The sequence below is a fragment of the Ambystoma mexicanum genome, chromosome 1q (genome assembly GCF_040938575.1).
Source record: "Ambystoma mexicanum isolate Mex_15411 chromosome 1q, UKY_AmexF1_1, whole genome shotgun sequence".
Classification (NCBI taxonomy): Eukaryota; Metazoa; Chordata; class Amphibia; order Caudata; family Ambystomatidae; genus Ambystoma; species Ambystoma mexicanum.
The window spans coordinates 8,691,462-8,763,550 of NC_090922.1; positions in this window are offsets into that span (position 1 = coordinate 8,691,462).

The window sequence follows — 72,089 nt, forward strand, 5'->3', positions numbered from 1 at the left end:
GAAGGATCTCAGGTTTGGTATTAGAAGCATTGAGATATCACATCTCATGCTATCAGAAGGGTCTCAGGATTGGAATGGGAAGGAGTTGGATATCACATCTCATGCTAAAGGGAGGGTCTCAGGTTTGGAAGGGGAAGGATTTGGATATCACATCTCATGTTATCGGAAGGATCTCACGTTTGGTATTAGAAGTATTGAGATATCATATCTCATGCTATAGGAAGGGTCTCAGGATTGGAATGGGAAGGAGTTGGATATCACATCTCATGCTATAGGAAGTGTCTCAGGATTGTAATGGGAAGGACTTGGATATCACATCTCATGCTATAGGTAGGGTCTCAAGTTTTATATTAGAAGCATTGAGATATCACATCTCATGCTATAGGAAGGGTCTGAGGATTGGAATGGGAAGGAGTTGGATATCACATCTCATGCTATGGGAAGGGTCTCAGGTTTGGTATAAGCAGTGAGATATCACATCTCATGCTATAGGAAGTGTCTCAGGATTGGAATGGGAAGGAGTTGGATATCACATCTCATGTTATAGGAAGGATCTCAGGTTTGGTATAAGTATTGAGATATCACATCTCTGCTATCGGAAGGGTCTCAGGATTGGAATGGGAAGGAGTTGGATATTCCCATCTCATGTTATAGGAAGGGTCTCAGGTTTGGTATTAGAAGCATTGAGATATCACATCTCATGCTATAGGAAGGGTCTCAGGATTGGAATGGGAAGGACTTGGATATCACATCTCATGCTATAGGGAGGGTCTCAAGTTTGATATTAGAAGCTTTGAGATATCACATCTCATGATATCGGAAGGGTCTCAGGATTGGAATGGGAAGGAGTTGGATATCACATCTCATGATAAAGGAAGGGTCTAAGGTTTGGAAGGGGAAGGATTTGGATATCACATCTCATGTTATATTACGGGTCTCACGTTTGTATTAGAAGCATTGAGATATCAAGTCTCATAGTATAGGAAGGGTCTCAGAATTGGAATGGGAAGGAGTTGGATATCACATCTCAAGCTATAGGAAGGGTCTCAGGATTGGAATGGGAAGGACTTGGATATCACATCTCATGCTATAGGAAGGCTCTCAGGTTTGGAAGGGGAAAGAGTTGGATATCACATTTCATGTTAGAGGTAGGATCTCAGGTTTGGTATTAGAGGCATTGAGATATCACATCTCATGCTATCAGAAGGGTCTCAGGAATGGAATGGGAAGGAGTTGGATATCACATCTCATGCTAAAGGGAGGGTCTCAGGTTTGGAAGGGGAAGGATTTGGATATCACATCTCATGTTATAGGAAGGATCTCAGGTTTGGTATTAGAAGCATTGAGATATCACATCTCATGCTATCGGAAGGATCTCAGGTTTGGTATTAGAAGCATTGAGATATCACATCTCATGCTATCAGAAGAGTCTCAGGATTGGAATAGGAAGGAGCGGGATATCACATCTCATGCTAAAGGGAGGGTCTCAGGATTGGAAGGGGAAGGATTTGGATATCACATCTCATGTTATCGGAAGGATCTCACGTTTGGTATTAGAAGTATTGAGATATCATATCTCATGCTATAGGAAGGGTCTCAGGATTGGAATGGGAAGGAGTTGGATATCGCATCTCATGCTATAGGGAGGGTCTCAGGATTGGAATGGGAAGGACTTAGATATCACATATCATGCTATAGGGAGGGTCTCAGTTTTGATATTAGAAGCATTGAGATATCACATCTCATGCTATAGGAAGTGTCTCAGGATTGGAATGGGAAGGTGCTGGATATCACATCTCATGCTAAAGGAAGGATCTCAGGTTTGGAACGGGAAGGATTTGGATATCACATCTCATGTTATAGGACGGGTCTCAGGTTTGTTATTAGAATCATTGAGATATCATATTGCATGCTGTAGGAAGGGTCTAAGGGTTGGAATGGGAAGGACTTGGATATCACATCTCATGCTATAGATAGGCTCTTAGGTTTGGAAAGGGAAGGAGTTGGATATCACATTTCATGTTAGAGGAAGGATCTCAGGTTTGGTATTAGAAGCATTGAGATATCACATCTCATGCTATAGGAAGGGTCTCAGGATTGGAATGGGAAGCAGTTGGATATCACATCTCATGCGATAGGAAGGGTCTCAGGTTTGGTATAAGCATTGAGATATCACATCTCATGCTATAGGACGGGTCTCAGGATTGGAATGGAAGGAGTTGGATATCACATCTCATGTTATAGGAAGGATCTCAGGTTTGGTATTAGAAGCATTGAGACATCACATCTCATGCTATAGGAAGGGTCTCAGGGTTGGAATGGGAAGGAGTTGGATATCACATCTCATCCAATAGGAAGGGTCTCAGGTTTGGAATGGGAAGGAATTGGATATCACATCTCATGTTATAGGAAGGATCTCAGGTTTGGTATTAGAAGCATTGAGATATCACATCTCATGCTATAGGAAGGGTCTCAGGATTGGAATGTGAAGGATTTGGATATCACATCTCATGCTAAAGGAAGGGTCTCAGGTTTGGTAGAAGCATTGAGATATCACGTCTCTGCTATCGGAAGGGTCTCAGGATTGGATTGGGAAGGAGTTGGATATCACATCTCATGCCATAGGAAGGGTCTCAGGTTTGGTATAAGCATTGAGATGTCACATCTCTGCTATCGGAAGGGTCTCAGGATTGGATTGGGAAGGAGTTGGATATCCCTTCTCATGCTATAGGAAGTGTCTCAGGTTGGAATGGGAAGGAGTTGGATATCACATCTCATGTTATAGGAAGGGTCTCAGGATTGGAATGGGAAGGATTTGGATATCACATCTCTTGCTATAGGAAGGGTCTCAGGATTGGAATGGGTAGGAGTTGGATATTACTTTCATGCTATAGGAAGGGTCTCATGTTTGGAATGGGAAGGAGTTGGATATCACATATGCTATAGTTAGTGTCTCAGGTTTGGAACGGGAAGGAGTTGGATATCACATCTCATGTTATAGGAAGGGTCTCAGGTTTGGTATAAGCATTGAGATATCACATCTCTGCTATCGGAAGCGGCTCAGGATTGGAATGGGAAGGAGTTGGATATCCCATCTCATGTTATAGGAAGAGTCTCTGGTTTGGTATTAGAATCATTGAGATATCACATCGCATGCTGTAGGAAGGGTCTAAGGATTGGAATGGGATGGACTTGGATATCACATCTCATGCTATAGGTAGGCTCTCAGGTTTGGTATAAGCATTGAGATATCACATCTCATGCTATAGGAAGGGTCTCAGGATTGGAATGGGAAGGAATTGGATATCACATCTCATGCTATAGGAAGGGTCTCAGATTTGGTATAAGCATTGAGATATCACATCTCATGCTAAAGGAAGGGTCTCAGGATTGGAATGGGAAGGAGTTGTATATGACATCTCAGGCCATAGGAAGGTTCTCAGGTTTGGTATAAGCATTGAGATATCACATCTCTGCTATCGGAAGGGTCTCAGGATTGGAATGGGAAGGAGTTGGATATCCCATCTCATGTTATAGGAAGGGTCTCAGGTTTGGTATTAGAAGCATAGAGATATCACATCTCATGCTATAGGAAGGGTCTCAGGATTTGAATGGCAAGGAGTTGGATATCACATCTCATGCCATAGGAAGGGTCTCAGGTTTGGTATAAGCATTGAGATATCACATCTCTGCTATCGGAAGGGTCTCAGGATTGGATTGGGAAGGAGTTAGATATCCCTTCTCATGCTATAGGAAGTGTCTCAGGTTGGAATGGGAAGGAGTTGGATATCACATCTCATGTTATAGGAAGGGTCTCAGGATTGGAATGGGAAGGACTTGGATGTCACATCTCATGCTATAGGGAGGGTCTCAAGTTTGATATTAGAAGCATTGAGATAACAAATCTCATGATATCGGAAGGGTCTCAGGATTGGAATGGGAAGGAGTTGGATATCACATCTCATGATAAAGGAAGGGTCTAAGGTTTGGAAGGGGAAGGATTTGGATATCACATCTCATGTTATAGGACGGGTCTCAGGTTTGGTATTAAAAGCATTGAGATATCAAGTCTCATGGTATAAGAAGGGTCTCAGAATTGGAATGGGAAGGAGTTGGATATCACACCTCAAGCTATAGGAAGGGTCTCAGGATTGGAATGGGAAGGAGTTTGATATCACATCTCATGCCATAGTATGGGTCTCAGGTTTGGTAGAAGCATTGGGATATCACATCTCATGCTATCGGAAGGGTATCAGTATTGGATTTGGAAGAAGTTGGATATCCCATCTCATGCTATAGGAAGGGTCTCAGGTTGGAATGGGAAGGAGTTGGATATCACATTTCATGTTATAGGAAGGGTCTCAGGATTGGAATGGGAAGGACTTGGATATCATATCTCATGCTATAGGACGGGTCTCAGGTTTGTTATTAGAATCATTGAGATATCATATTGCATGCTGTAGGAAGGGTCTAAGGATTGGAATGGGAAGGACTTGGATATCACATCTCATGCTATAGATAGGCTCTTAGGTTTGGAAAGGGAAGGAGTTGGATATCACATTTCATGTTAGAGGAAGGATCTCAGGTTTGGTATTAGAAGCATTGAGATATCACATCTCATGCTATATGAAGGGTCTCAGGATTGGAATGGGAAGTAGTTGGATATCACATCTCATGCTATAGGAAGGGTCTCAGGTTTGGTATAAGCATTGAGATATCACATCTCATGCTATAGGACAGGTCTCAGGATTGGAATGGAAGGAGTTGGATATCACATCTCATGTTATAGGAAGGATCTCAGGTTTGGTATTAGAAGCATTGAGACATCACATCTCATGCTATAGGAAGGGTCTCAGGGTTGGAATGGGAAGGAGTTGGATATCACATCTCATCCAATAGGAAGGGTCTCAGGTTTGGAATGGGAAGGAATTGGATATCACATCTCATGTTATAGGAAGGATCTCAGGTTTGGTATTAGAAGCATTGAGATATCACATCTCATGCTATAGGAAGGGTCTCAGGATTGGAATGTGAAGGATTTGGATATCACATCTCATGCTAAAGGAAGGGTCTCAGGTTTGGTAGAAGCATTGAGATATCACGTCTCTGCTATCGGAAGGGTCTCAGGATTGGATTGGGAAGGAGTTGGATATCCCTTCTCATGCTATAGGAAGGGTCTCAGGATTTGAATGGCAAGGAGTTGGATATCACATCTCATGCCATAGGAAGGGTCTCAGGTTTGGTATAAGCATTGAGATATCACATCTCTGCTATCGGAAGGGTCTCAGGATTGGAATGGGAAGGAGTTGGATATTCCCATCTCATGTTATAGGAAGGGTCTCAGGTTTGGTATTAGAAGCATTGAGATATCACATCTCATGCTATAGGAAGGGTCTCAGGATTGGAATGGGAAGGACTTGGATATCACATCTCATGCTATAGGGAGGGTCTCAAGTTTGATATTAGAAGCTTTGAGATATCACATCTCATGATATCGGAAGGGTCTCAGGATTGGAATGGGAAGGAGTTGGATATCACATCTCATGATAAAGGAAGGGTCTAAGGTTTGGAAGGGGAAGGATTTGGATATCACATCTCATGTTATATTACGGGTCTCAGGTTTGGTATTAGAAGCATTGAGATATCAAGTCTCAGAGTATAGGAAGGGTCTCAGAATTGGAATGGGAAGGAGTTGGATATCACATCTCAAGCTATAGGAAGGGTCTCAGGATTGGAATGGGAAGGACTTGGATATCACATCTCATGCTATAGGAAGGCTCTCAGGTTTGGAAGGGGAAAGTGTTGGATATCACATTTCATGTTAGAGGTAGGATCTCAGGTTTGGTATTAGAGGCATTGAGATATCACATCTCATGCTATCAGAAGGGTCTCAGGAATGGAATGGGAAGGAGTTGGATATCACATCTCATGCTAAAGGGAGGGTCTCAGGTTTGGAAGGGGAAGGATTTGGATATCACATCTCATGTTATAGGAAGGATCTCAGGTTTGGTATTAGAAGCATTGAGATATCACATCTCATGCTATCGGAAGGATCTCAGGTTTGGTATTAGAAGCATTGAGATATCAAATCTCATGCTATCAGAAGGGTCTCAGGATTGGAATGGGAAGGAGTTGGATATCACATCTCATGCTAAAGGGAGGGTCTCAGGTTTGGAAGGGGAAGGATTTGGATATCACATCTCATGTTATCGGAAGGATCTCACGTTTGGTATTAGAAGTATTGAGATATCATATCTCATGCTATAGGAAGGGTCTCAGGATTGGAATGGGAAAGAGTTGGATATCACATCTCATGCTATAGGGAGTGTCTCAGGATTGGAATGGGAAGGACTTAGATATCACATATCATGCTATAGGGAGGGTCTCAGTTTTGATATTAGAAGCATTGAGATATCACATCTCATGCTATCGGAAGTGTCTCAGGATTGGAATGGGAAGGAGCTGGATATCACATCTCATGCTAAAGGAAGGGTCTCAGGTTTGGAACGGGAAGGATTTGGATATCACATCTCATGTTATAGGAAGGGTCTCAGGTTTGGTATAAGCATTGAGATATCACATCTCTGCTATCCGAAGTGTCTCAGGATTGGAATGGGAAGGAGTTGGATATCACATCTCATGTTATAGGATGGGTCTCAGGTTTGTTATTAGAATCATTGAGATATCATATTGCATGCTGTAGGAAGGGTCTAAGGGTTGGAATGGGAAGGACTTGGATATCACATCTCATGCTATAGATAGGCTCTTAGGTTTGGAAAGGGAAGGAGTTGGATATCACATTTCATGTTAGAGGAAGGATCTCAGGTTTGGTATTAGAAGCATTGAGATATCACATCTCATGCTATATGAAGGGTCTCAGGATTGGAATGGGAAGTAGTTGGATATCACATCTCATGCTATAGGAAGGGTCTCAGGTTTAGTATAAGCATTGAGATATCACACCTCATGCTATAGGACGGGTCTCAGGATTGGAATGGAAGGAGTTGGATATCACATCTCATGTTATAGGAAGGATCTCAGGTTTGGTATTAGAAGCATTGAGACATCACATCTCATGCTATAGGAAGGGTCTCAGGGTTGGAATGGGAAGGAGTTGGATATCACATCTCATCCAATAGGAAGGGTCTCAGGTTTGGAATGGGAAGGAATTGGATATCACATCTCATGTTATAGGAAGGATCTCAGGTTTGGTATTAGAAGCATTGAGATATCACATCTCATGCTATAGGAAGGGTCTCAGGATTGGAATGTGAAGGATTTGGATATCACATCTCATGCTAAAGGAAGGGTCTCAGGTTTGGTAGAAGCATTGAGATATCACGTCTCTGCTATCGGAAGGGTCGCAGGATTGGATTGGGAAGGAGTTGGATATCCCTTCTCATGCTATAGGAAGGGTCTCAGGATTTGAATGGCAAGGAGTTGGATATCACATCTCATGCCATAGGAAGGGTCTCAGGTTTGGTATAAGCATTGAGATATCACATCTCTGCTATCGGAAGGGTCTCAGGATTGGATTGGGAAGGAGTTGGATATCCCTTCTCATGCTATAGGAAGTGTCTCAGGTTGGAATGGGAAGGAGTTGGATATCACATCTCATGTTATAGGAAGGGTCTCAGGATTGGAATGGGAAGGATTTGGATATCACATCTCTTGCTATAGGAAGGGTCTCAGGATTGGAATGGGTAGGAGTTGGATATTACTTTCTTGCTAGAGGAAGGGTCTCATGTTTGGAATGGGAAGGAGTTGGATATCACATCTCATGTTATAGGAAGGGTCTCAGGTTTGGTATAAGCATTGAGATATCACATCTCTGCTATCGGAAGCGGCTCAGGATTGGAATGGGAAGGAGTTGGATATCCCATCTCATGTTATAGTAAGAGTCTCTGGTTTGGTATTAGAATCATTGAGATATCACATCGCATGCTGTAGGAAGGGTCTAAGGATTGGAATGGGATGGACTTGGATATCACATCTCATGCTATAGGTAGGCTCTCAGGTTTGGTATAAGCATTGAGATATCACATCTCATGCTATAGGAAGGGTCTCAGGATTGGAATGGGAAGGATTTGGATATCACATCTCATGCTATAGGAAGGGTCTCAGATTTGGTATAAGCATTGAGATATCACATCTCATGCTATCGGAAGGGTCTCAGGATTGGAATGGGAAGGAGTTGGATATCCCATCTCATGTTATAGGAAGGGTCTCAGGTTTGGTATTAGAAGCATAGAGATATCACATCTCATGCTATAGGAAGGGTCTCAGGATTGGAATGGGAAGGACTTGGATGTCACATCTCATGCTATAGGGAGGATCTCAAGTTTGATATAAAAGCATTGAGATAACAAATCTCATGATATCGGAAGGGTCTCAGGATTGGAATGGGAAGGAGTTGGATACCACATCTCATGATAAAGGAAGGGTCTAAGGTTTGGAAGGGGAAGGATTTGGATATCACATCTCATGTTATAGGACGGGTCTCAGGTTTGGTATTAGAAGCATTGAGATATCAAGTCTCATGGTATAAGAAGGGTCTCAGGATTGGAATGGGAAGGAGTTTGATATCACATCTCATGCCATAGTATGGGTCTCAGGTTTGGTAGAAGCATTGGGATATCACATCTCATGCTATCGGAAGGGTATCAGTATTGGATTTTGAAGAAGTTGGATATCCCATCTCATGCTATAGGAAGGGTCTCAGGTTGGAATGGGAAGGAGTTGGATATCACATTTCATGTTATAGGAAGGGTCTCAGGATTGGAATGGGAAGGACTTGGATATCATATCTCATGCTATAGGACGGGTCTCAGGTTTGTTATTAGAATCATTGAGATATCATATTGCATGCTGTAGGAAGGGTCTAAGGATTGGAATAGGAAGGACCTGGATATCACATCTCATGCTATAGATAGGCTCTTAGGTTTGGAAAGGGAAGGAGTTGGATATCACATTTCATGTTAGAGGAAGGATCTCAGGTTTGGTATTAGAAGCATTGAGATATCACATCTCATGCTATAGGAAGGGTCTCAGGATTGGAATGGGAAGTAGTTGGATATCACATCTCATGCTATAGGAAGGGTCTCAGGTTTGGTATAAGCATTGAGATATCACATCTCATGCTATAGGACGGGTCTCAGGATTGGAATGGAAGGAGTTGGATATCACATCTCATGTTATAGGAAGGATCTCAGGTTTGGTATTAGAATCATTGAGACATCACATCTCATGCTATAGGAAGGGTCTCAGGGTTGGAATGGGAAGGAGTTGGATATCACAACTCATCCAATAGGAAGGGTCTCAGGTTTGGAATGGGAAGGAATTGGATATCACATCTCATGTTATAGGAAGGATCTCAGGTTTGGTATTAGAAGCATTGAGATATCACATCTCATGCTATAGGAAGGGTCTCAGGATTGGAATGTGAAGGATTTGGATATCACATCTCATGCTAAAGGAAGGGTCTCAGGTTTGGTAGAAGCATTGAGATATCACGTCTCTGCTATCGGAAGGGTCTCAGGATTGGATTGGGAAGGAGTTGGATATCCCTTCTCATGCTATAGGAAGGGTCTCAGGATTTGAATGGCAAGGAGTTGGATATCACATCTCATGCCATACGAAGGGTCTCAGGTTTGGTATACGCATTGAGATATCACATCTCTGCTATCGGAAGGGTCTCAGGATTGGAATGGGAAGGAGTTGGATATTCCCATCTCATGTAATAGGAAGGGTCTCAGGTTTGGTATTAGAAGCATTGAGATATCACATCTCATGCTATAGGAAGGGTCTCAGGATTGGAATGGGAAGGACTTGGATATCACATCTCATGCTATAGGGAGGGTCTCAAGTTTGATATTAGAAGCTTTGAGATATCACATCTCATGATATCGGAAGGGTCTCAGGATTGGAATGGGAAGGAGTTGGATATCACATCTCATGATAAAGGAAGGGTCTAAGGTTTGGAAGGGGAAGGATTTGGATATCACATCTCATGTTATATTACGCGTCTCACGTTTGTATTAGAAGCATTGAGATATCAAGTCTCATAGTATAGGAAGGGTCTCAGAATTGGAATGGGAAGGAGTTGGATATCACATCTCAAGCTATAGGAAGGGTCTCAGGATTGGAATGGGAAGGACTTGGATATCACATCCCATGCTATAGGAAGGCTCTCAGGTTTGGAAGGGGAAAGAGTTGGATATCACATTTCATGTTAGAGGTAGGATCTCAGGTTTGGTATTAGAGGCATTGAGATATCACATCTCATGCTATCAGAAGGGTCTCAGGAATGGAATGGGAAGGAGTTGGATATCACATCTCATGCTAAAGGGAGGGTCTCAGGTTTGGAAGGGGAAGGATTTGGATATCACATCTCATGTTATAGGAAGGATCTCAGGTTTGGTATTAGAAGCATTGAGATATCACATCTCATGCTATCGGAAGGATCTCAGGTTTGGTATTAGAAGCATTGAGATATCACATCTCATGCTATCGGAAGGATCTCAGGTTTGGTATTAGAAGCATTGAGATATCACATCTCATGCTATCAGAAGGGTCTCAGGATTGGAATGGGAAGGAGTTGGATATCACATCTCATGCTAAAGGGAGGGTCTCAGGTTTGGAAGGGGAAGGATTTGGATATCACATCTCATGTTATCAGAAGGATCTCACGTTTGGTATTAGAAGTATTGAGATATCATATCTCATGCTATAGGAAGGGTCTCAGGATTGGAATGGGAAGCAGTTGGATATCACATCTCATGCTATAGGAAGGGTCTGAGGATTGGAATGGGAAGGAGTTGGATATCACATCTCATGCTATGGGAAGGGTCTCAGATTTGGTATAAGCAGTGAGATATCACATCTCATGCTATAGGAAGTGTCTCAGGATTGGAATGGGAAGGAGTTGGATATCACATCTCATGTTATAGGAAGGATCTCAGGTTTGGTATAAGCATTGAGATATCACATCTCTGCTATCGGAAGGGTCTCAGGATTGGAATGGGAAGGAGTTGGATATTCCCATCTCATGTTATAGGAAGGGTCTCAGGTTTGGTATTAGAAGCATTGAGATATCACATCTCATGCTATAGGAAGGGTCTCAGGATTGGAATGGGAAGGACTTGGATATCACATTTCATGTTAGAGGTAGGATCTCAGGTTTGGTATTAGAGGCATTGAGATATCACATCTCATGCTATCAGAAGGGTCTCAGGATTGGAATGGGAAGGACTTGGATATCACATCTCATGCTATAGGAAGGCTCCCAGGTTTGGAAGGGGAAAGAGTTGGATATCACATTTCATGTTAGAGGTAGGATCTCAGGTTTGGTATTAGAGGCATTGAGATATCACATCTCATGCTATCAGAAGGGTCTCAGGAATGGAATGGGAAGGAGTTGGATATCACATCTCATGCTAAAGGGAGGGTCTCAGGTTTGGAAGGGGAAGGATTTGGATATCACATCTCATGTTATAGGAAGGATCTCAGGTTTGGTATTAGAAGCATTGAGATATCACATCTCATGCTATCGGAAGGATCTCAGGTTTGGTATTAGAAGCATTGAGATATCACATCTCATGCTATCAGAAGAGTCTCAGGATTGGAATAGGAAGGAGTTGGATATCACATCTCATGCTAAAGGGAGGGTCTCAGGATTGGAAGGGGAAGGATTTGCATATCACATCTCATGTTATCGGAAGGATCTCACGTTTGGTATTAGAAGTATTGAGATATCATATCTCATGCTATAGGAAGGGTCTCAGGATTGGAATGGGAAGGAGTTGGATATTACATCTCATGCTATAGGGAGGGTCTCAGGATTGGAATGGGAAGGACTTAGATATCACATATCATGCTATAGGGAGGGTCTCAGTTTTGATATTAGAAGCATTGAGATATCACATCTCATGCTATAGGAAGTGCCTCAGGATTGGAATGGGAAGGTGCTGGATATCACATCTCATGCTAAAGGAAGGGTCTCAGGTTTGGAACGGGAAGGATTTGGATATCACATCTCATGTTATAGGAAGGGTCTCAGGTTTGGTATAAGCATTGAGATATCACATCTCTGCTATCGGAAGTGTCTCAGGATTGGAATGGGAAGGATTTGGATATCCCATCTCATGTTATAGGACGGGTCTCAGGTTTGTTATTAGAATCATTGAGATATCATATTGCATGCTGTAGGAAGGGTCTAAGGGTTGGAATGGGAAGGACTTGGATATCACATCTCATGCTATAGATAGGCTCTTAGGTTTGGAAAGGGAAGGAGTTGGATATCACATTTCATGTTAGAGGAAGGATCTCAGGTTTGGTATTAGAAGCATTGAGATATAACATCTCATGCTATAGGAAGGGTCTCAGGATTGGAATAGGAAGGAGTTGGATATCACATCTCATGCTAAAGGGAGGGTCTCAGGATTGGAAGGGGAAGGATTTGGATATCACATCTCATGTTATCGGAAGGATCTCACGTTTGGTATTAGAAGTATTGAGATATCATATCTCATGCTATAGGAAGGGTCTCAGGATTGGAATGGGAAGGAGTTGGATATCACATCTCATGCTATAGGGAGGGTCTCAGGATTGGAATGGGAAGGACTTAGATATCACATATCATGCTATAGGGAGGGTCTCAGTTTTGATATTAGAAGCATTGAGATATCACATCTCATGCTATAGGAAGTGTCTCAGGATTGGAATGGGAAGGTGCTGGATATCACATCTCATGCTAAAGGAAGGGTCTCAGGTTTGGAACAGGAAGAATTTGGATATCACATCTCATGTTATAGGAAGGGTCTCAGGTTTGGTATAAGCAATGAGATATCACATCTCTGCTATCGGAAGTGTCTCAGGATTGGAATGGGAAGGAGTTGGATATCCCATCTCATGTTATAGGACGGGTCTCAGGTTTGTTATTAGAATCATTGAGATATCATATTGCATGCTGTAGGAAGGGTCTAAGGGTTGGAATGGGAAGGACTTGGATATCACATCTCATGCTATAGATAGGCTCTTAGGTTTGGAAAGGGAAGGAGTTGGATATCACATTTCATGTTAGAGGAAGGATCTGAGGTTTGGTATTAGAAGCATTGAGATATCACATCTCATGCTATAGGAAGGGTCTCAGGATTGGAATGGGAAGCAGTTGGATATCACATCTCATGCTATAGGAAGGGTCTCAGGTTTGGTATAAGCATTGAGATATCACATCGCATGCTATAGGACGGGTCTCAGGATTGGAATGGAAGGAGTTGGATATCACATCTCATGTTATAGGAAGGATCTCAGGTTTGGTATTAGAAGCATTGAGACATCACATCTCATGCTATAGGAAGGGTCTCAGGGTTGGAATGGGAAGGAGTTGGATATCACATCTCATCCAATAGGAAGGGTCTCAGGTTTGGAATGGGAAGGAATTGGATATCACATCTCATGTTATAGGAAGGATCTCAGGTTTGGTATTAGAAGCATTGAGATATCACATCTCATGCTATAGGAAGGGTCTCAGGATTGGAATGTGAAGGATTTGGATATCACATCTCATGCTAAAGGAAGGGTCTCAGGTTTGGTAGAAGCATTGAGATATCACGTCTCTGCTATCGGAAGGGTCTCAGGATTGGATTGGGAAGGAGTTGGATATCACATCTCATGCCATAGGAAGGGTCTCAGGTTTGGTATAAGCATTGAGATATCACATCTCTGCTATCGGAAGGGTCTCAGGATTGGATTGGGAAGGAGTTGGATATCCCTTCTCATGCTATAGGAAGTGTCTCAGGTTGGAATGGGAAGGATTTGGATATCACATCTCATGTTATAGGAAGGGTCTCAGGATTGGAATGGGAAGAATTTGGATATCACATCTCTTGCCATAGGAAGGGTCTCAGGATTGGAATGGGTAGGAGATGGATATTACTTTCTTGCTATAGGAAGGGTCTCATGTTTGGAATGGGAAGGAGTTGGATATCACATATGCTATAGTTAGTGTCTCAGGTTTGGAACGGGAAGGAGTTGGATATCACATCTCATGTTATAGGAAGGGTCTCAGGTTTGGTATAAGCATTGAGATATCACATCTCTGCTATCGGAAGCGGCTCAGGATTGGAATGGGAAGGAGTTGGATATCCCATCTCATGTTATAGGAAGAGTCTCTGGATTGGTATTAGAATCATTGAGATATCACATTGCATGCTGTAGGAAGGGTCTAAGGATTGGAATGGGATGGACTTGGATATCACATCTCATGCTATAGGTAGGCTCTCAGGTTTGGTATAAGCATTGAGATATCACATCTCATGCTATAGGAAGGGTCTCAGGATTGGAATGGGAAGGAATTGGATATCACATCTCATGCTATAGGAAGGGTCTCAGATTTGGTATAAGCATTGAGATATCACATCTCATGCTAAAGGAAGGGTCTCAGGATTGGAATGGGAAGGAGTTGTATATGACATCTCAGGCCATAGGAAGGTTCTCAGGTTTGGTATAAGCTTTGAGATATCACATCTCTGCTATCGGAAGGGTCTCAGGATTGGAATGGGAAGGAGTTGGATATCCCATCTCATGTTATAGGAAGGGTCTCAGGTTTGGTATTAGAAGCATAGAGATATCACATCTCATGCTATAGGAAGGGTCTCAGGATTTGAATGGCAAGGAGTTGGATATCACATCTCATGCTAAAGGAAGGGTCTCAGGTTTGGTAGAAGCATTGAGATATCACGTCTCTGCTATCGGAAGGGTCGCAGGATTGGATTGGGAAGGAGTTGGATATCCCTTCTCATGCTATAGGAAGGGTCTCAGGATTTGAATGGCAAGGAGTTGGATATCACATCTCATGCCATAGGAAGGGTCTCAGGTTTGGTATAAGCATTGAAATATCACATCTCTGCTATCGGAAGGGTCTCAGGATTGGATTGGGAAGGAGTTGGATATCCCTTCTCATGCTATAGGAAGTGTCTCAGGTTGGAATGGGAAGGAGTTGGATATCACATCTCATGTTATAGGAAGGGTCTCAGGATTGGAATGGGAAGGATTTGGATATCACATCTCTTGCTATAGGAAGGGTCTCAGGATTGGAATGGGTAGGAGTTGGATATTACTTTCTTGCTATAGGAAGGGTCTCATGTTTGGAATGGGAAGGAGTTGGATATCACATATGCTATAGTTAGTGTCTCAGGTTTGGAACGGGAAGGAGTTGGATATCACATCTCATGTTATAGGAAGGGTCTCAGGTTTGGTATAAGCATTGAGATATCACATCTCTGCTATCGAAAGCGGCTCAGGATTGGAATGGGAAGGAGTTGGATATCCCATCTCATGCTATAGGTAGGCTCTCAGGTTTGGTATAAGCATTGAGATATCACATCTCATGCTATAGGAAGGGTCTCAGGATTGGAATGGGAAGGATTTGGATATCACATCTCATGCTATAGGAAGGGTCTCAGATTTGGTATAAGCATTGAGATATCACATCTCATGCTAAAGGAAGGGTCTCAGGATTGGAATGGGAAGGAGTTGTATATGACATCTCAGGCCATAGGAAGGTTCTCAGGTTTGGTATAAGCATTGAGATATCACATCTCATGCTATAGGAAGTGTCTCAGGATTGGAATGGGAAGGTGCTGGATATCACATCTCATGCTAAAGGAAGGGTCTCAGGTTTGGAACGGGAAGGATTTGGATATCACATCTCATGTTATAGGAAGGGTCTCAGGTTTGGTATAAGCATTGAGATATCACATCTCTGCTATCGGAAGTGTCTCAGGATTGGAATGGGAAGGAGTTGCATATCCCATCTCATGTTATAGGACGGGTCTCAGGTTTGTTATTAGAATCATTGAGATATCATATTGCATGCTGTAGGAAGGGTCTAAGGGTTGGAATGGGAAGGACTTGGATATCACATCTCATGCTATAGATAGGCTCTTAGGTTTGGAAAGGGAAGGAGTTGGATATCACATTTCATGTTAGAGGAAGGATCTCAGGTTTGGTATTAGAAGCATTGAGATATCACATCTCATGCTATAGGAAGGGTCTCAGGATTGGAATGGGAAGCAGTTGGATATCACATCTCATGCTATAGGAAGGGTCTCAGGTTTGGTATAAGCATTGAGATATCACATCTCTTGCTATAGGACGGGTCTCAGGATTGGAATGGAAGGAGTTGGATATCACATCTCATGTTATAGGAAGGATCTCAGGTTTGGTATTAGAAGCATTGAGACATCACATCTCATGCTATAGGAAGGGTCTCAGGGTTGGAATGGGAAGGAGTTGGATATCACATCTCATCCAATAGGAAGGGTCTCAGGTTTGGAATGGGAAGGAATTGGATATCACATCTCATGTTATAGGAAGGATCTCAGGTTTGGTATTAGAAGCATTGAGATATCACATCTCATGCTATAGGAAGGGTCTCAGGATTGGAATGTGAAGGATTTGGATATCACATCTCATGCTAAAGGAAGGGTCTCAGGTTTGGTAGAAGCATTGAGATATCACGTCTCTGCTATCGGAAGGGTCTCAGGATTGGATTGGGAAGGAGTTGGATATCACACCTCATGCCATAGGAAGGGGCTCAGGTTTGGTATAAGCATTGAGATATCACATCTCTGCTATCGGAAGGGTCTCAGGATTGGATTGGGAAGGAGTTGGATATCCCTTCTCATGCTATAGGAAGTGTCTCAGGTTGGAATGGGAAGGAGTTGGATATCACATCTCATGTTATAGGAAGGGTCTCAGGATTGGAATGGGAAGGATTTGGATATCACATCTCTTGCTATAGGAAGGGTCTCAGGATTGGAATGGGTAGGAGTTGGATATTACTTTCTTGCTATAGGAAGGGTCTCATGTTTGGAATGGGAAGGAGTTGGATATCACATATGCTATAGTTAGTGTCTCAGGTTTGGAACGGGAAGGAGTTGGATATCACATCTCATGTTATAGGAAGGGTCTCAGGTTTGGTATAAGCATTGAGATATCACATCTCTGCTATCGGAAGCGGCTCAGGATTGGAATGGGAAGGAGTTGGATATCCCATCTCATGTTATAGGAAGAGTCTCTGGTTTGGTATTAGAATCATTGAGATATCACATCGCATGCTGTAGGAAGGGTCTAAGGATTGGAATGGGATGGACTTGGATATCACATCTCATGCTATAGGTAGGCTCTCAGGTTTGGTATAAGCATTGAGATATCACATCTCATGCTATAGGAAGGGTCTCAGGATTGGAATGGGAAGGAATTGGATATCACATCTCATGCTATAGGAAGGGTCTCAGATTTGGTATAAGCATTGAGATATCACATCTCATGCTAAAGGAAGGGTCTCAGGATTGGAATGGGAAGGAGTTGTATATGACATCTCAGGCCATAGGAAGGTTCTCAGGTTTGGTATAAGCATTGAGATATCACATCTCTGCTATCGGAAGGGTCTCAGGATTGGAATGGGAAGGACTTGGATGTCACATCTCATGCTATAGGGAGGATCTCAAGTTTGATATAAAAGCATTGAGATAACAAATCTCATGATATCGGAAGGGTCTCAGGATTGGAATGGGAAGGAGTTGGATACCACATCTCATGATAAAGGAAGGGTCTAAGGTTTGGAAGGGGAAGGATTTGGATATCACATCTCATGTTATAGGACGGGTCTCAGGTTTGGTATTAGAAGCATTGAGATATCAAGTCTCATGGTATAAGAAGGGTCTCAGGATTGGAATGGGAAGGAGTTTGATATCACATCTCATGCCATAGTATGGGTCTCAGGTTTGGTAGAAGCATTGGGATATCACATCTCATGCTATCGGAAGGGTATCAGTATTGGATTTTGAAGAAGTTGGATATCCCATCTCATGCTATAGGAAGGGTCTCAGGTTGGAATGGGAAGGAGTTGGATATCACATTTCATGTTATAGGAAGGGTCTCAGGATTGGAATGGGAAGGACTTGGATATCATATCTCATGCTATAGGACGGGTCTCAGGTTTGTTATTAGAATCATTGAGATATCATATTGCATGCTGTAGGAAGGGTCTAAGGATTGGAATAGGAAGGACCTGGATATCACATCTCATGCTATAGATAGGCTCTTAGGTTTGGAAAGGGAAGGAGTTGGATATCACATTTCATGTTAGAGGAAGGATCTCAGGTTTGGTATTAGAAGCATTGAGATATCACATCTCATGCTATAGGAAGGGTCTCAGGATTGGAATGGGAAGTAGTTGGATATCACATCTCATGCTATAGGAAGGGTCTCAGGTTTGGTATAAGCATTGAGATATCACATCTCATGCTATAGGACGGGTCTCAGGATTGGAATGGAAGGAGTTGGATATCACATCTCATGTTATAGGAAGGATCTCAGGTTTGGTATTAGAATCATTGAGACATCACATCTCATGCTATAGGAAGGGTCTCAGGGTTGGAATGGGAAGGAGTTGGATATCACAACTCATCCAATAGGAAGGGTCTCAGGTTTGGAATGGGAAGGAATTGGATATCACATCTCATGTTATAGGAAGGATCTCAGGTTTGGTATTAGAAGCATTGAGATATCACATCTCATGCTATAGGAAGGGTCTCAGGATTGGAATGTGAAGGATTTGGATATCACATCTCATGCTAAAGGAAGGGTCTCAGGTTTGGTAGAAGCATTGAGATATCACGTCTCTGCTATCGGAAGGGTCTCAGGATTGGATTGGGAAGGAGTTGGATATCCCTTCTCATGCTATAGGAAGGGTCTCAGGATTTGAATGGCAAGGAGTTGGATATCACATCTCATGCCATACGAAGGGTCTCAGGTTTGGTATACGCATTGAGATATCACATCTCTGCTATCGGAAGGGTCTCAGGATTGGAATGGGAAGGAGTTGGATATTCCCATCTCATGTAATAGGAAGGGTCTCAGGTTTGGTATTAGAAGCATTGAGATATCACATCTCATGCTATAGGAAGGGTCTCAGGATTGGAATGGGAAGGACTTGGATATCACATCTCATGCTATAGGGAGGGTCTCAAGTTTGATATTAGAAGCTTTGAGATATCACATCTCATGATATCGGAAGGGTCTCAGGATTGGAATGGGAAGGAGTTGGATATCACATCTCATGATAAAGGAAGGGTCTAAGGTTTGGAAGGGGAAGGATTTGGATATCACATCTCATGTTATATTACGCGTCTCACGTTTGTATTAGAAGCATTGAGATATCAAGTCTCATAGTATAGGAAGGGTCTCAGAATTGGAATGGGAAGGAGTTGGATATCACATCTCAAGCTATAGGAAGGGTCTCAGGATTGGAATGGGAAGGACTTGGATATCACATCCCATGCTATAGGAAGGCTCTCAGGTTTGGAAGGGGAAAGAGTTGGATATCACATTTCATGTTAGAGGTAGGATCTCAGGTTTGGTATTAGAGGCATTGAGATATCACATCTCATGCTATCAGAAGGGTCTCAGGAATGGAATGGGAAGGAGTTGGATATCACATCTCATGCTAAAGGGAGGGTCTCAGGTTTGGAAGGGGAAGGATTTGGATATCACATCTCATGTTATAGGAAGGATCTCAGGTTTGGTATTAGAAGCATTGAGATATCACATCTCATGCTATCGGAAGGATCTCAGGTTTGGTATTAGAAGCATTGAGATATCACATCTCATGCTATCGGAAGGATCTCAGGTTTGGTATTAGAAGCATTGAGATATCACATCTCATGCTATCAGAAGGGTCTCAGGATTGGAATGGGAAGGAGTTGGATATCACATCTCATGCTAAAGGGAGGGTCTCAGGTTTGGAAGGGGAAGGATTTGGATATCACATCTCATGTTATCAGAAGGATCTCACGTTTGGTATTAGAAGTATTGAGATATCATATCTCATGCTATAGGAAGGGTCTCAGGATTGGAATGGGAAGCAGTTGGATATCACATCTCATGCTATAGGAAGGGTCTGAGGATTGGAATGGGAAGGAATTGGATATCACATCTCATGCTATGGGAAGGGTCTCAGATTTGGTATAAGCAGTGAGATATCACATCTCATGCTATAGGAAGTGTCTCAGGATTGGAATGGGAAGGAGTTGGATATCACATCTCATGTTATAGGAAGGATCTCAGGTTTGGTATAAGCATTGAGATATCACATCTCTGCTATCGGAAGGGTCTCAGGATTGGAATGGGAAGGAGTTGGATATTCCCATCTCATGTTATAGGAAGGGTCTCAGGTTTGGTATTAGAAGCATTGAGATATCACATCTCATGCTATAGGAAGGGTCTCAGGATTGGAATGGGAAGGACTTGGATATCACATTTCATGTTAGAGGTAGGATCTCAGGTTTGGTATTAGAGGCATTGAGATATCACATCTCATGCTATCAGAAGGGTCTCAGGATTGGAATGGGAAGGACTTGGATATCACATCTCATGCTATAGGAAGGCTCCCAGGTTTGGAAGGGGAAAGAGTTGGATATCACATTTCATGTTAGAGGTAGGATCTCAGGTTTGGTATTAGAGGCATTGAGATATCACATCTCATGCTATCAGAAGGGTCTCAGGAATGGAATGGGAAGGAGTTGGATATCACATCTCATGCTAAAGGGAGGGTCTCAGGTTTGGAAGGGGAAGGATTTGGATATCACATCTCATGTTATAGGAAGGATCTCAGGTTTGGTATTAGAAGCATTGAGATATCACATCTCATGCTATCGGAAGGATCTCAGGTTTGGTATTAGAAGCATTGAGATATCACATCTCATGCTATCAGAAGAGTCTCAGGATTGGAATAGGAAGGAGTTGGATATCACATCTCATGCTAAAGGGAGGGTCTCAGGATTGGAAGGGGAAGGATTTGGATATCACATCTCATGTTATCGGAAGGATCTCACGTTTGGTATTAGAAGTATTGAGATATCATATCTCATGCTATAGGAAGGGTCTCAGGATTGGAATGGGAAGGAGTTGGATATCACATCTCATGCTATAGGGAGGGTCTCAGGATTGGAATGGGAAGGACTTAGATATCACATATCATGCTATAGGGAGGGTCTCAGTTTTGATATTAGAAGCATTGAGATATCACATCTCATGCTATAGGAAGTGTCTCAGGATTGGAATGGGAAGGTGCTGGATATCACATCTCATGCTAAAGGAAGGGTCTCAGGTTTGGAACAGGAAGAATTTGGATATCACATCTCATGTTATAGGAAGGGTCTCAGGTTTGGTATAAGCATTGAGATATCACATCTCTGCTATCGGAAGTGTCTCAGGATTGGAATGGGAAGGAGTTGGATATCCCATCTCATGTTATAGGACGGGTCTCAGGTTTGTTATTAGAATCATTGAGATATCATATTGCATGCTGTAGGAAGGGTCTAAGGGTTGGAATGGGAAGGACTTGGATATCACATCTCATGCTATAGATAGGCTCTTAGGTTTGGAAAGGGAAGGAGTTGGATATCACATTTCATGTTAGAGGAAGGATCTCAGGTTTGGTATTAGAAGCATTGAGATATCACATCTCATGCTATAGGAAGGGTCTCAGGATTGGAATGGGAAGCAGTTGGATATCACATCTCATGCTATAGGAAGGGTCTCAGGTTTGGTATAAGCATTGAGATATCACATCGCATGCTATAGGACGGGTCTCAGGATTGGAATGGAAGGAGTTGGATATCACATCTCATGTTATAGGAAGGATCTCAGGTTTGGTATTAGAAGCATTGAGACATCACATCTCATGCTATAGGAAGGGTCTCAGGGTTGGAATGGGAAGGAGTTGGATATCACATCTCATCCAATAGGAAGGGTCTCAGGTTTGGAATGGGAAGGAATTGGATATCAAATCTCATGTTATAGGAAGGATCTCAGGTTTGGTATTAGAAGCATTGAGATATCACATCTCATGCTATAGGAAGGGTCTCAGGATTGGAATGTGAAGGATTTGGATATCACATCTCATGCTAAAGGAAGGGTCTCAGGTTTGGTAGAAGCATTGAGATATCACGTCTCTGCTATCGGAAGGGTCTCAGGATTGGATTGGGAAGGAGTTGGATATCACATCTCATGCCATAGGAAGGGTCTCAGGTTTGGTATAAGCATTGAGATATCACATCTCTGCTATCGGAAGGGTCTCAGGATTGGATTGGGAAGGAGTTGGATATCCCTTCTCATGCTATAGGAAGTGTCTCAGGTTGGAATGGGAAGGATTTGGATATCACATCTCATGTTATAGGAAGGGTCTCAGGATTGGAATGGGAAGAATTTGGATATCACATCTCTTGCCATAGGAAGGGTCTCAGGATTGGAATGGGTAGGAGATGGATATTACTTTCTTGCTATAGGAAGGGTCTCATGTTTGGAATGGGAAGGAGTTGGATATCACATATGCTATAGTTAGTGTCTCAGGTTTGGAACGGGAAGGAGTTGGATATCACATCTCATGTTATAGGAAGGGTCTCAGGTTTGGTATAAGCATTGAGATATCACATCTCTGCTATCGGAAGCGGCTCAGGATTGGAATGGGAAGGAGTTGGATATCCCATCTCATGTTATAGGAAGAGTCTCTGGATTGGTATTAGAATCATTGAGATATCACATTGCATGCTGTAGGAAGGGTCTAAGGATTGGAATGGGATGGACTTGGATATCACATCTCATGCTATAGGTAGGCTCTCAGGTTTGGTATAAGCATTGAGATATCACATCTCATGCTATAGGAAGGGTCTCAGGATTGGAATGGGAAGGAATTGGATATCACATCTCATGCTATAGGAAGGGTCTCAGATTTGGTATAAGCATTGAGATATCACATCTCATGCTAAAGGAAGGGTCTCAGGATTGGAATGGGAAGGAGTTGTATATGACATCTCAGGCCATAGGAAGGTTCTCAGGTTTGGTATAAGCTTTGAGATATCACATCTCTGCTATCGGAAGGGTCTCAGGATTGGAATGGGAAGGAGTTGGATATCCCATCTCATGTTATAGGAAGGGTCTCAGGTTTGGTATTAGAAGCATAGAGATATCACATCTCATGCTATAGGAAGGGTCTCAGGATTTGAATGGCAAGGAGTTGGATATCACATCTCATGCTAAAGGAAGGGTCTCAGGTTTGGTAGAAGCATTGAGATATCACGTCTCTGCTATCGGAAGGGTCGCAGGATTGGATTGGGAAGGAGTTGGATATCCCTTCTCATGCTATAGGAAGGGTCTCAGGATTTGAATGGCAAGGAGTTGGTTATCACATCTCATGCCATAGGAAGGGTCTCAGGTTTGGTATAAGCATTGAAATATCACATCTCTGCTATCGGAAGGGTCTCAGGATTGGATTGGGAAGGAGTTGGATATCCCTTCTCATGCTATAGGAAGTGTCTCAGGTTGGAATGGGAAGGAGTTGGATATCACATCTCATGTTATAGGAAGGGTCTCAGGATTGGAATGGGAAGGATTTGGATATCACATCTCTTGCTATAGGAAGGGTCTCAGGATTGGAATGGGTAGGAGTTGGATATTACTTTCTTGCTATAGGAAGGGTCTCATGTTTGGAATGGGAAGGAGTTGGATATCACATATGCTATAGTTAGTGTCTCAGGTTTGGAACGGGAAGGAGTTGGATATCACATCTCATGTTATAGGAAGGGTCTCAGGTTTGGTATAAGCATTGAGATATCACATCTCTGCTATCGAAAGCGGCTCAGGATTGGAATGGGAAGGAGTTGGATATCCCATCTCATGCTATAGGTAGGCTCTCAGGTTTGGTATAAGCATTGAGATATCACATCTCATGCTATAGGAAGGGTCTCAGGATTGGAATGGGAAGGATTTGGATATCACATCTCATGCTATAGGAAGGGTCTCAGATTTGGTATAAGCATTGAGATATCACATCTCATGCTAAAGGAAGGGTCTCAGGATTGGAATGGGAAGGAGTTGTATATGACATCTCAGGCCATAGGAAGGTTCTCAGGTTTGGTATAAGCATTGAGATATCACATCTCATGCTATAGGAAGTGTCTCAGGATTGGAATGGGAAGGTGCTGGATATCACATCTCATGCTAAAGGAAGGGTCTCAGGTTTGGAACGGGAAGGATTTGGATATCACATCTCATGTTATAGGAAGGGTCTCAGGTTTGGTATAAGCATTGAGATATCACATCTCTGCTATCGGAAGTGTCTCAGGATTGGAATGGGAAGGAGTTGCATATCCCATCTCATGTTATAGGACGGGTCTCAGGTTTGTTATTAGAATCATTGAGATATCATATTGCATGCTGTAGGAAGGGTCTAAGGGTTGGAATGGGAAGGACTTGGATATCACATCTCATGCTATAGATAGGCTCTTAGGTTTGGAAAGGGAAGGAGTTGGATATCACATTTCATGTTAGAGGAAGGATCTCAGGTTTGGTATTAGAAGCATTGAGATATCACATCTCATGCTATAGGAAGGGTCTCAGGATTGGAATGGGAAGCAGTTGGATATCACATCTCATGCTATAGGAAGGGTCTCAGGTTTGGTATAAGCATTGAGATATCACATCTCATGCTATAGGACGGGTCTCAGGATTGGAATGGAAGGAGTTGGATATCACATCTCATGTTATAGGAAGGATCTCAGGTTTGGTATTAGAAGCATTGAGACATCACATCTCATGCTATAGGAAGGGTCTCAGGGTTGGAATGGGAAGGAGTTGGATATCACATCTCATCCAATAGGAAGGGTCTCAGGTTTGGAATGGGAAGGAATTGGATATCACATCTCATGTTATAGGAAGGATCTCAGGTTTGGTATTAGAAGCATTGAGATATCACATCTCATGCTATAGGAAGGGTCTCAGGATTGGAATGTGAAGGATTTGGATATCACATCTCATGCTAAAGGAAGGGTCTCAGGTTTGGTAGAAGCATTGAGATATCACGTCTCTGCTATCGGAAGGGTCTCAGGATTGGATTGGGAAGGAGTTGGATATCACACCTCATGCCATAGGAAGGGGCTCAGGTTTGGTATAAGCATTGAGATATCACATCTCTGCTATCGGAAGGGTCTCAGGATTGGATTGGGAAGGAGTTGGATATCCCTTCTCATGCTATAGGAAGTGTCTCAGGTTGGAATGGGAAGGAGTTGGATATCACATCTCATGTTATAGGAAGGGTCTCAGGATTGGAATGGGAAGGATTTGGATATCACATCTCTTGCTATAGGAAGGGTCTCAGGATTGGAATGGGTAGGAGTTGGATATTACTTTCTTGCTATAGGAAGGGTCTCATGTTTGGAATGGGAAGGAGTTGGATATCACATATGCTATAGTTAGTGTCTCAGGTTTGGAACGGGAAGGAGTTGGATATCACATCTCATGTTATAGGAAGGGTCTCAGGTTTGGTATAAGCATTGAGATATCACATCTCTGCTATCGGAAGCGGCTCAGGATTGGAATGGGAAGGAGTTGGATATCCCATCTCATGTTATAGGAAGAGTCTCTGGTTTGGTATTAGAATCATTGAGATATCACATCGCATGCTGTAGGAAGGGTCTAAGGATTGGAATGGGATGGACTTGGATATCACATCTCATGCTATAGGTAGGCTCTCAGGTTTGGTATAAGCATTGAGATATCACATCTCATGCTATAGGAAGGGTCTCAGGATTGGAATGGGAAGGAATTGGATATCACATCTCATGCTATAGGAACTGTCTCAGATTTGGTATAAGCATTGAGATATCACATCTCATGCTAAAGGAAGGGTCTCAGGATTGGAATGGGAAGGAGTTGTATATGACATCTCAGGCCATAGGAAGGTTCTCAGGTTTGGTATAAGCATTGAGATATCACATCTCTGCTATCGGAAGGGTCTCAGGATTGGAATGGGAAGGAGTTGGATATCCCATCTCATGTTATAGGAAGGGTCTCAGGTTTGGTATTAGAAGCATAGAGATATCAAATCTCATGCTATAGGAAGGGTCTCAGGATTTGAATGCAAGGAGTTGGATATCACATCTCATGCCATAGGAAGGGTCTCAGGTTTGGTATAAGCATTGAGATATCACATCTCTGCTATCGGAAGGGTCTCAGGATTGGATTGGGAAGGAGTTAGATATCCCTTCTCATGCTATAGGAAGTGTCTCAGGTTGGAATGGGAAGGAGTTGGATATCACATCTCATGTTATAGGAAGGGTCTCAGGATTGGAATGGGAAGGACTTGGATGTCACATCTCATGCTATAGGGAGGGTCTCAAGTTTGATATTAGAAGCATTGAGATAACAAATCTCATGATATCGGAAGGGTCTCAGGATTGGAATGGGAAGGAGTTGGATATCACATCTCATGATAAAGGAAGGGTCTCAGGTTTGGAAGGGGAAGGGTTTGGATATCACATCTCATGTTATAGGACGGGTCTCAGGTTTGGTATTAGAAGCATTGAGATATCAAGTCTCATGGTATAAGAAGGGTCTCAGAATTGGAATGGGAAGGAGTTGGATATCACACCTCAAGCTATAGGAAGGGTCTCAGGATTGGAATGGGAAGGAGTTTGATATCACATCTCATGCCATAGTATGGGTCTCAGGTTTGGTAGAAGCATTGGGATATCACATCTCATGCTATCGGAAGGGTATCAGTATTGGATTTGGAAGAAGTTGGATATCCCATCTCATGCTATAGGAAGGGTCTCAGGTTGGAATGTGAAGGAGTTGGATATCACATTTCATGTTATAGGAAGGGTCTCAGGATTGGAATGGGAAGGACTTGGATATCATATCTCATGCTATAGGACGGGTCTCAGGTTTGTTATTAGAATCATTGAGATATCATATTGCATGCTGTAGGAAGGGTCTAAGGATTGGAATGGGAAGGACTTGGATATCACATCTCATGCTATAGATAGGCTCTTAGGTTTGGAAAGGGAAGGAGTTGGATATCACATTTCATGTTAGAGGAAGGATCTCAGGTTTGGTATCAGAAGCATTGAGATATCACATCTCATGCTATATGAAGGGTCTCAGGATTGGAATGGGAAGTAGTTGGATATCACATCTCATGCTATAGGAAGGGTCTCACGTTTGGTATAAGCATTGAGATATCACATCTCATGCTATAGGACAGGTCTCAGGATTGGAATGGAAGGAGTTGGATATCACATCTCATGTTATAGGAAGGATCTCAGGTTTGGTATTAGAAGCATTGAGACATCACATCTCATGCTATAGGAAGGGTCTCAGGGTTGGAATGGGAAGGAGTTGGATATCACATCTCATCCAATAGGAAGGGTCTCAGGTTTGGAATGGGAAGGAATTGGATATCACATCTCATGTTATAGGAAGGATCTCAGGTTTGGTATTAGAAGCATTGAGATATCACATCTCATGCTATAGGAAGGGTCTCAGGATTGGAATGTGAAGGATTTGGATATCACATCTCATGCTAAAGGAAGGGTCTCAGGTTTGGTAGAAGCATTGAGATATCACGTCTCTGCTATCGGAAGGGTCTCAGGATTGGATTGGGAAGGAGTTGGATATCCCTTCTCATGCTATAGGAAGGGTCTCAGGATTTGAATGGCAAGGAGTTGGATATCACATCTCATGCCATAGGAAGGGTCTCAGGTTTGGTATAAGCATTGAGATATCACATCTCTGCTATCGGAAGGGTCTCAGGATTGGAATGGGAAGGAGTTGGATATTCCCATCTCATGTTATAGGAAGGGTCTCAGGTTTGGTATTAGAAGCATTGAGATATCACATCTCATGCTATAGGAAGGGTCTCAGGATTGGAATGGGAAGGACTTGGATATCACATCTCATGCTATAGGGAGGGTCTCAAGTTTGATATTAGAAGCTTTGAGATATCACATCTCATGATATCGGAAGGGTCTCAGGATTGGAATGGGAAGGAGTTGGATATCACATCTCATGATAAAGGAAGGGTCTAAGGTTTGGAAGGGGAAGGATTTGGATATCACATCTCATGTTATATTACGGGTCTCAGGTTTGGTATTAGAAGCATTGAGATATCAAGTCTCAGAGTATAGGAAGGGTCTCAGAATTGGAATGGGAAGGAGTTGGATATCACATCTCAAGCTATAGGAAGGGTCTCAGGATTGGAATGGGAAGGACTTGGATATCACATCTCATGCTATAGGAAGGCTCTCAGGTTTGGAAGGGGAAAGAGTTGGATATCACATTTCATGTTAGAGGTAGGATCTCAGGTTTGGTATTAGAGGCATTGAGATATCACATCTCATGCTATCAGAAGGGTCTCAGGAATGGAATGGGAAGGAGTTGGATATCACATCTCATGCTAAAGGGAGGGTCTCAGGTTTGGAAGGGGAAGGATTTGGATATCACATCTCATGTTATAGGAAGGATCTCAGGTTTGGTATTAGAAGCATTGAGATATCACATCTCATGCTATCGGAAGGATCTCAGGTTTGGTATTAGAAGCATTGAGATATCACATCTCATGCTATCAGAAGGGTCTCAGGATTGGAATGGGAAGGAGTTGGATATCACATCTCATGCTAAAGGGAGGGTCTCAGGTTTGGAAGGGGAAGGATTTGGATATCACATCTCATGTTATCGGAAGGATCTCATGTTTGGTATTATAAGTATTGAGATATCATATCTCATGCTATAGGAAGGGTCTCAGGATTGGAATGGGAAAGAGTTGGATATCACATCTCATGCTATAGGGAGTGTCTCAGGATTGGAATGGGAAGGACTTAGATATCACATATCATGCTATAGGGAGGGTCTCAGTTTTGATATTAGAAGCATTGAGATATCACATCTCATGCTATCGGAAGTGTCTCAGGATTGGAATGGGAAGGAGCTGGATATCACATCTCATGCTAAAGGAAGGGTCTCAGGTTTGGAACGGGAAGGATTTGGATATCACATCTCATGTTATAGGAAGGGTCTCAGGTTTGGTATAAGCATTGAGATATCACATCTCTGCTATCGGAAGTGTCTCAGGATTGGAATGGGAAGGAGTTGGATATCACATCTCATGTTATAGGACGGGTCTCAGGTTTGTTATTAGAATCATTGAGATATCATATTGCATGCTGTAGGAAGGGTCTAAGGGTTGGAATGGGAAGGACTTGGATATCACATCTCATGCTATAGATAGGCTCTTAGGTTTGGAAAGGGAAGGAGTTGGATATCACATTTCATGTTAGAGGAAGGATCTCAGGTTTGGTATTAGAAGCATTGAGATATCACATCTAATGCTATAGGAAGGGTCTCAGGATTGGAATGGGAAGTAGTTGGATATCACATCTCATGCTATAGGAAGGGTCTCAGGTTTAGTATAAGCATTGAGATATCACATCTCAGGATCTCAGGTCAGGTCTCAGGATTGGAATGGAAGGAGTTGGATATCACATCTCATGTTATAGGAAGGATCTCAGGTTTGGTATTAGAAGCATTGAGACATCACATCTCATGCTATAGGAAGGGTCTCAGGGTTGGAATGGGAAGGAGTTGGATATCACATCTCATCCAATAGGAAGGGTCTCAGGTTTGGAATGGGAAGGAATTGGATATCACATCTCATGTTATAGGAAGGATCTCAGGTTTGGTATTAGAAGCATTGAGATATCACATCTCATGCTATAGGAAGGGTCTCAGGATTGGAATGTGAAGGATTTGGATATCACATCTCATGCTAAAGGAAGGGTCTCAGGTTTGGTAGAAGCATTGAGATATCACGTCTCTGCTATCGGAAGGGTCGCAGGATTGGATTGGGAAGGAGTTGGATATCCCTTCTCATGCTATAGGAAGGGTCTCAGGATTTGAATGGCAAGGAGTTGGATATCACATCTCATGCCATAGGAAGGGTCTCAGGTTTGGTATAAGCATTGAAATATCACATCTCTGCTATCGGAAGGGTCTCAGGATTGGATTGGGAAGGAGTTGGATATCCCTTCTCATGCTATAGGAAGTGTCTCAGGTTGGAATGGGAAGGAGTTGGATATCACATCTCATGTTATAGGAAGCGTCTCAGGATTGGAATGGGAAGGATTTGGATATCACATCTCTTGCTATAGGAAGGGTCTCAGGATTGGAATGGGTAGGAGTTGGATATTACTTTCTTGCTATAGGAAGGGTCTCATGTTTATTTATTTATTTATTTATTTATTTAACATTTATAAAGCGCTCACACAGCCCGCAGGCATCGAGGCGCTGTTACAGGGATTGTTTGTTTTTTCTTAGTTGCGTAATTGTTTTTTTTTTTTTTTTTTCTCTTAGTTGCGTATTTATAACGCGCTTAAACACCCAGAGGTTTTTAAGCGCGGACCCGGGGATCGAACCTGTTGTTGCTTCGTGTCGTCCTGCTTCCAAGACGCGCACGCTGCCGCTGAGCTATCCTCCCGGGACGAATGGGAAGGAATGGGAAGGAGTTGGATATCACATATGCTATAGTTAGTGTCTCAGGTTTGGAACGGGAAGGAGTTGGATATCACATCTCATGTTATAGGAAGGGTCTCAGGTTTGGTATAAGCATTGAGATATGACATCTCTGCTATCGAAAGCGGCTCAGGATTGGAATGGGAAGGAGTTGGATATCCCATCTCATGTTATAGTAAGAGTCTCTGGTTTGGTATTAGAATCATTGAGATATCACATCGCATGCTGTAGGAAGGGTCTAAGGATTGGAATGGGATGGACTTGGATATCACATCTCATGCTATAGGTAGGCTCTCAGGTTTGGTATAAGCATTGAGATATCACATCTCATGCTATAGGAAGGGTCTCAGGATTGGAATGGGAAGGATTTGGATATCACATCTCATGCTATAGGAAGGGTCTCAGATTTGGTATAAGCATTGAGATATCACATCTCATGCTAAAGGAAGGGTCTCAGGATTGGAATGGGAAGGAGTTGTATATGACATCTCAGGCCATAGGAAGGGTCTCAGGTTTGGTATAAGCATTGAGATATCACATCTCTGCTATCGGAAGGGTCTCAGGATTGCAATGGGAAGGAGTTGGATATCCCATCTCATGTTGTAGGAAGAGTCTCAGGTTTGGTATTAGAAGCATTGAGATATCACATCTCATGCTATAGGAAGTGTCTCAAGATTGGAATGGGAAGGACTTGGATATCACATCTCATGCTATAGGGAGGGTCTCAAGTTTGATATTAGAAGCATTGAGATATCACATCTCATGCTATAGGAAGGGTCTCAGGATTGGAATGGGAAGGAGTTGGATATCACATCTCATGCTATAGGAAGGGTCTCAGGTTTGGTATAAGCAGTGAGATATCACATCTCATGCTATAGGAAGTGTCTCAGGATTGGAATGGGAAGGAGTTGGATATCACATCTCATGTTATAGGAAGGATCTCAGGTTTGGTATAAGCATTGAGATATCACATGTTTGCTATCGGAAGGGTCTCAGGATTGGAATGGGAAGGAGTTGGATATTCCCATCTCATGTTATAGGAAGGGTCTCAGGTTTGGTATTAGAAGCATTGAGACATCACATCTCATGCTATAGGAAGGGTCTCAGGATTGGAATGGGAAGGACTTGGATATCACATCTCATGCTATAGGGAGGGTCTCGAGTTTGATATTAGAAGCATTGAGATATCACATCTCATGATATCGGAAGGGTCTCAGGATTGGAATGGGAAGGAGTTGGATATCACATCTCATGATAAAGGAAGGGTCTAAGGTTTGGAAGGGGAAGGATTTGGATATCACATCTCATGTTATAGGACGGGTCTCAGGTTTGGTATTAGAAGCATTGAGATATCAAGTCTCATGGTATAGGAAGGGTCTCAGAATTGGAATGGGAAGGAGTTGGATATCACATCTCAAGCTATAGGAAGGGTCTCAGGATTGTAATGGGAAGGAGTTTGATATCACATCTCATGCCATAGTATGGGTCTCAGGTTTGGTATAAGCATTGGGATATCAAATCTCATGCTATCGGAAGGGTATCAGGATTGGAATTCCAAGGAGTTGGATATCCCATCTCATGCTATAGGAAGGGTCTCAGGTTGGAATGGGAAGGAGTTGGATATCACATCTCATGCTAAAGGGAGGGTCTCAGGTTTGGAAGGGGAAGGATTTGTATATCACATCTCATGTTATAGGAAGGATCTCAGGTTTGGTATAAGAAGCATTGAGATATCACATCTGATGCTATCGGAAGAATCTCAGATTTGGTATTAGAGGCATTGAGATATCACATCTCATGCTATCATAAGGGTCTCAGGATTGGAATGGGAAGGAGTTGGATATCACATCTCATGCTATAGGAAGGGTCTCAGGTTTGGAACGGGAAGGAGTTGGATATCACATCTCATGTTATAGGAAGAGTCTCAGGTTTGGTATAAGCATTGAGATATCAAATCTCTGCAATCGGAAGTGTCTCAGGATTGGGATGGGAAGGAGTTGGATATCACATCTCATGCTATAGGAAGGGTCTCAGGTTTGGAACGGGAAGGAGTTGGATATCCCATCTCATGTTATAGGACTGGTCTCATGTTTGGTATTAGAAGCATTGAGATATCACATCTCTGCTATCGGAAGTGTCTCAGGATTGGAATGGGAAGGAGTTGGATATCACATCTCTTGTTATAGGACGGGTCTCAGGTTTGTTATTAGAATCATTGAGATATCATATTGCATGCTGTAGGAAGGGTCTAAGGATTGGAATGGAAGGACTTGGATATCACATCTCATGCTATAGGTAGGCTCTCAGGTTTGGAAAGGGAAGGAGTTGGATATCACATTTAATGTTAGAGGAAGGATCTCAGGTTTGATATTAGAGCCATTGGATATCACATCTCAATCTATAGGAAGGGTCTCAGGATTGGAATGGGAAGGAGTTGGATATCACATCTCATGCTATAGGAAGGGTTTTAGGTTTGGTATAAGCATTGAGATATCACATCTCATGCTATAGGAAGGGTCTCAGGATTGGAATGGGAAGGATCTGTATATGACATCTCATGCCATAGGAAGGGTCTCAGGTTTGGTATAAGCATTGAGATATCACATCTCTGCTTTCGGAAGGGTCTCAGGATTGTAATGGGAAGGAGTTGGATATCCCATCTCATGTTATAGGAAGAGTCTCAGGTTTGGTATTAGAAGCATTGAGATATCACATCTCATGCTATAGGAAGTGTCTCAGGATTGGAATGGGAAGGACTTGGATATCACATCTCATGCTATAGGAAGGGTCTCAGGTTTGGTATAAGCAGTGAGATATCACATCTCATGCTATAGGAAGTGTCTCAGGATTGGAATGGGAAGGAGTTGGATATCACATCTCATGTTATAAGAAGGATCTCAGGTTTGGTATAAGCATTGAGATATCACATGTTTGCCATCGGAAGGGTCTCAGGATTGGAATGAGAAGGAGTTGGATATTCCCATCTCATGTTATAGGAAGGGTCTCAGGTTTGTTATTAGAATCATTGAGATATCATATTGCATGCTGTAGGAAGGGTCTAAGGATTGGAATGGGAAGGACTTGGATATCACATCTCATGCTATAGGTAGGCTCTCAGGTTTGGAAAGGGAAGGAGTTGGATATCACATTTAATGTTAGAGGAAGAATCTCAGGTTTGATATTAGAGCCATTGGATATCACATCTCATGCTATAGGAATGGTCTCAGGATTGGAATGGGAAGGAGTTGGATATCACATCTCATGCTATAGGAAGGGTTTTAGGTTTGGTATAAGCATTGAGATATCACATCTCATGCTATAGGAAGGGTCTCAGGATTGGAATGGGAAGGATCTGTATATGACATCTCATGCCATAGGAAGGGTCTCAGGTTTGGTATAAGCATTGAGATATCACATCTCTGCTTTCGGAAGGGTCTCAGGATTGTAATGGGAAGGAGTTGGATATCCCATCTCATGTTATAGGAAGAGTCTCAGGTTTGGTATTAGAAGCATTGAGATATCACATCTCATGCTATAGGAAGTGTCTCAGGATTGGAATGGGAAGGACTTGGATATCACATCTCATGCTATAGGGAGGGTCTCAAGTTTGATATTAGAAGCATTGAGATATCACATCTCATGCTATAGGAAGGGTCTCAGTATTGGAATGGGAAGGAGTTGGATATCACATCTCATGCTATAGGAAGGGTCTCAGGTTTGGTATAAGCATTGAGATATCACATCTCTGCTATCGGAAGGGTCTCAGGATTGGAATGGGAAGGAGTTGGATATTCCCATCTCATGTTATAGGAAGGGTCTATCAGGTCTTAGCATGAGACTCTTCCTATAACATGAGATGTGATATCCAACTCCTTCCCGTTCCTAACCTGAGACCCTTCCTATAGCATGAGATGTGATATCCAACTCCTTCCCATTCCAATCCTGAGACCCTTCCGATAGCTTGAGATGTGATATCTCAATGCTTCTAATATCAATACTGAGACCCTCCCTATAGCATGAGATGTGATATCTAAGTCCTTCCCATTCCAATCCTGAGACCCTTCCGATAGCAGAGATGTGATATCTCAATGCTTATACCAAACCTGAGACCCTTCCTATAGCATGAGATGTGATATCCAACTCCTTCCCATTCCAATCCTGAGACCCTTCCTATAGCATGATATGTGAAATCTCAATGCTTCTACCAAAACTGAGACCCTTCCTTTAGCATGAGATGTGATATCCAACTCCTTCCCATTCCAATCCTGAGACCAGTCCTTTAGCATGAGATGTGATATCTCAATGCTTCTAATACCAAACCTGAGATCCTTCCTATAACATGAGATGTGATATCCAACTCCTTCCCATTCCAATCCTGAGACACTTCCTATAGCATGAGATGTGATATCTCAATGCTTCTAATACCAAACCTGAGATCCTTCCGATAGCATGAGATGTGATATCTCAATGCTTCTAATACCAAACCTGAGATACTTCCTATAACATGAGATGTGATATCCAAATCCTTCCCCTTCCGAACCTGAGACCCTCCCTTTAGCATGAGACGTGATATCTCAATGCTTATACCAAACCTGAGACCCTTCCTATAGCATGAGATGTGATATCCAACTCCTTCCCATTCCAATCCTGAGACCCTTCCTATAGCATGATATGTGAAATCTCAATGCTTCTACCAAAACTGAGACCCTTCCTTTAGCATGAGATGTGATATCCAACTCCTTCCCATTCCAATCCTGAGACCAGTCCTATAGCATGAGATGTGATATCTCAATGCTTCTAATACCAAACCTGAGATCCTTCCTATAACATGAGATGTGATATCCAACTCCTTCCCATTCCAATCCTGAGACCCTTTCTATAGCATGAGATGTGATATCTCAATGCTTCTAATACCAAACCTGAGATCCTTCCGATAGCATGAGATGTGATATCTCAATGCTTCTAATACCAAACCTGAGATACTTCCTATAACATGAGATGTGATATCCAAATCCTTCCCCTTCCGAACCTGAGACCCTCCCTTTAGCATGAGATGTGATATCCAACTCCTTCTCATTCCATTCCTGATACCATTCTGATAGCATGAGATGTGATATCTCAATGCCTCTAATACCAAACCTGAGATCCTACCTCTAACATGAAATGTGATATCCAAATCCTTCCCTTTCCAAACCTGAGAGCCTTCCTACAGCATGAGATGTGATATCCAAGTCCTTCCCATTCCAATCCTGAGACCCTTCCTATAACATGAGATGTCATATCCAACTCCTTCCCATTCCAACCTGATACCCTTCCTATAGCATGAGATGGGATATCCAACTCCTTCCAAATCCAATCCTGATACCCTTCCGATAGCATGAGATGTGATATCCCAATGCTTCTACAAAACCTGATACCCATACCATGGCATGAGATGTGATATCAAACTCCCGTCCCATACCATGAGACTTGATATCTCAATGCTTCTAATACCAAACCTGAGACCGGTCCAATAACATGAGATGTGATATCCAAATCCTTCCCCTTCCAAACCTTAGACCCTTCCTTTATCATGAGATGTGATATCCAAGTCCTTCCCATTCCATTCCTGAGACCCTTCCTATAGCATGAGATGTGATATCTCAATGCTTCTAATACCAAACCTGAGACCCTTCCTATAACATGAGATGTGATATCCAAGTCCTTCCCATTTCAATCCTGAGACCCTTCCTATAGCATGAGATGTGATATCTCAATGCTTCTAATACCAAACCTGAGACCCTTCCTATAACATGAATTCTGATATCCAAGTCCTTCCCATTCCAATCCTGAGACCCTTCCAATAGCAGAGATGTGATATCTCAATGCTTCTAATATCAAACCTGAGACCTGTCCTATAACATGAGATGGGATATCCAACTCCTTCCCGTTCCAAACCTGATACCCTTCCTATAGCATGAGATGTGATATCCAATTCCTTCCCATCCCAATCCTGAGACACCTCCGATAGCAGAGATGTGATATCTCAATGCTTATACCAAACCTGAGACTCTTCCTATAACATGAGATGTGATATCTAACTCCTTTCCGTTCCAAACCTGAGACCCTTCCTATAGCATAAGATGTGATATCCAACTCCTTCCCGTTCCAAACCTGATACCCTTCCTATAGCATGAGATGTGATATCCAATTCCTTCCCATCCCAATCCTGAGTCACCTCCGATAGCAGAGATGTGATATCTCAATGCTTATACCAAACCTGAGACTCTTCCTATAACATGAGATGTGATATCTAACTCCTTTCCGTTCCAATCCTGAGACCCTTCCTATAGCATGAGATGTGATATCTCAATGCTTATACCAAATCTGAGACCCTTCCTATAGCATGAGATGTGATATCCAACTCCTTCCCATTCCAATCCTGAGACCCTTCCTATAGCATGAGATGTGATATATCAATGCTTCTAATACCAAACCTGAGATCCTTCCTATAACAAGAGATGTGATATCCAACTCCTTCCCATTCCAATCCTGAGACCCTTATGATAGCATGAGATGTGATATCTCAATGCCTCTAATACCAAACCTGAGATACTTCCGATAGCATGAGATGTGATATCTCAATGCTTCTAATACCAAACCTGAGATCCTTCCTATAACATGAGATGTGATTTCCAAATCCTTCCCCTTCCAAACCTGAGACCCTCCCTTTAGCATGAGATGTGATATACAATTCCTTCCCATTCCAATCCTGAGACCCTTCCTATAGCATGATATGTGAAATCTCAATGCTTCTACCAAAACTGAGACCCTTCCTTTAGCATGAGATGTGATATCCAACTCCTTCCCATTCCAATCCTGAGACCAGTCCTATAGCATGAGATGTGATATCTCAATGCTTCTAATACCAAACCTGAGATCCTTCCTATAACATGAGATGTGATATCCAACTCCTTCCCATTCCAATCCTGAGACCCTTCCTATAGCATGAGATGTGATATCTCAATGCTTCTAATACCAAACCTGAGATCCTTCCGATAGCATGAGATGTGATATCTCAATGCTTCTAATACCAAACCTGAGATACTTCCTATAACATGAGATGTGATATCCAAATCCTTCCCCTTCCGAACCTGAGACCCTCCCTTTTGCATGAGATGTGATATCCAACTCCTTCTCATTCCAATCCTGATACCCTTCTGATAGCATGAGGTGTGATATCTCAATGCCTCTAATACCAAACCTGAGATCCTACCTCTAACATGAAATGTGATATCCAACTCCTTCCCTTTCCAAACCTGAGAGCCTTCCCACAGCATGAGATGTGATATCCAAGTCCTTCCCATTCCAATCCTGAGACCCTTCCTATAACATGAGATGTCATATCCAACTCCTTCCCATTCCAACCTGATACCCTTCCTATAGCATGAGATGGGATATCCAACTCCTTCCAAATCCAATCCTGATACCCTTCCGATAGCATGAGATGTGATATCCCAATGCTTCTACAAAACCTGATACCCATACCATGGCATGAGATGTGATATCAAACTCCCGTCCCATACCATGAGACTTGATATCTCAATGCTTCTAATACCAAACCTGAGACCGGTCCAATAACATGAGATGTGATATCCAAATCCTTCCCCTTCCAAACGTTAGACCCTTCCTTTATCATGAGATGTGATATCCAAGTCCTTCCCATTCCATTCCCGAGACCCTTCCTATAGCATGAGATGTGATATCTCAATGCTTCTAATAACAAACCTGAGACCCTTCCTATAACATGAGATGTGATATCCAAGTCCTTCCCATTTCAATCCTGAGACCCTTCCTATAGCATGAGATGTGATATCTCAATGCTTCTAATACCAAACCTGAGACCCTTCCTATAACATGAATTCTGATATCCAAGTCCTTCCCATTCCAATCCTGAGACCCTTCCAATAGCAGAGATGTGATATCTCAATGCTTCTAATATCAAACCTGAGACCTGTCCTATAACATGAGATGGGATATCCAACTCCTTCCCGTTCCAAACCTGATACCCTTCCTATAGCATGAGATGTGATATCCAATTCCTTCACATCCCAATCCTGAGACACCTCCGATAGCAGAGATGTGATATCTCAATGCTTATACCAAACCTGAGACTCTTCCTATAACATGAGATGTGATATCTAACTCCTTTCCTTTCCAAACCTGAGACCCTTCCTATAGCATGAGATGTGATATCCAACTCCTTCCCATTCCAATCCTGAGACCCTTCCTATAGCATGAGATGTGATATCTCAATGCTTATACCAAATCTGAGACCCTTCCTATAGCATGAGATGTGATATCCAACTCCTTCCCATTCCAATCCTGAGACCCTTCCTATAGCATGAGATGTGATATATCAATGCTTCTAATACCAAACCTGAGATCCTTCCTATAACAAGAGATGTGATATCCAACTCCTTCCCATTCCAATCCTGAGACCCTTATGATAGCATGAGATGTGATATCTCAATGCCTCTAATACCAAACCTGAGATACTTCCGATAGCATGAGATGTGATATCTCAATGCTTCTAATACCAAACCTGAGATCCTTCCTATAACATGAAATGTGATTTCCAAATCCTTCCCCTTCCAAACCTGAGACCCTCCCTTTAGCATGAGATGTGATATACAACTCCTTCCCATTCCAATCCTGAGACCCTTCTGATAGCATGAGATGTGATATCTCAATGCCTATAATACCAAACCTGAGATCCTACCTCTAACATGAAATGTGATATCCATCTCCTTCCCTTTCCAAACCTGAGACCCTGCCTATAGCATGAGATGTGATATCCAAGTCCTTCCCATTCCAATCCTGAGACCCTTCATATAGAATGTGATGTGATATCTCAATGCTTATACCAAACCTGAGACCCTTCCTATGGCATGAGATGTCATATACAACTCCTTCCCATTCCAATCATGAGACCCTTCCTATAGCATGAGATGTGATATCTCAATGCTTATACCAAACCTGAGACCCTTCCTATAGCATGAGATGTGATATCCAACTTCTTCCCATTCCAATCCTAAGACCCTTCCTATAACATGAGATGTGATGTCTCAATGCTTCTAATACCAAACCTGAGATCTTTCCTATAACATGAGATGTGATATCCAACTCCTTCCCATTCCAATCCTGAGACCCTTCCTATAGCATGAGATGTGATATCTCAATGTTTATACCAAACCTGAGACCCTTCCTATAGCTTGAGATGTGATATCCAACTCCTTCCCATTCCAATCCTGAGACCCTTCCTATAGCATGAGATGTGATATCTCAAGGCCTCTAATACCAAACCTGAGATCCTTCCTCTAACATGAAATGTGATATCCAACTCCTTCCCCTTCCAAACCTGAGAGCCTTCCTATAGCATGAGATATGATATCCAAGTCCTTCCCATTCCAATCCTGAGACCCTTCCTATAACATGAAATGTGATATCCAACTCCTTCCCATTCCAACCTGAGACCCTTCCTATAGCATGAGATGGGATATCCAACTCCTTCCAAATCCAATACTGATACCCTTCCAATAGCATGAGATGTGATATCCCAATGCTTCTACCAAACCTGAGACCCATACTATGGCATAAGATGTGACATCAAACTCCTTCCCATTCCAATCCTGAGACCCTTCCTATAGCTTGAGATGTGATATCCACCTCCTTCCCATTCCAATTCTGAGACCCCTCCTATACCATGAGACTTGATATCTCAATGCTTCTAATACCAAACCTGAGACCCGTCCTATAACATGAGATGTGATATACAAATCCTTCCCCTTCCAAACCTTAGACCCTTCCTTTATCATGAGATGTGATATCCAACTCCTTCCCATTCCAATCCTGAGACCCTTCCTATAGCATGAGATGTGATATCTCAATGCTTCTAATACCAAACCTGAGATCCTTCCGATAGCATGAGATGTGATATCTCAATGCTTCTAATACCAAACCTGAGATCCTTCCTATAACATGAGATGTGATATCCAAATCCTTCCCCTTCTGAACCTGAGACCCTCCCTTTAGCATGAGATGTGATATCCAACTCCTTCCCATTCCAATCCTGATACCCTTCTGATAGCATGAGATGTGATATCTCAATGCCTCTAATACCAAACCTGAGATCCTACCTCTAACATGAAATGTGATATCCAACTCCTTCCCTTTCCAAACCTGAGAGCCTTCCTACAGCATGAGATGTGATATCCAAGTCCTTCCCATTCCAATCCTAAAACCCTTCCGATAACATGAGATGTCATATCCAACTCCTTCCCATTCCAACCTGAGACCCTTCCTATAGCATGAGATGGGATATCCAACTCCTTCCAAAACCAATCCTGATACCCTTCCGATAGCATGAGATGTGATATCCCAATGCTTCTACAAAACCTGAGACCCATACCATGGCATGAGATGTGATATCAAACTCCCGTCCTGTACCATGAGACTTGATATCTCAATGCTTCTAATACCAAACCTGAGACCGGTCCAATAACATGAGATGTGATATCCAAATCCTTCCCCTTCCAAACCTTAGACCCTTCCTTTATCATGAGATGTGATATCCAAGTCCTTCCCATTCCATTCCTGAGACCCTTCCTATAGCATGAGATGTGATATCTCAATGCTTCTAATACCAAACCTGAGACCCTTCCTATAACATGAGATGTGATATCCAAGTCCTTCCCATTTCAATCCTGAGACCCTTCCTATAGCATGAGATGTGATATCTCAATGCTTCTAATACCAAACCTGAGACCCTTCCTATAACATGAATTCTGATATCCAAGTCCTTCCCATTCCAATCCTGAGACCCTTCCAATAGCAGAGATGTGATATCTCAATGCTTCTAATATCAAACCTGAGACCTGTCCTATAACATGAGATGGGATATCCAACTCCTTCCCGTTCCAAACCTGATACCCTTCCTATAGCATGAGATGTGATATCCAATTCCTTCCCATCCCAATCCTGAGACACCTCCGATAGCAGAGATGTGATATCTCAATGCTTATACCAAACCTGAGACTCTTCCTATAACATGAGATGTGATATCTAACTCCTTCCCGTTCCAAACCTGAGACCCTTCCTATAGCATGAGATGTGATATCCAACTCCTTCCCATTCCAATCCTGAGACCCTTCCTATAGCATGAGATGTGATATCTCAATGCTTATACCAAATCTGAGACCCTTCCTATAGCATGAGATGTGATATCCAACTCCTTCCCATTCCAATCCTGAGACCCTTCCTATAGCATGAGATGTGATATCTCAATGCTTCTAATACCAAACCTGAGATCCTTCCTATAACATGAGATGTGATATCCAACTCCTTCCCATTCCAATCCTGAGACCCTTATGATAGCATGAGATGTGATATCTCAATGCCACTAATACCAAACCTGAGATACTTCCGATAGCATGAGATGTGATATCTCAATGCTTCTAATACCAAACCTGAGATCCTTCCTATAACATGAGATGTGATTTCCAAATCCTTCCCCTACCAAACCTGAGACCATCCCTTTAGCATGAGATGTGATATACAACTCCTTCCCATTCCAATCCTGAGACCCTTCTGATAGCATGAGATGTGATATCTCAATGCCTCTAATACCAAACCTGAGATCCTACCTCTAACATGAAATGTGATATCCATCTCCTTCCCTTTCCAAACCTGAGACCCTGCCTATAGCATGAGATGTGATATTCAAGTCCTTCCCATTCCAATCCTGAGACCCTTCCTATAGCATGTGATGTGATATCTCAATACTTATACCAAACCTGAGACCCTTCCTATGGCATGAGATGTCATATACAACTCCTTCCCATTCCAATCCTGAGACCCTTCCTATAGCATGAGATGTGATATCTCAATGCTTATACCAAACCTGAGACCCTTCCTATAGCATGAGATGTGATATCCAACTTCTTCCCATTCCAATCCTAAGACCCTTCCTATAATATGAGATGTGATATCCAACTCATTATTGGAATTAGAAGGACTTGGATATCACATCTCATGCTATAGGAAGGCTCTCAGGTTTGGAATGGGAAGGAGTTGGATATCACATCTCATGCTAAAGGGAGGGTCTCAGGTTTGGAAGGGGAAGGATTTGGATATCACATCTCATGTTATAGGAAGGATCTCAGGTTTGGTATTAGAAGCATTGAGATATCACATCTCATGCTATCGGAAGGATCTCAGGTTTGGTATAGAAGCATTGAGATATCACATCTCATGCTATCAGAAGGTTCTCAGGATTGGAATGGGAAGGAGTTGGATATCACATCTCATGCTAAAGGGAGGGTCTCAGGTTTGGAAGGGGAAGGATTTGGATATCACATCTCATGTTATCGGAAGGATCTCAGGTTTGGTATTAGAAGTATTGAGATATCACATCTCATGCTATAGGAAGGGTCTCAGGATTGGAATGGGAAGGAGTTGGTTATCACATCTCATGCTAAAGGAAGGGTCTCAGGTTTGGTAGAAGCATTGAGATATCACATCTCATGCTATAGGAAGGGTCTCAGGATTGGAATGGGAAGGACTTAGATATCTCATATCATGCTATAGGGAGGGTCTCAGTTTTGATATTAGAAGCATTGAGATATCACATCGCATGCTATCGGAAGTGTCTCAGGATTGGAATGGGAAGGAGCTGGATATCACATCTCATGCTAAAGGAAGGGTCTCAGGTTTGGAACGGGAAGGAGTTGGATATCACATCTCATGTTATAGGAAGGGTCTCAGGTTTGGTATAAGCATTGAGATATCACATCTTTGCTATCGGAAGTGTCTCAGGATTGGAATGGGAAGGACTTGGATATCACATCTCATGCTATAGATAGGCTCTCAGGTTTGGAAAGGGAAGGAGTTGGATATCACATTTCATGTTAGAGGAAGGATCTCAAGTTTGGTATTAGAGCCATTGAGATATCAGATCTCAGGCTATAGGAAGGGTCTCAGGATTGGAATGGGAAGGAGTTGGATATCACATCTCATGCTATAGGAAGGGTCTCAGGATTGGAATGGGAAGGAGTTGGATATCACATCTCATGCTAAAGGGAGGGTCTCAGGTTTGGAAGGGGAAGGATTTGGAAATCACATCTCATGTTGTAGGAAGGATCTCAGGTTTGGTATTAGAAGCATTGAGATATCACATCTCATGCTTTCATAAGGGTCTCAGGATTGGAATGGGAAGGAGTTGGATATCACATCTCATGTTATAGGAAGGATCTCAGGTTTGGTATTAGAAGCATTGAGACATCACATCTCATGCTATAGGAAGGGTCTCAGGATTGGAATGGGAAGGAGTTGGATATCACATCTCATGCTATAGGAAGAGTCTCAGATTTGGTATAAGCATTGAGATATCACATCTCATGCTATAGGAAGGGTCTCAGGATTGGAATGGGAAGGAGTTGTATATGACATCTCAGGCCATAGGAAGGGTCTCAGGTTTGGTATAAGCATTGAGATATCACATCTCTGCTATCGGAAGGGTCTCAGGATTGGAATGGGAAGGAATTGGATATCACATCTCATGTTATAGGAAGGATCTCAGGTTTGGTATTAGAAGCATTGAGATATCCCTTCTCATGCTATAGGAAGGGTCTCAGGATTGGAATGTGAAGGATTTGGATATCACATCTCATGCTAAAGGAAGGGTCTCAGGTTTGGTAGAAGCATTGAGATATCACGTCTCTGCTATCGGAAGGGTCTCAGGATTGGATTGGGAAGGAGTTGGATATCCCTTCTCATGCTATAGGAAGGGTCTCAGGTTTGGTATAAGCATTGAGATATCACATCTCTGCTATCGGAAGGGTCTCAGGATTGGATTGGGAAGGAGTTGGATATCCCTTCTCATGCTATAGGAAGTGTCTCAGGTTGGAATGAGAAGGAGTTGGATATCACATCTCATGTTATAGGAAGGGTCTCAGGATTGGAATGGGAAGGATTTGGATATCACATCTCTTGCTATAGGAAGGGTCTCCGGATTGCAATGGGAAGGAGTTGGATATCCCATCTCATGTTGTAGGAAGAGTCTCAGGTTTGGTATTAGAAGCATTGAGATATCACATCTCATGCTATAGGAAGTGTCTCAAGATTGGAATGGGAAGGACTTGGATATCACATCTCATGCTATAGGGAGGGTCTCAAGTTTGATATTAGAAGCATTGAGATATCACATCTCATGCTATAGGAAGGGTCTCAGGATTGGAATGGGAAGGAGTTGGATATCACATCTCATGCTATAGGAAGGGTCTCAGGTTTGGTATAAGCAGTGAGATATCACATCTCATGCTATAGGAAGTGTCTCAGGATTGGAATGGGAAGGAGTTGGATATCACATCTCATGTTATAGGAAGGATCTCAGGTTTGGTATAAGCATTGAGATATCACATGTTTGCTATCGGAAGGGTCTCAGGATTGGAATGGGAAGGAGTTGGATATTCCCATCTCATGTTATAGGAAGGGTCTCAGGTTTGGTATTAGAAGCATTGAGACATCACATCTCATGCTATAGGAAGGGTCTCAGGATTGGAATGGGAAGGACTTGGATATCACATCTCATGCTATAGGGAGGGTCTCGAGTTTGATATTAGAAGCATTGAGATATCACATCTCATGATATCGGAAGGGTCTCAGGATTGGAATGGGAAGGAGTTGGATATCACATCTCATGATAAAGGAAGGGTCTAAGGTTTGGAAGGGGAAGGATTTGGATATCACATCTCATGTTATAGGACGGGTCTCAGGTTTGGTATTAGAAGCATTGAGATATCAAGTCTCATGGTATAGGAAGGGTCTCAGAATTGGAATGGGAAGGAGTTGGATATCACATCTCAAGCTATAGGAAGGGTCTCAGGATTGTAATGGGAAGGAGTTTGATATCACATCTCATGCCATAGTATGGGTCTCAGGTTTGGTATAAGCATTGGGATATCAAATCTCATGCTATCGGAAGGGTATCAGGATTGGAATTCCAAGGAGTTGGATATCCCATCTCATGCTATAGGAAGGGTCTCAGGTTGGAATGGGAAGGAGTTGGATATCACATCTCATGCTAAAGGGAGGGTCTCAGGTTTGGAAGGGGAAGGATTTGTATATCACATCTCATGTTATAGGAAGGATCTCAGGTTTGGTATAAGAAGCATTGAGATATCACATCTGATGCTATCGGAAGAATCTCAGATTTGGTATTAGAGGCATTGAGATATCACATCTCATGCTATCATAAGGGTCTCAGGATTGGAATGGGAAGGAGTTGGATATCACATCTCATGCTATAGGAAGGGTCTCAGGTTTGGAACGGGAAGGAGTTGGATATCACATCTCATGTTATAGGAAGAGTCTCAGGTTTGGTATAAGCATTGAGATATCAAATCTCTGCAATCGGAAGTGTCTCAGGATTGGGATGGGAAGGAGTTGGATATCACATCTCATGCTATAGGAAGGGTCTCAGGTTTGGAACGGGAAGGAGTTGGATATCCCATCTCATGTTATAGGACTGGTCTCATGTTTGGTATTAGAAGCATTGAGATATCACATCTCTGCTATCGGAAGTGTCTCAGGATTGGAATGGGAAGGAGTTGGATATCACATCTCTTGTTATAGGACGGGTCTCAGGTTTGTTATTAGAATCATTGAGATATCATATTGCATGCTGTAGGAAGGGTCTAAGGATTGGAATGGAAGGACTTGGATATCACATCTCATGCTATAGGTAGGCTCTCAGGTTTGGAAAGGGAAGGAGTTGGATATCACATTTAATGTTAGAGGAAGGATCTCAGGTTTGATATTAGAGCCATTGGATATCACATCTCAATCTATAGGAAGGGTCTCAGGATTGGAATGGGAAGGAGTTGGATATCACATCTCATGCTATAGGAAGGGTTTTAGGTTTGGTATAAGCATTGAGATATCACATCTCATGCTATAGGAAGGGTCTCAGGATTGGAATGGGAAGGATCTGTATATGACATCTCATGCCATAGGAAGGGTCTCAGGTTTGGTATAAGCATTGAGATATCACATCTCTGCTTTCGGAAGGGTCTCAGGATTGTAATGGGAAGGAGTTGGATATCCCATCTCATGTTATAGGAAGAGTCTCAGGTTTGGTATTAGAAGCATTGAGATATCACATCTCATGCTATAGGAAGTGTCTCAGGATTGGAATGGGAAGGACTTGGATATCACATCTCATGCTATAGGAAGGGTCTCAGGTTTGGTATAAGCAGTGAGATATCACATCTCATGCTATAGGAAGTGTCTCAGGATTGGAATGGGAAGGAGTTGGATATCACATCTCATGTTATAAGAAGGATCTCAGGTTTGGTATAAGCATTGAGATATCACATGTTTGCCATCGGAAGGGTCTCAGGATTGGAATGAGAAGGAGTTGGATATTCCCATCTCATGTTATAGGAAGGGTCTCAGGTTTGTTATTAGAATCATTGAGATATCATATTGCATGCTGTAGGAAGGGTCTAAGGATTGGAATGGGAAGGACTTGGATATCACATCTCATGCTATAGGTAGGCTCTCAGGTTTGGAAAGGGAAGGAGTTGGATATCACATTTAATGTTAGAGGAAGAATCTCAGGTTTGATATTAGAGCCATTGGATATCACATCTCATGCTATAGGAATGGTCTCAGGATTGGAATGGGAAGGAGTTGGATATCACATCTCATGCTATAGGAAGGGTTTTAGGTTTGGTATAAGCATTGAGATATCACATCTCATGCTATAGGAAGGGTCTCAGGATTGGAATGGGAAGGATCTGTATATGACATCTCATGCCATAGGAAGGGTCTCAGGTTTGGTATAAGCATTGAGATATCACATCTCTGCTTTCGGAAGGGTCTCAGGATTGTAATGGGAAGGAGTTGGATATCCCATCTCATGTTATAGGAAGAGTCTCAGGTTTGGTATTAGAAGCATTGAGATATCACATCTCATGCTATAGGAAGTGTCTCAGGATTGGAATGGGAAGGACTTGGATATCACATCTCATGCTATAGGGAGGGTCTCAAGTTTGATATTAGAAGCATTGAGATATCACATCTCATGCTATAGGAAGGGTCTCAGTATTGGAATGGGAAGGAGTTGGATATCACATCTCATGCTATAGGAAGGGTCTCAGGTTTGGTATAAGCATTGAGATATCACATCTCTGCTATCGGAAGGGTCTCAGGATTGGAATGGGAAGGAGTTGGATATTCCCATCTCATGTTATAGGAAGGGTCTATCAGGTCTTAGCATGAGACTCTTCCTATAACATGAGATGTGATATCCAACTCCTTCCCGTTCCTAACCTGAGACCCTTCCTATAGCATGAGATGTGATATCCAACTCCTTCCCATTCCAATCCTGAGACCCTTCCGATAGCTTGAGATGTGATATCTCAATGCTTCTAATATCAATACTGAGACCCTCCCTATAGCATGAGATGTGATATCTAAGTCCTTCCCATTCCAATCCTGAGACCCTTCCGATAGCAGAGATGTGATATCTCAATGCTTATACCAAACCTGAGACCCTTCCTATAGCATGAGATGTGATATCCAACTCCTTCCCATTCCAATCCTGAGACCCTTCCTATAGCATGATATGTGAAATCTCAATGCTTCTACCAAAACTGAGACCCTTCCTTTAGCATGAGATGTGATATCCAACTCCTTCCCATTCCAATCCTGAGACCAGTCCTATAGCATGAGATGTGATATCTCAATGCTTCTAATACCAAACCTGAGATCCTTCCTATAACATGAGATGTGATATCCAACTCCTTCCCATTCCAATCCTGAGACACTTCCTATAGCATGAGATGTGATATCTCAATGCTTCTAATACCAAACCTGAGATCCTTCCGATAGCATGAGATGTGATATCTCAATGCTTCTAATACCAAACCTGAGATACTTCCTATAACATGAGATGTGATATCCAAATCCTTCCCCTTCCGAACCTGAGACCCTCCCTTTAGCATGAGACGTGATATCTCAATGCTTATACCAAACCTGAGACCCTTCCTATAGCATGAGATGTGATATCCAACTCCTTCCCATTCCAATCCTGAGACCCTTCCTATAGCATGATATGTGAAATCTCAATGCTTCTACCAAAACTGAGACCCTTCCTTTAGCATGAGATGTGATATCCAACTCCTTCCCATTCCAATCCTGAGACCAGTCCTATAGCATGAGATGTGATATCTCAATGCTTCTAATACCAAACCTGAGATCCTTCCTATAACATGAGATGTGATATCCAACTCCTTCCCATTCCAATCCTGAGACCCTTTCTATAGCATGAGATGTGATATCTCAATGCTTCTAATACCAAACCTGAGATCCTTCCGATAGCATGAGATGTGATATCTCAATGCTTCTAATACCAAACCTGAGATACTTCCTATAACATGAGATGTGATATCCAAATCCTTCCCCTTCCGAACCTGAGACCCTCCCTTTAGCATGAGATGTGATATCCAACTCCTTCTCATTCCATTCCTGATACCATTCTGATAGCATGAGATGTGATATCTCAATGCCTCTAATACCAAACCTGAGATCCTACCTCTAACATGAAATGTGATATCCAAATCCTTCCCTTTCCAAACCTGAGAGCCTTCCTACAGCATGAGATGTGATATCCAAGTCCTTCCCATTCCAATCCTGAGACCCTTCCTATAACATGAGATGTCATATCCAACTCCTTCCCATTCCAACCTGATACCCTTCCTATAGCATGAGATGGGATATCCAACTCCTTCCAAATCCAATCCTGATACCCTTCCGATAGCATGAGATGTGATATCCCAATGCTTCTACAAAACCTGATACCCATACCATGGCATGAGATGTGATATCAAACTCCCGTCCCATACCATGAGACTTGATATCTCAATGCTTCTAATACCAAACCTGAGACCGGTCCAATAACATGAGATGTGATATCCAAATCCTTCCCCTTCCAAACCTTAGACCCTTCCTTTATCATGAGATGTGATATCCAAGTCCTTCCCATTCCATTCCTGAGACCCTTCCTATAGCATGAGATGTGATATCTCAATGCTTCTAATACCAAACCTGAGACCCTTCCTATAACATGAGATGTGATATCCAAGTCCTTCCCATTTCAATCCTGAGACCCTTCCTATAGCATGAGATGTGATATCTCAATGCTTCTAATACCAAACCTGAGACCCTTCCTATAACATGAATTCTGATATCCAAGTCCTTCCCATTCCAATCCTGAGACCCTTCCAATAGCAGAGATGTGATATCTCAATGCTTCTAATATCAAACCTGAGACCTGTCCTATAACATGAGATGGGATATCCAACTCCTTCCCGTTCCAAACCTGATACCCTTCCTATAGCATGAGATGTGATATCCAATTCCTTCCCATCCCAATCCTGAGACACCTCCGATAGCAGAGATGTGATATCTCAATGCTTATACCAAACCTGAGACTCTTCCTATAACATGAGATGTGATATCTAACTCCTTTCCGTTCCAAACCTGAGACCCTTCCTATAGCATAAGATGTGATATCCAACTCCTTCCCGTTCCAAACCTGATACCCTTCCTATAGCATGAGATGTGATATCCAATTCCTTCCCATCCCAATCCTGAGTCACCTCCGATAGCAGAGATGTGATATCTCAATGCTTATACCAAACCTGAGACTCTTCCTATAACATGAGATGTGATATCTAACTCCTTTCCGTTCCAATCCTGAGACCCTTCCTATAGCATGAGATGTGATATCTCAATGCTTATACCAAATCTGAGACCCTTCCTATAGCATGAGATGTGATATCCAACTCCTTCCCATTCCAATCCTGAGACCCTTCCTATAGCATGAGATGTGATATATCAATGCTTCTAATACCAAACCTGAGATCCTTCCTATAACAAGAGATGTGATATCCAACTCCTTCCCATTCCAATCCTGAGACCCTTATGATAGCATGAGATGTGATATCTCAATGCCTCTAATACCAAACCTGAGATACTTCCGATAGCATGAGATGTGATATCTCAATGCTTCTAATACCAAACCTGAGATCCTTCCTATAACATGAGATGTGATTTCCAAATCCTTCCCCTTCCAAACCTGAGACCCTCCCTTTAGCATGAGATGTGATATACAATTCCTTCCCATTCCAATCCTGAGACCCTTCCTATAGCATGATATGTGAAATCTCAATGCTTCTACCAAAACTGAGACCCTTCCTTTAGCATGAGATGTGATATCCAACTCCTTCCCATTCCAATCCTGAGACCAGTCCTATAGCATGAGATGTGATATCTCAATGCTTCTAATACCAAACCTGAGATCCTTCCTATAACATGAGATGTGATATCCAACTCCTTCCCATTCCAATCCTGAGACCCTTCCTATAGCATGAGATGTGATATCTCAATGCTTCTAATACCAAACCTGAGATCCTTCCGATAGCATGAGATGTGATATCTCAATGCTTCTAATACCAAACCTGAGATACTTCCTATAACATGAGATGTGATATCCAAATCCTTCCCCTTCCGAACCTGAGACCCTCCCTTTTGCATGAGATGTGATATCCAACTCCTTCTCATTCCAATCCTGATACCCTTCTGATAGCATGAGGTGTGATATCTCAATGCCTCTAATACCAAACCTGAGATCCTACCTCTAACATGAAATGTGATATCCAACTCCTTCCCTTTCCAAACCTGAGAGCCTTCCCACAGCATGAGATGTGATATCCAAGTCCTTCCCATTCCAATCCTGAGACCCTTCCTATAACATGAGATGTCATATCCAACTCCTTCCCATTCCAACCTGATACCCTTCCTATAGCATGAGATGGGATATCCAACTCCTTCCAAATCCAATCCTGATACCCTTCCGATAGCATGAGATGTGATATCCCAATGCTTCTACAAAACCTGATACCCATACCATGGCATGAGATGTGATATCAAACTCCCGTCCCATACCATGAGACTTGATATCTCAATGCTTCTAATACCAAACCTGAGACCGGTCCAATAACATGAGATGTGATATCCAAATCCTTCCCCTTCCAAACGTTAGACCCTTCCTTTATCATGAGATGTGATATCCAAGTCCTTCCCATTCCATTCCCGAGACCCTTCCTATAGCATGAGATGTGATATCTCAATGCTTCTAATAACAAACCTGAGACCCTTCCTATAACATGAGATGTGATATCCAAGTCCTTCCCATTTCAATCCTGAGACCCTTCCTATAGCATGAGATGTGATATCTCAATGCTTCTAATACCAAACCTGAGACCCTTCCTATAACATGAATTCTGATATCCAAGTCCTTCCCATTCCAATCCTGAGACCCTTCCAATAGCAGAGATGTGATATCTCAATGCTTCTAATATCAAACCTGAGACCTGTCCTATAACATGAGATGGGATATCCAACTCCTTCCCGTTCCAAACCTGATACCCTTCCTATAGCATGAGATGTGATATCCAATTCCTTCACATCCCAATCCTGAGACACCTCCGATAGCAGAGATGTGATATCTCAATGCTTATACCAAACCTGAGACTCTTCCTATAACATGAGATGTGATATCTAACTCCTTTCCTTTCCAAACCTGAGACCCTTCCTATAGCATGAGATGTGATATCCAACTCCTTCCCATTCCAATCCTGAGACCCTTCCTATAGCATGAGATGTGATATCTCAATGCTTATACCAAATCTGAGACCCTTCCTATAGCATGAGATGTGATATCCAACTCCTTCCCATTCCAATCCTGAGACCCTTCCTATAGCATGAGATGTGATATATCAATGCTTCTAATACCAAACCTGAGATCCTTCCTATAACAAGAGATGTGATATCCAACTCCTTCCCATTCCAATCCTGAGACCCTTATGATAGCATGAGATGTGATATCTCAATGCCTCTAATACCAAACCTGAGATACTTCCGATAGCATGAGATGTGATATCTCAATGCTTCTAATACCAAACCTGAGATCCTTCCTATAACATGAAATGTGATTTCCAAATCCTTCCCCTTCCAAACCTGAGACCCTCCCTTTAGCATGAGATGTGATATACAACTCCTTCCCATTCCAATCCTGAGACCCTTCTGATAGCATGAGATGTGATATCTCAATGCCTATAATACCAAACCTGAGATCCTACCTCTAACATGAAATGTGATATCCATCTCCTTCCCTTTCCAAACCTGAGACCCTGCCTATAGCATGAGATGTGATATCCAAGTCCTTCCCATTCCAATCCTGAGACCCTTCATATAGAATGTGATGTGATATCTCAATGCTTATACCAAACCTGAGACCCTTCCTATGGCATGAGATGTCATATACAACTCCTTCCCATTCCAATCATGAGACCCTTCCTATAGCATGAGATGTGATATCTCAATGCTTATACCAAACCTGAGACCCTTCCTATAGCATGAGATGTGATATCCAACTTCTTCCCATTCCAATCCTAAGACCCTTCCTATAACATGAGATGTGATGTCTCAATGCTTCTAATACCAAACCTGAGATCTTTCCTATAACATGAGATGTGATATCCAACTCCTTCCCATTCCAATCCTGAGACCCTTCCTATAGCATGAGATGTGATATCTCAATGTTTATACCAAACCTGAGACCCTTCCTATAGCTTGAGATGTGATATCCAACTCCTTCCCATTCCAATCCTGAGACCCTTCCTATAGCATGAGATGTGATATCTCAAGGCCTCTAATACCAAACCTGAGATCCTTCCTCTAACATGAAATGTGATATCCAACTCCTTCCCCTTCCAAACCTGAGAGCCTTCCTATAGCATGAGATATGATATCCAAGTCCTTCCCATTCCAATCCTGAGACCCTTCCTATAACATGAAATGTGATATCCAACTCCTTCCCATTCCAACCTGAGACCCTTCCTATAGCATGAGATGGGATATCCAACTCCTTCCAAATCCAATACTGATACCCTTCCAATAGCATGAGATGTGATATCCCAATGCTTCTACCAAACCTGAGACCCATACTATGGCATAAGATGTGACATCAAACTCCTTCCCATTCCAATCCTGAGACCCTTCCTATAGCTTGAGATGTGATATCCACCTCCTTCCCATTCCAATTCTGAGACCCCTCCTATACCATGAGACTTGATATCTCAATGCTTCTAATACCAAACCTGAGACCCGTCCTATAACATGAGATGTGATATACAAATCCTTCCCCTTCCAAACCTTAGACCCTTCCTTTATCATGAGATGTGATATCCAACTCCTTCCCATTCCAATCCTGAGACCCTTCCTATAGCATGAGATGTGATATCTCAATGCTTCTAATACCAAACCTGAGATCCTTCCGATAGCATGAGATGTGATATCTCAATGCTTCTAATACCAAACCTGAGATCCTTCCTATAACATGAGATGTGATATCCAAATCCTTCCCCTTCTGAACCTGAGACCCTCCCTTTAGCATGAGATGTGATATCCAACTCCTTCCCATTCCAATCCTGATACCCTTCTGATAGCATGAGATGTGATATCTCAATGCCTCTAATACCAAACCTGAGATCCTACCTCTAACATGAAATGTGATATCCAACTCCTTCCCTTTCCAAACCTGAGAGCCTTCCTACAGCATGAGATGTGATATCCAAGTCCTTCCCATTCCAATCCTAAAACCCTTCCGATAACATGAGATGTCATATCCAACTCCTTCCCATTCCAACCTGAGACCCTTCCTATAGCATGAGATGGGATATCCAACTCCTTCCAAAACCAATCCTGATACCCTTCCGATAGCATGAGATGTGATATCCCAATGCTTCTACAAAACCTGAGACCCATACCATGGCATGAGATGTGATATCAAACTCCCGTCCTGTACCATGAGACTTGATATCTCAATGCTTCTAATACCAAACCTGAGACCGGTCCAATAACATGAGATGTGATATCCAAATCCTTCCCCTTCCAAACCTTAGACCCTTCCTTTATCATGAGATGTGATATCCAAGTCCTTCCCATTCCATTCCTGAGACCCTTCCTATAGCATGAGATGTGATATCTCAATGCTTCTAATACCAAACCTGAGACCCTTCCTATAACATGAGATGTGATATCCAAGTCCTTCCCATTTCAATCCTGAGACCCTTCCTATAGCATGAGATGTGATATCTCAATGCTTCTAATACCAAACCTGAGACCCTTCCTATAACATGAATTCTGATATCCAAGTCCTTCCCATTCCAATCCTGAGACCCTTCCAATAGCAGAGATGTGATATCTCAATGCTTCTAATATCAAACCTGAGACCTGTCCTATAACATGAGATGGGATATCCAACTCCTTCCCGTTCCAAACCTGATACCCTTCCTATAGCATGAGATGTGATATCCAATTCCTTCCCATCCCAATCCTGAGACACCTCCGATAGCAGAGATGTGATATCTCAATGCTTATACCAAACCTGAGACTCTTCCTATAACATGAGATGTGATATCTAACTCCTTCCCGTTCCAAACCTGAGACCCTTCCTATAGCATGAGATGTGATATCCAACTCCTTCCCATTCCAATCCTGAGACCCTTCCTATAGCATGAGATGTGATATCTCAATGCTTATACCAAATCTGAGACCCTTCCTATAGCATGAGATGTGATATCCAACTCCTTCCCATTCCAATCCTGAGACCCTTCCTATAGCATGAGATGTGATATCTCAATGCTTCTAATACCAAACCTGAGATCCTTCCTATAACATGAGATGTGATATCCAACTCCTTCCCATTCCAATCCTGAGACCCTTATGATAGCATGAGATGTGATATCTCAATGCCACTAATACCAAACCTGAGATACTTCCGATAGCATGAGATGTGATATCTCAATGCTTCTAATACCAAACCTGAGATCCTTCCTATAACATGAGATGTGATTTCCAAATCCTTCCCCTACCAAACCTGAGACCATCCCTTTAGCATGAGATGTGATATACAACTCCTTCCCATTCCAATCCTGAGACCCTTCTGATAGCATGAGATGTGATATCTCAATGCCTCTAATACCAAACCTGAGATCCTACCTCTAACATGAAATGTGATATCCATCTCCTTCCCTTTCCAAACCTGAGACCCTGCCTATAGCATGAGATGTGATATTCAAGTCCTTCCCATTCCAATCCTGAGACCCTTCCTATAGCATGTGATGTGATATCTCAATACTTATACCAAACCTGAGACCCTTCCTATGGCATGAGATGTCATATACAACTCCTTCCCATTCCAATCCTGAGACCCTTCCTATAGCATGAGATGTGATATCTCAATGCTTATACCAAACCTGAGACCCTTCCTATAGCATGAGATGTGATATCCAACTTCTTCCCATTCCAATCCTAAGACCCTTCCTATAATATGAGATGTGATATCCAACTCATTATTGGAATTAGAAGGACTTGGATATCACATCTCATGCTATAGGAAGGCTCTCAGGTTTGGAATGGGAAGGAGTTGGATATCACATCTCATGCTAAAGGGAGGGTCTCAGGTTTGGAAGGGGAAGGATTTGGATATCACATCTCATGTTATAGGAAGGATCTCAGGTTTGGTATTAGAAGCATTGAGATATCACATCTCATGCTATCGGAAGGATCTCAGGTTTGGTATAGAAGCATTGAGATATCACATCTCATGCTATCAGAAGGTTCTCAGGATTGGAATGGGAAGGAGTTGGATATCACATCTCATGCTAAAGGGAGGGTCTCAGGTTTGGAAGGGGAAGGATTTGGATATCACATCTCATGTTATCGGAAGGATCTCAGGTTTGGTATTAGAAGTATTGAGATATCACATCTCATGCTATAGGAAGGGTCTCAGGATTGGAATGGGAAGGAGTTGGTTATCACATCTCATGCTAAAGGAAGGGTCTCAGGTTTGGTAGAAGCATTGAGATATCACATCTCATGCTATAGGAAGGGTCTCAGGATTGGAATGGGAAGGACTTAGATATCTCATATCATGCTATAGGGAGGGTCTCAGTTTTGATATTAGAAGCATTGAGATATCACATCGCATGCTATCGGAAGTGTCTCAGGATTGGAATGGGAAGGAGCTGGATATCACATCTCATGCTAAAGGAAGGGTCTCAGGTTTGGAACGGGAAGGAGTTGGATATCACATCTCATGTTATAGGAAGGGTCTCAGGTTTGGTATAAGCATTGAGATATCACATCTTTGCTATCGGAAGTGTCTCAGGATTGGAATGGGAAGGACTTGGATATCACATCTCATGCTATAGATAGGCTCTCAGGTTTGGAAAGGGAAGGAGTTGGATATCACATTTCATGTTAGAGGAAGGATCTCAAGTTTGGTATTAGAGCCATTGAGATATCAGATCTCAGGCTATAGGAAGGGTCTCAGGATTGGAATGGGAAGGAGTTGGATATCACATCTCATGCTATAGGAAGGGTCTCAGGATTGGAATGGGAAGGAGTTGGATATCACATCTCATGCTAAAGGGAGGGTCTCAGGTTTGGAAGGGGAAGGATTTGGAAATCACATCTCATGTTGTAGGAAGGATCTCAGGTTTGGTATTAGAAGCATTGAGATATCACATCTCATGCTTTCATAAGGGTCTCAGGATTGGAATGGGAAGGAGTTGGATATCACATCTCATGTTATAGGAAGGATCTCAGGTTTGGTATTAGAAGCATTGAGACATCACATCTCATGCTATAGGAAGGGTCTCAGGATTGGAATGGGAAGGAGTTGGATATCACATCTCATGCTATAGGAAGAGTCTCAGATTTGGTATAAGCATTGAGATATCACATCTCATGCTATAGGAAGGGTCTCAGGATTGGAATGGGAAGGAGTTGTATATGACATCTCAGGCCATAGGAAGGGTCTCAGGTTTGGTATAAGCATTGAGATATCACATCTCTGCTATCGGAAGGGTCTCAGGATTGGAATGGGAAGGAATTGGATATCACATCTCATGTTATAGGAAGGATCTCAGGTTTGGTATTAGAAGCATTGAGATATCCCTTCTCATGCTATAGGAAGGGTCTCAGGATTGGAATGTGAAGGATTTGGATATCACATCTCATGCTAAAGGAAGGGTCTCAGGTTTGGTAGAAGCATTGAGATATCACGTCTCTGCTATCGGAAGGGTCTCAGGATTGGATTGGGAAGGAGTTGGATATCCCTTCTCATGCTATAGGAAGGGTCTCAGGTTTGGTATAAGCATTGAGATATCACATCTCTGCTATCGGAAGGGTCTCAGGATTGGATTGGGAAGGAGTTGGATATCCCTTCTCATGCTATAGGAAGTGTCTCAGGTTGGAATGAGAAGGAGTTGGATATCACATCTCATGTTATAGGAAGGGTCTCAGGATTGGAATGGGAAGGATTTGGATATCACATCTCTTGCTATAGGAAGGGTCTCCGGATTGGAATGGGTAGGAGTTGGATATTACTTTCTTGCTATAGGAAGGGTCTCATGTTTGGAATGGGAAGAAGTTGGATATCACATATGCTATAGTTAGTGTCTCAGGTTTGGAACGGGAAGGAGTTGGATATCACATCTCATGTTATAGGAAGGGTCTCAGGTTTGGTATAAGCATTGAGATATCACATCTCTGCTATCGGAAGTGGCTCAGGATTGGAATGGGAAGGAGTTGGATATCCCATCTCATGTTATAGGACGAGTCTCTGGTTTGGTATTAGAATCATTGAGATATCACATCGCATGCTGTAGGAAGGGTCTAAGGATTGGAATGGGATGGACTTGGTTATCACATCTCATGCTATAGGTAGGCTCTCAGGTTTGGTATAAGCATTGAGATATCACATCTCATGCTATAAGAAGGGTCTCAGGATTGGAATGGGAAGGAATTGGATATCACATCTCATGCTATAAGAAGGGTCTCAGATTTGGTATAGGCATTGAGATATCACATCTCATGCTATAGGAAGGGTCTCAGGATTGGAATGGGAAGGAGTTGTATATGACATCCCAGGCCATAGGAAGGGTCTCAGGTTTGGTATAAGCATTGAGATATCACATCTCTGCTATCGGAAGGGTCTCAGGATTGGAATGGGAAGGAGTTGGATATCCCATCTCATGTTATAGGAAGGGTCTCAGGTTTGGTATTAGAAGCATAGAGATATCACATCTCATGCTATAGGAAGGGTCTCAGGATTGGAATGGGAAGGACTTGGATGTCACATCTCATGCTATAGGGAGGGTCTCAAGTTTGATATTAGAAGCATTGAGATAGCAAATCTCATGATATCGGAAGGGTCTCAGGATTGGAATGGGAAGGAGTTGGATATCACATCTCATGATAAAGGAAGGGTCTGAGGTTTGGAAGGGGAAGGATTTGGATATCACATCTCATGTTATAGGACGGGTCTCAGGTTTGGTATTAGAAGCATTGAGATATCAAGTCTCATGGTATAAGAAGGGTCTCAGAATTGGAATGGGAAGGAGTTGGATATCACACCTCAAGCTATAGGAAGGGCCTCAGGATTGGAATGGGAAGGAGTTTGATATCACATCTCATGCCATAGTATGGGTCTCAGGTTTGGTAGAAGCATTGGGATATCACATCTCATGCTATCGGAAGGGTATCAGTATTGGATTTGGAAGGAGTTGGATATCCCATCTCATGCTATAGGAAGGGTCTCAGGTTGGAATGGGAAGGAGTTGGATATCACATTTCATGTTATAGAAAGTGTCTCAGGATTGGAATGGGAAGGACTTGGATATCATATCTCATGCTATAGGAAGGCTCTCAGGTTTGGAAGGGGAAGGAGTTGGATATCACATTTCATGTTAGAGGAAGGATCTCAGGTTTGGTATTAGAGGCCTTGAGATATCACATCTCATGCTATAGGAAGGGTCTCTGGATTGGAATGGGAAGGAGTTGGATATCACATCTCAAGCTATAGGAAGGGTCTCAGGTTTGGTATAAGCATTGAGATATCACATCTCATGCTATAGGAAGGGTCTCAGGATTGGAATGGGAAGGAGTTGGATATCACATCTCATATTATAGGAAATATCTCAGGTTTGGTATTAGAAGCATTGAGACATCACATCTCATGTTATAGGAAGGGTCTCAGGATTGGAATGGGAAGAAGTTGGATATCACATCTCATGCTATAGGAAGGGTCTCAGGTTTGGTATATGCATTGAGATATCACATCTCATGCTATAGGAAGGGTCTCAGGATTGGAATGGGAAGGAGTTGTATATGACATCTCATGCCATAGGAAGGGTCTCAGGTTTGGTATAAGCATTGAGATATCACATCACATGCTATAGAAAGGGTCTCAGGATTGGAATGGGAAGGACTTGGATATCACATCTCATGCTATAGGCAGGGTCTCAGGTTTGGAAAGGGAAGGAGATGGATATCACATTTCATGTTAGAGATAGGATCTCAGGTTTGGTATTAGAGGCATTGAGATATCACATCTCATGCTATCAGAAGGGTCTAAGGATTGGAATGGGAAGGAGTTGTATATCACATCTCATGCTAAAGGGAGGGTCTCAGGTTTGGAAGGGAAAGGATTTGGAAATCACATCTCATGTTATAGGAAGGGTCTCAGGTTTGGTATTAGAAGCATTGAGATATCACATCTCATGCTATAGGAAGGGTCTCAGGATTGGAATGGGGAGGACTTGGATGTCACATCTCATGCTATAGGGAGGGTCTCAAGTTTGATATTAGAAGCATTGAGATAACAAATCTCATGATATCGGAAGGGTCTCAGGATTGGAATGGGAAGGAGTTGGATATCACATCTCATGATAATGGAAGGCTCTAAGGTTTGGAAGGGGAAAGATTTGGATATCACATCTCATGTTATAGGACGGGTCTCAGGTTTGGTATTAGAAGCATTGAGATATCAAGTCTCATGGCATAGGTAGGGTCTCAGAATTGGAATGGGAAGGAGTTGGATATCACATCTCAAGCTATAGGAAGAGTCTCAGGATTGGAATGGGAATGAGTTTGATATCACATCTCATGCCATAGTATGGGTCTCAGGTTTGGTAGAAGCATTGGGATATCACATCACATGCTATTGGAAGGGTATCAGTATTGGATTTGGAAGGAGTTGAATATCCCATCTCATGCTATAGTATGGGTGTCAGGTTTGGTAGAAGCATTGGGATATCACATCTCATGCTATTGGAAGGGTATCAGTATTGGATTTGGAAGGAGTTGGATATCCTATCTCATGCTATAGGAAGGGTCTCAGATTTGGTATAAGCATTGAGATATCACATCTCATGCTATAGGAAGGGTCTCAGGATTGGATTGGGAAGGAGTTGTATATGACATCTCAGGCCATAGGAAGGGTCTCAGGATTGGTATAAGCATTGAGATATCACATCTCTGCTATCGGAAGGGTCTCAGGATTGGAATGGGAAGGAGTTGGATATCCCATCTCATGTTATAGGAAGAGTCTCAGGTTTGGTATTAGAAGCATTGAGATATCACATCTCATGCTATAGGAAGGGTCTCAGGATTGGAATGGGGAGGACTTGGATATCACATCTCATGATAAAGGAAGGGTCTAAGGTTTGGAAGGGGAAAGATCTGGATATCACATCTCATGTTATAGGACGGGTCTCAGGTTTGGTATTAGAAGCATTGAGATATCAAGTCTCATGGCATAGGAAGGGTCTCAGAATTGGAATGGGAAGGAGTTGGATATCACATCTCAAGCTATAGGAAGAGTCTCAGGATTGGAATGGGAAGGAGTTTGATATCACATCTCATGCCATAGTATGGGTCTCAGGTTTGGTAGAAGCATTGGGATATCACATCTCATGCTATTGGAAGGGTATCAGTATTGGATTTGGAAGGAGTTGGATATCCCATCTCATGCTATAGGAAGGGTCTCAGGTTGGAATGGGAAGGAGTTGGATATCACATTTCATGTTATAGGAAGGGTCTCAGGATTGGAATGGGAAGGACTTGGATATCATATCTCATGCTATAGGAAGGCTCTCAGGTTTGGAAGGGGAAGGAGTTGGATATCACATTTCATGTTAGAGGAAGGATCTCAGGTTTGGTATTAGAGGCCTTGAGATATCACATCTCATGCTATTGGAAGGGTCTCAGGATTGGAATGGGAAGGAGTTGGATATCACATCTCAAGCTTTAGGAAGGGTCTCAGGTTTGGTATAAGCATTGAGATAGCACATCTCATGCTATAGGAAGGGTTTCAGGATTGGAATGGGAAGGAGTTGGATATCACATCTCATGTTATAGGAAAGATCTCCGGTTTGGTATTAGAAGCATTGAGACATCACATCTCATGTTATAGGAAGGGTCTCAGGATTGGAATGGGAAGAAGTTGGATATCACATCTCATGCTATAGGAAGGGTCTCAGGTTTGGAAGGGGAAGGAGTTGGATATCCAATCTCATGTTATAGGACTGGTCTCAGGTTTGGTATTAGAAGCATTGAGATATCACATTGCATGCTGTAGGAAGGTTCTCAGGTTTGGTATTAGAAGCATTGAGACATCACATCTCATGCTATAGGAAGGGTCTCAGGATTGGAATGGGAAGGAGTTGGATATCACATCTCATGTTATAGGAAGGATCTCAGGTTTGGTATTAGAAGCATTGAGACATCACATCTCATGCTATAGGAAGGGTCTCAGGATTGGAATGGGAAGGAGTTGGATATCACATCTCATGCTATAGGAAGGGTCTCAGATTTGGTATAAGCATTGAGATATCACATCTCATGCTATAGGAAGGGTCTCAGGATTGGATTGGGAAGGAGTTGTATATGACATCTCAGGCCATAGGAAGGGTCTCAGGATTGGTATAAGCATTGAGATATCACATCTCTGCTATCGGAAGGGTCTCAGGATTGGAATGGGAAGGAGTTGGATATCCCATCTCATGTTATAGGAAGGGTCTCAGGTTTGGTATTAGAAGCATTGAGATATCACATCTCATGCTATAGGAAGGGTCTCAGGATTGGAATGGGGAGGACTTGGATGTCACATCTCATGCTATAGGGAGGGTCTCATGTTTGATATTAGAAGCATTGAGATAACAAATCTCATGATATCGGAAGGGTCTCAGGATTGGAATGGGAAGGAGTTGGATATCACATCTCATGATAAAGGAAGGGTCTAAGGTTTGGAAGGGGAAAGATTTGGATATCACATCTCATGTTATAGGACGGGTCTCAGGTTTGGTATTAGAAGCATTGAGATATCAAGTATCATGGCATAGGAAGGGTCTCAGAATTGGAATGGGAAGGAGTTGGATATCACATCTCAAGCTATAGGAAGAGTCTCAAGATTGGAATGGGAAGGAGTTTGATATCACATCTCATGCCATAGTATGGGTCTCAGGTTTGGTAGAAGCATTGGGATATCACATCACATGCTATTGGAAGGGTATCAGTATTGGATTTGGAAGGAGTTGGATATCCCATCTCATGCTATAGGAAGGGTCTCAGGTTGGAATGGGAAGGAGTTGGATATCACATTTCATGTTAGAGGAAGGATCTCAGGTTTGGTATTAGAGGCCTTGAGATATCACATATCATGCTATAGGAAGGGTCTCAGGATTGGAATGGGAAGGAGTTGGATATCACATCTCAAGCTTTAGGAAGGGTCTCAGGTTTGGTATAAGCATTGAGATAGCACATCTCATGCTATAGGAAGGGTCTCAGGATTGGAATGGGAAGGAGTTGGATATTACATCTCATGTTATAGGAAAGATCTCAGGTTTGGTATTAGAAGCATTGAGACATCACATCTCATGTTATAGGAACGGTCTCAGGATTGGAATGGGAAGAAGTTGGATATCACATCTCATGCTATAGGAAGGGTCTCAGGTTTGGAAGGGGAAGGAGTTGGATATCCAATCTCATGTTATAGGACTGGTCTCAGGTTTGGTATTAGAAGCATTGAGATATCACATCGCATGCTGTAGGAAGGTTCTCAGGTTTGGTATTAGAGGCATTGAGACATCACATCTCATGCTATAGGAAGGGTCTCAGGATTGGAATGGGAAGGAGTTGGATATCACATCTCATGTTATAGGAAGGATCTCAGGTTTGGTATTAGAAGCATTGAGACATCACATCTCATGCTATAGGAAGGGTCTCAGGATTGGAATGGGAAGGAGTTGGATATCACATCTCATGCTATAGGAAGGGTCTCAGATTTGGTATAAGCATTGAGATATCACATCTCATGCTATAGGAAGGGTCTCAGGATTGGATTGGGAAGGAGTTGTATATGACATCTCAGGCCATAGGAAGGGTCTCAGGATTGGTATAAGCATTGAGATATCACATCTCTGCTATCGGAAGGGTCTCAGGATTGGAATGGGAAGGAGTTGGATATCCCATCTCATGATAAAGGAAGGGTCTAAGGTTTGGAAGGGGAAAGATTTGGATATCGCATCTCATGTTATAGGACGGGTCTCAGGTTTGGTATTAGAAGCATTGAGATATCAAGTCTCATGGTATAGGAAGGGTCTCAGAATTGGAATGGGAAGGATTTCGGATATCACATCTCAAGCTATAGGAAGAGTCTCAGGATTGGAATGGGAAGGAGTTTGATATCACATCTCATGCCATAGTATGGTTCTCAGGTTTGGTAGAAGCATTGGGATATCACATCTCATGCTATTGGAAGGGTATCAGTATTGGATTTGGAAGGAGTTGGATATCCCATCTCATGCTATAGGAAGGGTCTCAGGTTGGAATGGGAAGGAGTTGGATATCACATTTCATGTTATAGGAAGGGTCTCAGGATTGGAATGGGAAGGAGTTGGATATCACATCTCAAGCTTTAGGAAGGGTCTCAGGTTTGGTATAAGCATTGAGATAGCACATCTCATGCTATAGGAAGGGTCTCAGGATTGGAATGGGAAGGAGTTGGATATCACATCTCATGTTATAGGAAAGATCTCAGGTTTGGTATTAGAAGCATTGAGACATCACATCTCATGTTATAGGAAGGGTCTCAGGATTGGAATGGGAAGAAGTTGGATATCACATCTCATGCTATAGGAATGGTCTCAGGATTGGAATGGGAAGGAGTTGGATATTACATTCTTGCTATAGGAAGGGTCTCATGTTTGGAATGGGAAGGAGTTGGATATCACATATGCTATAGGAAGGGTCTCAGGTTTGAAACGGGAAGGAGTTGGATATCACATCTCATGTTATAGGAAGGGTCTCAGGTTTGTTATAAGCATTGAGATATCACATCTCTGCTATCGGAAGTGTCTCAGGATTGGAATGGGAAGGTGTTGGATATCCCATCTCATGTTATAGGACGGGTCTCAGGTTTGTTATTAGAATCATTGAGATATCATATTGCATGCTGTAAGAAGGGTCTAAGGATTGGAATGGGAAGGACTTGGATATCACATCTCATGCTATAGGTAGGCTCTCAGGTTTGGAAAGGGAAGGAGTTCGATATCACATTTCATGTTAGAGGAAGGATCTCAGGTTTGGTATTAGAGGCATTGAGATGTCACATATCATGCTATAGGAAGGGTCTGAGGATTGGAATGGGAAGGAGTTGGATATTACATCTCATGTTATAGGAAAGATCTCAGGTTTGGTATTAGAAGCATTGAGACATCACATCTCATGCTATAGGAAGGGTCTCAGGATTGGAATTTGAAGGAGTTGGATATCACATCTCATGCTATAGGAAGGGTCTCAGATTTGGTATAAGCATTGAGATATCACATCTCATGATATAGGAAGGGTCTCAGGATTGGATTGGGAACAAGTTGTATATGACATCTCAGGCCATAGGAAGGGTCTCAGGATTGGTATAAGCATTGAGATATCACATCTCTGCTATCGGAAGGGTCTCAGGATTGGAATGGGAAGGAGTTGGATATCCCATCTCATGATAAAGGAAGGGATTAAGGTTTGGAAGGGGAAATATTTGGATATCACATCTCATGTAATAGGACGGGTCTCAATTTTGATATTAGAAGCATTGAGATAACAAATCTCATGATATCGGAAGGGTCTCAGGATTGGAATGGGAAGGAGTTGGATATCACATCTCATGATAAAGGAAGGGTCTAAGGTTTGGAAGGGGAAAGATTTGGATATCACATCTCATGTTATAGGACGGGTCTCAGGTTTGGTATTAGAAGCATTGAGATATCAAGTTTCATGGTATAGGAAGGGTCTCAGAAGTGGAATGGGAAGGATTTGGATATCACATCTCAAGCTATAGGAAGAGTCTCAGGATTGGAATGGGAAGGAGTTTGATATCACATCTCATGCCATAGTATGGTTCTCAGGTTTGGTAGAAGCATTGGGATATCACATCTCATGCTATTGGAAGGGTATCAGTATTGGATTTGGAAGGAGTTGGATATCCCATCTCATGCTAAAGGAAGGGTCTCAGGTTTGGTAGAAGCATTGAGATATCACGTCTCTGCTATCGGAAGGGTCTCAGGATTGAATTGGGAAGGAGTTGGATATCCCTTCTCATGCTATAGGAAGGGTCTCAGGTTTGGTATAAGCATTGAGATATCACATCTCTGCTATCGGAAGGGTCTCAGGATTGGATTGGGAAGGAGTTGGATATCCCTTCTCATGCTATAGGAAGTGTCTCAGGTTGGAATGGGAAGGAGTTGGATATCACATCTCATGTTATAGGAAGGGTCTCAGGATTGGAATGGGAAGGATTTGGATATCACATCTCTTGCTATAGGAAGGGTCTCAGGATTGGAATGGGAAGGAGTTGGATATCACATATGCTATAGTTAGTGTCTCAGGTTTGGAACGGGAAGGAGTTGGATATCACATCTCATGTTATAGGAAGGGTCTCAGGTTTGGTATAAGCATTGAGATATCACATCTCTGCTATCGGAAGTGGCTTAGGATTGGAATGGGAAGGAGTTGGATATCCCATCTCATGTTATAGGACGAGTCTCTGGTTTGGTATTAGAATCATTGAGATATCACATCGCATGCTGTAGGAAGGGTCTAAGGATTGGAATGGGATGGACTTGGATATCACATCTCATGCTATAGGTAGGCTCTCAGGTTTGGTATAAGCATTGAGATATCAGATCTCATGCTATAGGAAGGGTCTCAGGATTGGAATGGGAAGGAATTGGATATCACATCTCATGCTATAGGAAGGGTCTCAGATTTGGTATAGGCATTGAGATATCACATCTCATGCTATAGGAAGGGTCTCAGGATTGGAATGGGAAGGAGTTGTATATGACATCCCAGGCCATAGGAAGGGTCTCAGGTTTGGTATAAGCATTGAGATATCACATCTCTGCTATCGGAAGGGTCTCAGGATTGGAATGGGAAGGAGTTGGATATCCCATCTCATGTTATAGGAAGGGTCTCAGGTTTGGTATTAGAAGCATAGAGATTTCACATCTCATGCTATAGGAAGGGTCTCAGGATTGGAATGGGAAGGACTTGGATGTCACATCTCATGCTATAGGGAGGGTCTCAAGTTTGATATTAGAAGCATTGAGATAACAAATCTCATGATATCGGAAGGGTCTCAGGATTGGAATGGGAAGGAGTTGGATATCACATCTCATGATAAAGGAAGGGTCTGAGGTTTGGAAGGGGAAGGATTTGGATATCACATCTCATGTTATAGGACGGGTCTCAGGTTTGGTATTAGAAGCATTGAGATATCAAGTCTCATGGTATAAGAAGGGTCTCAGAATTGGAATGGGAAGGAGTTGGATATCACACCTCAAGCTATAGGAAGGGCCTCAGGATTGGAATGGGAAGGAGTTTGATATCACATCTCATGCCATAGTATGGGTCTCAGGTTTGGTAGAAGCATTGGGATATCACATCTCATGCTATCGGAAGGGTATCAGTATTGGATTTGGAAGGAGTTGGATATCCCATCTCATGCTATAGGAAGGGTCTCAGGTTAGAATGGGAAGGAGTTGGATATCACATTTCATGTTATAGAAAGGGTCTCAGGATTGGAATGGGAAGGACTTGGATATCATATCTCATGCTATAGGAAGGCTCTCAGGTTTGGAAGGGGAAGGAGTTGGATATCACATTTCATGTTAGAGGAAGGATCTCAGGTTTGGTATTAGAGGCCTTGAGATATCACATCTCATGCTATAGGAAGGGTCTCTGGATTGGAATGGGAAGGAGTTGGATATCACATCTCAAGCTATAGGAAGAGTCTCAGGTTTGGTATAAGCATTGAGATATCACATCTCATGCTATAGGAAGGGTCTCAGGATTGGAATGGGAAGGAGTTGGATATCACATCTCATATTATAGGAAATATCTCAGGTTTGGTATTAGAAGCATTGAGACATCACATCTCATGTTATAGGAAGGGTCTCAGGATTGGAATGGGAAGAAGTTGGATATCACATCTCATGCTATAGGAAGGGTCTCAGGTTTGGTATATGCATTGAGATATCACATCTCATGCTATAGGAAGGGTCTCAGGATTGGAATGGGAAGGAGTTGTATATGACATCTCATGCCATAGGAAGGGTCTCAGGTTTGGTATAAGCATTGAGATATCACATCACATGCTATAGAAAGGGTCTCAGGATTGGAATGGGAAGGACTTGGATATCACATCTCATGCTATAGGCAGGGTCTCAGGTTTGGAAAGGGAAGGAGATGGATATCACATTTCATGTTAGAGATAGGATCTCAGGTTTGGTATTAGAGGCATTGAGATATCACATCTCATGCTATCAGAAGGGTCTCAGGATTGGAATGGGAAGGAGTTGTATATCACATCTCATGCTAAAGGGAGGGTCTCAGGTTTGGAAGGGGAAGGATTTGGAAATCACATCTCATGTTATAGGAAGGGTCTCAGGTTTGGTATTAGAAGCATTGAGATAGCACATCTCATGCTATAGGAAGGGTCTCAGGATTGGAATGGGGAGGACTTGGATGTCACATCTCATGCTATAGGGAGGGTCTCAAGTTTGATATTAGAAGCATTGAGATAACAAATCTCATGATATCGGAAGGGTCTCAGGATTGGAATGGGAAGGAGTTGGATATCACATCTCATGATAATGGAAGGGTCTAAGGTTTGGAAGGGGAAAGATTTGGATATCACATCTCATGTTATAGGACGGGTCTCAGGTTTGGTATTAGAAGCATTGAGATATCAAGTCTCATGGCATAGGTAGGGTCTCAGAATTGGAATGGTAAGGAGTTGGATATCACATCTCAAGCTATAGGAAGAATCTCAGGATTGGAATGGGAATGAGTTTGATATCACATCTCATGCCATAGTATGGGTCTCAGGTTTGGTAGAAGCATTGGGATATCACATCACATGCTATTGGAAGGGTATCAGTATTGGATTTGGAAGGAGTTGAATATCCCATCTCATGCTATAGTATGGGTCTCAGGTTTGGTAGAAGCATTGGGATATCACATCTCATGCTATTGGAAGGGTATCAGTATTGGATTTGGAAGGAGTTGGATATCCCATCTCATGCTATAGGAAGGGTCTCAGATTTGGTATAAGCATTGAGATATCACATCTCATGCTATAGGAAGGGTCTCAGGATTGGATTGGGAAGGAGTTGTATATGACATCTCAGGCCATAGGAAGGGTCTCAGGATTGGTATAAGCATTGAGATATCACATCTCTGCTATCGGAAGGGTCTCAGGATTGGAATGGGAAGGAGTTGGATATCCCATCTCATGTTATAGGAAGAGTCTCAGGTTTGGTATTAGAAGCATTGAGATATCACATCTCATGCTATAGGAAGGGTCTCAGGATTGGAATGGGGAGGACTTGGATGTCACATCTCATGCTATAGGGAGGGTCTCAAGTTTGATATTAGAAGCATTGAGATAACAAATCTCATGATATCGGAAGGGTCTCAGGATTGGAATGGGAAGGAGTTGGATATCACATCTCATGATAAAGGAAGGGTCTAAGGTTTGGAAGGGGAAAGATTTGGATATCACATCTCATGTTATAGGACGGGTCTCAGGTTTGGTATTAGAAGCATTGAGATATCAAGTCTCATGGCATAGGAAGGGTCTCAGAATTGGAATGGGAAGGAGTTGGATATCACATCTCAAGCTATAGGAAGAGTCTCAGAATTGGAATGGGAAGGAGTTTGATATCACATCTCATGCCATAGTATGGGTCTCAGGTTTGGTAGAAGCATTGGGATATCACATCTCATGCTATTGGAAGGGTATCAGTATTGGATTTGGAAGGAGTTGGATATCCCATCTCATGCTATAGGAAGGGTCTCAGGTTAGAATGGGAAGGAGTTGGATATCACATTTCATGTTATAGGAAGGGTCTCAGGATTGGAATGGGAAGGACTTGGATATCATATCTCATGCTATAGGAAGGCTCTCAGGTTTGGAAGGGGAAGGAGTTGGATATCACATTTCATGTTAGAGGAAGGATCTCAGGTTTGGTATTAGAGGCCTTGAGATATCACATCTCATGCTATAGGAAGGGTCTCAGGATTGGAATGGGAAGGAGTTGGATATCACATCTCAAGCTTTAGGAAGGGTCTCATGTTTGGTATAAGCATTGAGATAGCACATCTCATGCTATAGGAAGGGTTTCAGTATTGGAATGGGAAGGAGTTGGATATCACATCTCATGTTATAGGAAAGATCTATGGTTTGGTATTAGAAGCATTGAGACATCACATCTCATGTTATAGGAAGGGTCTCAGGATTGGAATGGGAAGAAGTTGGATATCACATCTCATGCTATAGGAAGGGTCTCAGGTTTGGAAGGGGAAGGAGTTGGATATCCAATCTCATGTTATAGGACTGGTCTCAGGTTTGGTATTAGAAGCATTGAGATATCACATTGCATGCTGTAGGAAGGTTCTCAGGTTTGGTATTAGAAGCATTGAGACATCACATCTCATGCTATAGGAAGGGTCTCAGGATTGGAATGGGAAGGAGTTGGATATCACATCTCATGTTATAGGAAGGATCTCAGGTTTGGTATTAGAAGCATTGAGACATCACATCTCATGCTATATGAAGGGTCTCAGGATTGGAATGGGAAGGAGTTGGATATCACATCTCATGCTATAGGAAGGGTCTCAGATTTGGAATACCAAACCTGAGAACCTTCCTACAGCATGCGATGTGATATCTCAATGCTTCTAATACCAAACCTGAGACCAGTCCTATAACATGAGATTGGATATCCAACTCCTTCCCCTTCCAAACCTGAGACCCTTCCTATAGCATGAGATGTGATATCTCAAGGCCTCTAATACCAAACCTGAGATCCTTCCTCTAACATGAAATGTGATATCCAACTCCTTCCCCTTCCAAACCTGAGAGCTTTCCTATAGCATGAGATATGATATCCAAGTCCTTCCCATTCCAATCCTGAGACCCTTGCTATAACATGAAATGTGATATCCAACTCCTTCCCATTCCAACCTGAGACCCTTCCTATAGCATGAGATGGGATATCCAACTCCTTCCAAATCCAATACTGATACCCTTCCAATAGCATGAATTGTGATATCCCAATGCTTCTACCAAACCTGAGACCCATACTATGGCATGAGATGTGATATCAAACTCATTCCCATTCCAATCCTGAGACTCTTCCTATAGCTTGAGATGTGATATCCAACTCCTTCCCATTCCAATTCTGAGACCCTTCCTATGCCATGAGACTTGATATCTCAATGCTTCTAATACCAAACCTGAGACCCGTCCTATAACATGAGGTGATATCCAAATCTTTCCCCTTCCAAACCTTAGACCCTTCCTTTATCATGAGATGTGATATCCAACTCCTTCCCATTCCAATCCTGAGACCCTTCCGATATCATGAGATTTGTTATCTCAATGCTTCTAATATCAAACTTGAGACCCTCCCTATAACATGAGTTGTGATATCCAACTCCTTCCCATTCAAATCCTGAGACCCTTCCTATAGCATGAGAAGGGATATCCAACTCCTTCCCAATCCAATCCTGAGACCCTTCCGATAGCAGAGACGTGATATCTCAATGCTTCTACCAAACCTGAGACCCTTCCTTTAGCATGAGATGTGATATCCAAATCCTTCACATTCCAATCCTGAGACCCTTCCTATAGCATGAGATGTGATATCTCAATGCTTCTAATACCAAACCTGAGATCCTTCCTATAACATGAGATGTGATATCCAATTCCTTCCCATTCCAAACCTGAGACCCTTCCTATTGGATGAGATGTGATATCCAACTCCTTCCCATTCCAACCCTGAGACCCTTCCTATAGCATGAGATGTGATGTCTCAATGCTTCTAATACCAAACCTGAGATCCTTCCTATAACATGAGATGTGATATCCAACTCCTTCCATTCCAATCCTGAGACCCGTCCTATAGCATGAGATGTGATATCTCCATGCTTATACCAAACCTGAGACCCTTCCTATAGCATGAGATGTGATATCCAACTACTTCCCATTCCAATCCTGAGACCCTTCCTATAGCATGAGATGTGATATCTCAATGCTTCTAATACCAAACTTGAGATCCTTCCTCTAACATGAAATGTGATATCCAACTCCTTCCCTTTCC